The sequence below is a fragment of the Thunnus thynnus genome, chromosome 11 (genome assembly GCF_963924715.1).
Source record: "Thunnus thynnus chromosome 11, fThuThy2.1, whole genome shotgun sequence".
NCBI classification, from domain to species: domain Eukaryota; kingdom Metazoa; phylum Chordata; class Actinopteri; order Scombriformes; family Scombridae; genus Thunnus; species Thunnus thynnus.
Genome location: NC_089527.1, coordinates 32,825,116 through 32,897,204, shown reverse-complemented (window position 1 = coordinate 32,897,204; position 72,089 = coordinate 32,825,116). Strand labels below are relative to the sequence as shown.

The 72,089-nt window shown below is 39.3% G+C and overlaps 4 protein-coding genes, 1 long non-coding RNA gene and 1 pseudogene across 7 annotated transcripts; 2 read left to right on the top strand and 4 right to left on the bottom strand.

The window, feature by feature from the left end:
* Positions 1-26,560: 26,560 nt before the first annotated feature.
* Positions 26,561-28,413, bottom strand: LOC137193226 (5-hydroxytryptamine receptor 2A pseudogene; annotated as a pseudogene).
* Positions 28,414-39,527: 11,114 nt separating this feature from the next.
* Positions 39,528-42,268, bottom strand: LOC137193227 (plasma membrane calcium-transporting ATPase 2-like). The gene is made up of 4 exons (XM_067604518.1): positions 42,174-42,268; positions 41,152-41,363; positions 40,166-40,273; positions 39,528-40,012 (listed from the first exon to the last, which is right to left on the bottom strand). Exons 1-4 carry the CDS (start codon positions 42,238-42,240, stop codon positions 39,992-39,994), a joined length of 408 nt encoding a protein of 135 aa, XP_067460619.1. The 5' UTR covers positions 42,241-42,268; the 3' UTR covers positions 39,528-39,991.
* Positions 42,269-42,326: 58 nt separating this feature from the next.
* Positions 42,327-46,576, bottom strand: LOC137193225 (plasma membrane calcium-transporting ATPase 1-like). Its single transcript, XM_067604517.1, has 4 exons — positions 46,535-46,576; positions 45,639-45,809; positions 44,121-44,273; positions 42,327-42,609 (listed from the first exon to the last, which is right to left on the bottom strand). The coding sequence occupies exons 1-4, from the start codon at positions 46,560-46,562 to the stop codon at positions 42,356-42,358; spliced, it is 606 nt and encodes a 201-aa protein (XP_067460618.1). The 5' UTR covers positions 46,563-46,576; the 3' UTR covers positions 42,327-42,355.
* A 569-nt stretch (positions 46,577-47,145) lies between these two features.
* Positions 47,146-53,781, top strand: LOC137193223 (uncharacterized). The gene is made up of 3 exons (XR_010930704.1): positions 47,146-49,514; positions 49,851-49,981; positions 52,985-53,781. It is a non-coding gene; the product is annotated as an uncharacterized lncRNA (long non-coding RNA).
* Positions 53,782-62,164: 8,383 nt separating this feature from the next.
* On the top strand, positions 62,165-63,497 carry LOC137193222 (uncharacterized). Its single transcript, XM_067604514.1, has one exon. The coding sequence runs from the start codon at positions 62,409-62,411 to the stop codon at positions 63,291-63,293; it is 885 nt and encodes a 294-aa protein (XP_067460615.1). The 5' UTR covers positions 62,165-62,408; the 3' UTR covers positions 63,294-63,497.
* A 4,208-nt stretch (positions 63,498-67,705) lies between these two features.
* On the bottom strand, positions 67,706-71,758 carry LOC137193221 (uncharacterized). 3 transcript variants are annotated; one of them, XM_067604512.1, is made up of 6 exons: positions 71,125-71,758; positions 70,551-70,631; positions 69,762-69,833; positions 69,292-69,441; positions 69,069-69,161; positions 67,706-68,778 (listed from the first exon to the last, which is right to left on the bottom strand). In XM_067604512.1, the coding sequence occupies exons 2-6, from the start codon at positions 70,611-70,613 to the stop codon at positions 68,473-68,475; spliced, it is 684 nt and encodes a 227-aa protein (XP_067460613.1). In that variant the 5' UTR covers positions 70,614-70,631; positions 71,125-71,758; the 3' UTR covers positions 67,706-68,472. The 3 variants fall into 3 exon arrangements, with proteins under 3 accessions (XP_067460613.1, XP_067460612.1, XP_067460614.1); XM_067604511.1 differs by lacking the exon at positions 70,551-70,631 and having other exon boundaries at positions 69,762-69,967; positions 71,125-71,757; XM_067604513.1 differs by lacking the exon at positions 70,551-70,631 and having other exon boundaries at positions 69,762-69,815; positions 71,125-71,756.
* Between the last annotated feature and the right edge of the window lie 331 nt (positions 71,759-72,089).

The following is a 72,089-nucleotide window of genomic DNA, read 5'->3' as shown; positions in this document are numbered from 1 at the left end:
GGAGCATGGGTGCAGCTGAATCATGTTTTCACCAAATTGTCACACGCAACTCTGTTGCAGTCATATGCATCTTGCTTTTTGTTTGGTCAGGCCTATCTGATGTTGCATGTCCTCTAAACAAAACAGATCATGGAACAAGAAGAAGTTTGATACCAGTTTACATTACACATTTTGTGAAAATAATCACAAGATGAAATTTTAATTAGGTGGTCATATATGGCTGTCTTCAGTTTTGTTTTTGTTTATAGAGCAAGAAACTGAATGATGTGAGCCAGCCAGTAAAGTATAGTGCTTTACTGGTTGGAATTCAAACCGACAAGATATAGCAGCAGAATTTGCACAAGCTGCTAAAAACTATGGAAGCTGGGCATTTAGCCATATTTTGGTAAAAATATGTTTGTTGGTCTTTCTTTTGAGCCCCTTTTAGCTCATAGTTTACAGTAGTACGTATATTTCAGTCTCACCACTCTTATCAGCAGTATTTCCAGCAGCAGCAGGAAGCTGTTTCCAGCAAGCAAGCTCTGACATACCCACTGCACACTACCTGCCCAGCACCAAACAGCAGATAGATAAAGTTAGTGACTAGCTGGGGAACATAGTGGAGACAGTTATTTTTCTCAGGAGTTGGTGGAGACCAAAAACAGAGCTAATTCATCTCATGAACACAAACAGGACTCCAGTGGGTTGATAGTGTTGTGTCTACTGAATGTGTAAAAAGGAAATTGCTAACATGTTAGTCATGAAAACTTGCCAGTGATGAAGTGGTCTGTCAGCCTATTTTCTGCCCCCTTGTGACCAACATTGATTATTGTAGCTCTTAATTGTCTTTGCTGTAGAACAGTTCAGAGCAAAACAGGAAAAAAAATTAAACAGACATTTAATTAGCCGGGAGAGAATCTGTTTTGCATATGAAAAGGTTTGGCAATGAAACACACAGTGAGATCAGACAGAGCACACACACATGTACAAATGTAAACACAAACACATGAAAACAAAGGTGAAAATAAAGAAGCTCACGTCAAAGGGATAATTCATCTTTACACCAGACTCACTGAGTGATGATCCTGTTTCATCAGACTGACATCTAATCACTGGATCTGGAGGCATGAAGAGAAGTTTTAAACTAAACCTCAAGGTGCAACACTTCTTTGAACTGATTTTTACAGACATCTGTTTTAGCAGCACTCTAATTTACATTCATTCATTTCACACATCAGCTGCCAGTGAAACCTGAGGATAAAGGTCTCATATTATCCAGGTTTTAATCTTTTTTTCCCCCGTGTCTGTTACAGAATGAATCCATCGAAGTCCATCCATCCTTCTATTGTGTGTTGTTTAACCAGGTCTAGCTCGCAGTGGCAGCAGGATAAGCTGCTTCCTCTGTGGCATCCTGAGGCCAGATGGGAAATATTATCCCTTCAGCATGTTCTGGTTCTGCCCCGGGATCCTTGTCCAGTTGGACATGTCCAGAATATATGCACTGGGAGGCATCCAGGACACCTCAATTGGCTGATTTCATAATGAGGGAGCAGCAGTTCTTATTTGAGCTCCTCCTGGATGTCTGGATCTGGATTCACAAAGGACCCACTAACAGTTCTCCTTTTCCTCTCAAATGTATTCACAAAGCTGCTGAGAGCAACTTTTACTAAAGAACTGAGAGAACTGCCAAACTATAAGGCCCCCTGTTGTTATGGATGACATCATGTTTCATGAATGAACTTAATCACTTAATCACAAACAAGTCCACAGTGATTGGTTAACAGTTGTCAGAGGACAGATAGATAGATAGATAGATAGATAGATAGATAGATAGATAGATAGATAGATAGCAAATCTTTTGATGAGGTAATTCTACATATAGCACTATTGTTACACTGTATTCCAGGAACGGCCATGCAGTCAGCTTTATTTATTTATTATTAATCACAGCTGGTGATGTACACTTAATGAACTTTTTCCAGCATTGACTAGTGCGGAGTTGTTTAAACCTGATCTCTAATGTTACTGGATTATTTTGATTTCTTGGTGAGTATTATTAACTTGCCCACCAACAAAATATGTTTTACCCAGAACTCACTTCTACAACTGAGTGTTTAACATAAATCAGCTGGTATACTGAGAGTTTTCCTGTCAGGCTCAGCTCAATGGCACATAAAGATAAGAACAGTCTGCCATGTTTTTGCAGGCTTCCTCACACTTCTGTTTTTGGGCCAATAGAGTATGCTCACTAGAGTCCTTCCTCTTGCTTCACAGCCCAGTGCTGCTCCCAGAGGCTTGGGTACAATGCCTGCATCTCTTTGCTAATCTGTCTGTTAATCCCACCTTCCATTTTATACTCACAAGACCAGTACTTCTAAAAGTCCATCACTTCAGGCAGCAGCTCGCTTTAAACCCAAAGAGAGCAATCCATCCTTTCCTAGAACAGAGCACTGACTCTCATCATTTAAAGTTTAAAGTAACTGAGTAAATGTACTTAAATTTTTGTTTGAGATTATGATACTTTACTTGGTGGAGATTCCATAGTTCTACATTATTTTGGAGGGTATTATCAGTGTTTTAATCCACTACATACTGTATATCTATCTTATGATGTAATTCCCTGTAAGGTTTTACCTGTGAAGTGTTAAACACTATGATGCACTGTTAAACTGCATGGCATAATCTGGAATATATGGACCAGCAACACAATTAAACTGATACCGTAGGTCTTGATTGTTTAATTGAAAAGGTGTGAATATTGCTGATCACAAACAAGACTCCACTGAGGAAAAGAAAGGGTTTTTGTACCAACTTAAAGGTTCTATATGTAGGAATCAGAAATTAAAGGTTCTGTATGTAGGAATCAGAAATTCCTTCTCATTAGTGACATCTGTGGCCGTTAAATGAGCTGCAGTCAACATCTTGGTGCTCACGCTTGCATGCTTGCATGCATGCTCGTGGTACGAGACTATTGCAGGTGATGTCTTTTTCCTTGCTTACACTTCTCATAATTACATTAAAGATAAAAGATCTCTAACGTTGTGTTTTGCACTGTGTTTCAGCAAAGCATCTATGTTGTAAAATTGGTTGACAGAGGCAGCTAGTTGTTTCATTAGCTATTCTGATCCCATTGCATGTAAACTGGGTGCAACTTCAACAGATAGCGAACACTGATGACAAATCAATAAATCCTCAGACGCTGAAGTGAAGTTTAAGCATTTACTGTTGTTGTCCTCAGAATCATTGGCAGTCAATTACATTGTAAAACTGGAAGTTAACACAAGAGTACAATAAACGTGCTTAAAGCTATGCTGTTATATTTCTATTAGCATCTTTAGCCTTTAGCATAAACAGCAAGTAAGACAGAGTAATGTAAAAAATGCAGTATCAAAACATTCACACCATTACAGTTGAAATAACATATACATCAAGCATATACATTATACAATGTAGTTATCAAAGAAATAAAGCCTTTCCCAGGGCAAGAACAGTAAAGAATGATTTCACCTTGAAAGCTAATTGCTGTCACTGACCTCTGTCACTGTCAGTAGAAATACTTCCTGCTTTGAAACATGTGATCTAAGCCATGTAAACAAGCTTAACCAATAGGAAAGATACAGTGAATAAATTCAGAAATAAATGCAATTCAACATTATGAAACGTCCACCAGGCATTGCCAAGCACAATATATACTAAGGTATACCATAACTCTCCCTGCCTGGTATTGTAAAGATATCACTATGAACTGTACCGACTGACTAAGAGACACTCAGTCCTTTGAAGACATCAGGATCACTGTCTCTGATATGAGTCTCAAGAAAGTCTTGGCTCTCCCATGCTTGGTAACTTTCACTTCAATTCTTCTGGTCTTCCCATCCTTGTTAGGGAATGTCTTGCTGATGAGTCCCATGGGCCATTCATTGCACTCCAAAAGGTATCTGCAAGGTGCTGAATCTGTTTCCACTGCTGTCTGTGGAGATCTGCATCACTGAAACTCCCCGAAGGAGGAAGTGGAGAGCACACCTTCTGGGTAAGAAGCATAGCTGGCATCAGGAGGGAAGGTGAATCTAGATCCATTGAGATGGGGGTGAGAGGTCTGGTGTTGATTATGGCTGTAACTTCTGCCATCAGGGTTGCGAGCACACAGCATGAAGTCAAGTATATATATATTATACTTGACAAGTATGCGTCTTGATATCCCTATCAGCCTTTCAGAGGAGACTCCCATGTGGAAAGAATGAGGCAGGTTGAAGATCCATGCATGCCCAGCTCTCGGCATGCATCCATGAAGTTGGTTCCACAATCAGATCAAATTTGCATGGCAGGTCCCCACAGAACCTGCACAGTGCATTGATAAAGCGAGTCCACTGACTCAATGAATTCAATGTGGACTGCACGTGTACTCAGGCATGTAAAGAGAACAGCCCATCTTTAACTGTTCACCTGTCCTCTTGTGCGTCTCATGATTACAGGCCAGGGGCCGAAGACATCCAGTCACACATAGGTGATCGGGGGTAGGTCAGCCATCCTCTGTTCAGTCACTTTGCCTCTGAGCTTGTTGCATTTAATGCAGTTGTGAAGGATGCCTTTGATTAGTTTTCTTGCTCCTGTGATCCTGTACCCTTCAGTGTAGACAGCACCTTCGGTGAAGACTCTGCCTTGGTGCATCACCCGTTGGTGATAGTGTTCCACAAGCAGTCTTGCAATGTAGCTCTGTCCTGGAATAATGAGAGGATGTTTTTCCTTGTAAGCGAGATCTGGTTAGCTCCATGGTATAATGCCCAAACCCACAAATTAAAGCAAACATTGCGAAAATTTGAAAGGATTTGGCGTTCCACCAAAGTGGAAGAATCTTGCTTAGTCTGGCAGGATAGTCTTAAAACATATAGGAAGACCCTCTGTAATGCCAGAGCTGCCTATTACTCATCATTAATAGAGGAGAATAAAAACAGCCCCAGGTTCCTTTTCAGCACTTTGGCCAGGCTGACAAAGAGTCATAACTCTACTGATCCATGTATTCCTATAGCTCTCAGTAGTAACGAATTTATGAGCTTCTTTAATGATAAAATTCTAACTATTAGAGACAAAATTCACCAGCTCCTGCCCTCAACAGGCACCGATTTATCCCCAAACACAGGGACCTTAGAAACAGCTGTAAAACCTGACATACAGTATATTTAGACTGTTTTTCTCCAGTCGACTTTCCTGAACTAACTTCAGTGATTTGTTCAGCTAAACCATCAACCTGTCTCTTAGACTTCATTCCAACTAGGCTGCTCAAGGAAGTCTTACCCTTAATTAGCACTTCTTTATTAGATGTGATCAATATGTCTTTAGTAACAGGCTATGTACCACTCCTTTAAAGTAGCTGTAATTAAACCTCTTCTTAAGAAGCCTTCTCTTGATTCAGGCATTTTAGCCAACTATAGACCTATATCTAATCTTCCCTTTCTCCCTTAGATACTTGAGAAAGCAGTCTCTAATCAGTTATGTGACTATCTACATAACAATAGTTCATTTGAGGATTTTCAGTCAGGATTTAGAGCGCATCATAGCACAGAGACAGCACTGGTGAAAGTCACAAACGACCTCCTAACTGCATCGGACAAAGGATTTCTCTCCATACTCGTCTTGTTAGATCTTAGTGCCGCATTCGACACAATTGACCATCACATCCTTTTACAGAGACTAGAACGTTTAATTGGCATTAAAGGAACGGCATTAAGCTGGTTTAATTCCTATTTATCAGACCAATTTCAGTTTGTACATGTTAATGATGAATCCTCCATGAAGGCAAAAGTTAGACATGGAGTTCCACAAGGTTCTGTGCTTGGACCAATACTATTCACCTTGTATATGCTTCCTTTAGGTAATATTATTAAGAAACACTCCATAAATGTTCATTGTTATACAGATGATACCCAATTATATTTATCAATGAAGCCTGATGAAACCAATCAGTTAAACAAACTCCAAGCATGCCTTAAGGACATAAAGACCTGGATGACCTGCAATTTTCTACCACTAAACTCAGATAAAACTGAAGTTATTGTGCTTGGCCCTAAACACCTTAGAAACACATTATCTAATGATATAGCTACTTTGGATGGCGATACCCTGGCCTCCAGCTCCACTGTAAGGAATCTGGGAGTTATCTTTGATCAGGATATGTCCTTTAACTCCCACATAAATCAAATTTCAAGGACTGCCTTTTTCACTTATGTAATATTGCAAACATAAGGCACATCCTGTCCCAAAAAGATGCAGAAAAACTAGTCCAAGCATTTGTTACTTGTAGGCTGGATTATTGCAATTCCTTATTATCAGGCTGCCCTGACAAGTCTCTAAAGACTCTCCAGCTGGTCCAGAATGCAGCTGCATGTGTACTAACAAAATCTAGAAAGAGAGCTCATACTGCTCCCATTTTAGCTTCACTACATTGGCTTCCTGTAAAATCTAGAATAGAATTTAAAATCCTTCTCCTAACTTACAAAGCCCTTAATGGTCAGGCACCATCATATCTCAAAGAGCTCATAGCACCATATTGCCCCACTAGAACGCTGTGCTCCCAGAATGCAGGCTTACTGGTGGTTCCTACAGTCTTCAAAAGTAGAATGGGAGGCAGAGCCTTCAGCTATCAGGCTCCTCCCCTGTGGTACCATCTTCCAGATTTGGTCTGGGGGGCAGACACCTTCTCTACGTTTAAGAGTAGGCTAGGATGCACTGAGCTCCTCTCTCCTCCTCCTCCTCTCCATCTGTATGCATTCATGTACCATCAATGCATGTTACTAATTTGGCTTCTTCCCCTGAGTTTTTCATGCTTTTTCATTTTGCAGGAAACTCCAGGATGCAGGCCAAGCCTTTGTGGTCCTTCACGGTCCTGTTGGTGTCCTTCCCCGGCTATTTTTGCTGTTATTGTTATTGTTATTGTTATGATTGTTGTTATTCTGACTCTTCATGTCAGGCTTTTTCTCCAGTGTGCATTGAAGAGAGGTAAGTCTCATTAGGGCCTGCTCTCGGTTGTGTGAGAGTTGCTGATGCGGTTTTCTGAATGGCAGTGGTGCCATCCAGCTGTTACAATCATCCATATACATTTCTTTGTCCATGATCTCTAAGAACAGTCTGTCTTCAATAGAGAGTCCAATCTTGTTGTCATTCTCGGATGTGTTGAAGATGGCATTCCCTAAGTTGCATTCTTGGATACTGCAGGTGTCTGGCACTGAGGCAACTTGATGTGCTGGCTTCAAAACATATTGCTCTTTCACCTGGATCTTCTTCAGACATGGGCTGAAGAATGAAGGGTGTTGGTTCTCAAGCACATTTGTGTGGTAGCTTTGAATGTCTGAAGGCTTGTGGGCTGCCTCTAGACAGACTTCTCCTATGATGACCCATCCCAGGTCAAGTTGTTGTGCATAGGGGACAACATGTGGACCGTTGCATTGCTCCCACACCTTATGAACTCTAAGGATGTTGCTTTGGTCATTGAGCACAACATATGCTCTTGCTCTCTCTGGGTGTGCTTCTGGGAATATATTCACCAGACAAATCCTGAACAGGATCTGCCGCTTTGAACATCTCAACAAACGTCAGTACATTTTGAGGTGACAGCAGATTGGGCTGATTGTCCTTCTCCCTCCCCACCATGCTCAGACAGGGTAGAAGGGGCAGGTCCTGGATGAAGAGCCGAGATGTGGCTGTTGCTCTCACACGCAGTTCTTGGCTAGGTGAGCAGTCATTGAACAACATCTAAAGCAGATGCCCCTAACTCTGAGGAAGGCTTTGCACTCCTCGAGGGGCTTGCTTCTGAATCCTCTGCAGTGTGTTAAAGGATGTGGCTTCTCATGGAGAGGGCATAACTTACATCTGCTGTATAGCTTGAACCATCTTGCGTGTCTTTTTCTCGAGAGACTTCTGTCTTATGTGCAAAGACCATGCTCTTACCTTGATTCTTGAATCGCAGCACCGACTTCAGCTGAGCTGTGTTATTCGTCAATAGCCTGAAGCTTGGGTCATTGCGTACGCGTGTCTCTTGGATGATAAAATCGCAGAAGAATGCAAATGGTTGAAAGGCTACTTGGTGCTCAGCTTTGTATCTGGAACCATGCAAGATCCACTTCTCTTGGATGTTGTAGGGTAACTTGTCTACAATGGGTAAAGTACCACACACAGTGTCCAGATAGCTCAAACCAGGCAGGTAACCCTCAAACTTGGCTGATTCCAACTCTTGGAGAAGGTCACTTAGCTCTTTCAGCTTCACACTTTGTTGTTGATCTTTTGGAAGTTCTCTAGCCTGTTGATGAAGGACTTTTCAATGACCTCTGGAGACCCGAAGCACTCTTCTAAGCGTTCCCAAACTTTGCATAGGCCGAGAGATGGGTGGCCAACATGTACTGCTCTTATTTTTCTCACAAGCTTTGCAGATTCACTCCCTAACCACTTAATTAGGAGGTCCATCTCTTCTTCTGACACTGAGTAGTAGTTCGTCAATGGCGTTCCTAAAGGATGACTTACAAGCCCAGTAATTTTCTGGAAAATCATCAAACTTGGTGAGACCGCGGGTTACGAAGTTCCTAGCCACATCATTGACATTGGTTGTGTCACCGCTTACTGTAGGTTTGAACGATGAGCCCTGGAGCATGTTGGGCATGGGCTGCGCTGGTGTATACTGGCTAGATACTGTTTTTGGCCTACTAGGTTGCAGTAGTGGAGAGCTGTCTTCATGCTTCATCCTGGAGAGTGCTGTTACTCATATGAAACAGTTGGACGCTGTCTGGGTGGTGAGGAAGATCTCAATACATGGACCGTTGGCTCTGGGTTGGCTATAGACTGCTTAACATCTTCAGCAGGTAGTGATAGCCATGACTGATTCTCTACGTACTGGCATGTGCAGTCAGTGATTGCATGAATGATAGCATCTGTACCACTGTCTTCATCCTCTGCCGCTGCCTCAAGAACGTTGCTTCAGCAATGGCTACTGCCACTTCTTTCTCATGCAGCAAGCTCTTTAATCTTGCGTCTATCTTGGCTCTCTCACTTATAATCTGTGATTCCATCTTGGCATAGTCAGCATGTGCTACTTCCGAGCTACTTCCACTTTGACACGTGCATTGATAGCTGCCATACTTGTTGCTATTAGTTGGAAAGGTAATATCTGCAGGGTGTTCCTACTCTGATAGCAGCATTTTTGTTGTGTTGTTATGCCAGTTGTTTTTGACATTAGTGGGAGAGAGGCAAGGCCCTTGGGAGCTTGAAAAATTGTCACATCCGTTGGATTTTCCCAGAAAACCCGGCCCGAGTCTTTCACATAGAAATCAGTCCACAGGCTGTTACAGACAACCAAGAAAGTCAGAGAAGGTCTCATTTTTTACGTTAAATTACTACCCATTCACTCATTGGCAATAAAAATGATTAATACATGTAAATTGCTTCCCAATTCTACATATAGAACCTTTAACTTTTTCAATATTGATCTACTGCGGGTGTATGTCATTTCAAACAAATTCAAAAGATAACAGGACATTTTTGACACATCAACCGTCTTGTGTGGCCAAAGGATTTACTCAGTGGTTTTCAAACACAGACAGCTGTTAACTGTCAGTTTGGGTATTCATGAAAGTGAAATAATATCAGGGAATGAACAGAAATGTCAGGCTGAAATTTGCATTTGCAATTTACTCCATGATATTACTGTAAATGTGTTAAAATTATATATCATCAACAATATGTGCTTCTAAATTAGAGTTCAGAGCTTTTGCTTTAAAAAAACATATTTGTGACCCTCTAATAATCAAGTGTGACAGAAGTGAAGGAAAAAGAAAGAAGAGATGAGGATTCACAAGTTTACAGTAGGTTTAACTTTGTAACAGATGTTTCCTTAATGCATTTCCCAACATACCAGCCACATACAAAAATACTACTACTACTGTAGTAGTAACTACTGGTTGCTGTTTTGAAATTAGCTTTGTAAAGAAGCTCCTACTTTCTTACTCTCTCTTTAGAGGCTCTGCAATGTGCAACAGCCAATGTGGGGCTTCATTTAGAAAACTGTACCCACATATCAAGTTAAGCAGCCATGAGCTCTAACATACACCATATAATACAACATTATGAAAGCAGTAATGAACAGTTTCCACCGTTATGGACATGAATACTTCTTAAGGAATTATATACGCACTGAATAAAATATACTCTGCATCTCACTCAATGTCAGCTGAGATTAGCTCCAGCTCCCCTGCCACCCTCTAGAGGACAGTGGTAAAGAAAATGGATGGATGGATGGATGGTTGGATGGATGGATGGATGGATGGATGGATGGATGGATGGATGGATGGATGGATGGATGGATACAATTACTTACAAATTACATGATTAAGGCTTAGCCACAATGCAATGCATTCTGTGCTAATTAACTCATTAATGAGGACTAATTAAAGATGAAACAGGCAAACCTTATGACCTTAGTTTTCAGGCAAACATACCATGTAACCATAACTGCTGAGTTGATCATGACTAATAAAGAACAACTTGTATGATGTCCATTTATGAATGAGGTGGTTAAGTCACGGAAAGAAATGATGTCAAGCAGGAGCTTGGCCGGCATTCTCAGTCATAATTAGAGGAATAACAGCAGGAGTGGTTATTAGTATAATAAACTGTTGTTGGAACAGACGAGAACTGAAGCCAAAGCGGAGCTCAGGGTCAGTTGTTTGAGCAATGAAAGCCAGTGTATGTGGTTTCTCCCCGTTCCAAAATGCAAACCATCAGGCGAGCACATGAATGGGCAGCAGAAACCAATATAACTAAAATATGAATGATGAGTCAAGAGCATAAAATGAAATGCAAATTCCACTGATGTAAAACGTGAAGGTAAGAATATGGCAATGCGAGGGCGCGTCATTAAATGCTGCAATAACACAATACAAAGTTCACTGAGCTGCTCCAGGCCTGAGAGAGGAAAAAAATCAACTGGAGGTACTTAAATACACCCAGTCTGCATACATGTATGATCCCTCACACACACACACACACACATTTAAATGCACTCTCTTAAAGACAAGTGATAAAATGACATTCAGATGGCCGTACATGTGATAAAGTAGCTGATGAGTTTCAGCTTCAGTTAGACAGTGAAATTATCTTTCCACTGTCTATTATTTTTTCCTCATGCTCAAGGCTGTCTCCAAGTAACTGCTCAATTGAAAAGTTTCATATGTTAATACTCATTTCAGTCTTTGTGCATAGTGCATGTTTAAATAAAAAAACAACCTCTGTTTTTATCCTACTTAACCATGAATTGTTATGTGCTGGTTATAAGTAGAAATAATAATAGAAAACCAAATCCACTTTTCTTCTTCCAACATACATAAATACAGAGTCAGAGTCATAAAGAAAATAGCTTCAATGATGAGACAAAAAATAACAGCAGATGAAAACAGATCTGTGATTAGTGATGAGGAGAGTGTAACGCTCCTCAAATTCAAACATGAAACAAACGTTAATGTCATATTTATGTACTACAATTGTTTATCAGTGTTTGCTGATGAGTTGTCATCTTGTTGTGTCCCCTTCTTCTGCAATGGTTTAATGGCACCAACTGGAGAATTAGCACCACTAACTGTTTATCTTGTTGAACCAACTTCTAATATTTGGAATCACACATTAATTTTCTTTGGCCAATTTTCTGGAAATTTGGTTAAAATTTGCGCTCTGTTAGGATGGAAACCTGTGATTTTATATTACAAACTGTTTTGTAATATGATAGTGGAGTTGAACTATGGGTTCAACTCCACTATCATAAGTCATAAAACTATGATATAATCTTTAGCATTATGTCAAATTATTCATAAATTACTCCAAATTGAACAACACATTGAAGATTTTTCTGAGCTGATGCTCATAATTGCCTCATTTCTCTTTCTAATAATCTGTTTATAGTTATGCACAAGCCTACAGTACATTTAATGAATGTTTATTTTCCCCACTACAACCTTCCCTGTGGCTTCCATCTGCGCAGCATTTATGCCTGGTCTTCAGAGGCAGAGAAGTGTCCCCGCAAAACTGGAATTTGTGATGTTGGTAAATCCAGTGGAACACATAATCAACCACTATTAACATGTCTCCTCCTAGTATTTGAGCGATCATCCCTCAAATACATATGCAGTGAGGAGAGAGACCTCACAGACACTCTTACAAATGACACACAGACTGTGACTGCAGCCTGCTGCGTCTGTTTGATAAATACACTGCATGTATTAGGGGCAGAATGCGTCACATCTGTAGCTGAAAAATAGGCGCAAAAGCTGCAGCAAATCTGTCCCTGAGCGTATTGTATAACATGTTAGCTATTGTATTTGCTACAAAATGACTTCAGGACTCACCCACTCCCTCCCCTCCTCATCTCTCTGTCTCTTCTTCTCTGTCCAGAGAGAATGGTGTTCATCTGATAACCTGTCTGTTATGACCTTTTGCCCTGCTGTCTCACATCTGGTCAGCAGAGACTAATAATGGCTCTGCCCTTTTATTTGCATCTGTTTCATTTTGTTCCGTCTGGTCATGCAAGAGAGGAGAAAGAGGAAGGCTGATGATTTGAACTCCCGCCTGCCTGCTGCTACTCTTCTGTTTTTGTTCTGGCTGCTTTGTTCTCCGCTCTAGAGCTGAGACAGACAAAAAGAAAAATCTCCTCCATCTCATGCAGTTGAGCACAAAGAGATGAGCACAACACTGGCTATTTTCCACTTGTTACTCTCTCAGCTCTCTTTCACTCACTTTCTGCCTACATCCTTTCCTCATCCCTTCTTTTATAAAGAGGAATTAGAGGTTATTTTTGCTGAGGGCGTTCAACTGCCTCATTAAGGCGACCGGGAAGCCAGCATCTGTGGACTTTTTCACTGTTGTATATAAGATTTGTTACACTTGTCCTACTTCTCAGGGTAAAATGCTCAGATTATTTAAGTCCACAAGCCTAAGCTGTGTCGAGCCTGTCAGAGGCTCTTAACTCTGATGGAAATGGACTGCAGAGCAACATAAAACAGTTTCCTCAGCCATGTTTGATCTATTAAATCTTTTCTGTTTTTTTGTCATTTGTCACCAGTTCCACAATTTTTTCACTATGTAATCACTTTATCAATAACTGCCCCGCTGGTAGTGGGGACTAATGAGGGTGATGTCAGTCTGTCAGCTGGTTGGACTGTCTGTTGGTCCATGATAGGCTCAGTCAAGTCCATCTGTTCAAGATACAGCAACCTATATACAGTACTTAAAGTGGCACTCCAGCAATTTGGTATTACACTTCCACTAAGTTGTGGGTCTTACAAGAGACCAATTACAAAAAAATCATGTTGCCTCAAATTTAGTTGCTAATGGCTGTCAGCATGATTAAACAATGCAATATCAGTGTAATATCTCATTTTCCCAACTTAACTCAGTTGGTTTCACATTTCCACCACTCTGAGGCAAGGTGGCAAGTAAACTTACATTTTGAAGTCAAATTATCTTAAAATGTTTTACAGTGTAATAATATAGTGAATGTGTACATTCCAGCATTGTTTGGAGGCCAGCTCTTCTTGCAGGGTGTATAGCTGCTGTTTCACTCACTGGTACAGAACCTGAGGAAGCAGTTGTGGTTTAATGAATGCTGGTCTATATTCATCCATTTCTTGATGAGGCAGTTCACTGCATGAATCACCCACTTTAGTGAAGCGCAAAAACAATGAATGTAGCAAAAAGATTAGACTACAGAAATAGCATAAATTATAATATCACACAGTCAGGAGGGAAAACAGAGAATAAAAATTGTGCAGTCACACCAACCACTGTATGAAATGACACCAGCATTACATTACAAGTTGCTTTGATTTTCTCATGAATTTGTTCCAAGTGTCTCAAGTGTTCATTTCCCTCAGATGTTCCCTGCTGGTTTGAGCTGGCTCATAATACTTTATATTCCATGGATCACACAATCACATTGTAGCATTTATAATTAACATAGGCAATCTGGAGGACTGGGAAAGATCCTGGTGGCCTGGTACAGCTCTGGGCCGGTACTTTGAGCTAACAATATTAAGCCTTACTGTGGGCTGAACTGACAGGCAAGTCTCCACATACCAACACAAACAATAGTTAGGTTTACAACACAATTTGCAGTATGGGGGTGATTGAGCGACCCCTCCCCTTAAAGGTGCAGTCTCATCTAGTCTACAATGGATCATACAAAATTAGGCAGGAAACTTGATAAGGATTATAGTAAATGATCATATTATTAGCCATATGGAACATGGAGGAATGTGTATTAAAAAATTAAGGGTGAGGACAAATTTTAATAAAACACATTTTAATAAAATATAATGGTAATGGTGAAGTGGTGAACCTATGGAACAATCTTGAGGATTAAATAAAATGTGTAGTATAATTAAAATATCAATAGACTGCTTCAAAATAACTAATAACAAATAATAATAAGACAATAGTTTTATGTGTTTATATGATGCTTTGATACAACATACCAGTATCCAGTGTGTGTGTGCATGTGTGTGTACTGTATGTGCATCTGCACATGCATCTACATGTGTAGGCATGTGTATATACTGTATATTATATATGAATGTATAGGCATAACTACCTTTACTGAATTCTCTGGACTGTGTAGCCCACAAAACCCCTTTTTATTTGTATTAATTTTTGTTTGTATCATGATAAGGGGAGGTGTAATAAGCTCTGGCTTCAGCTGACACCAGCTGTTTTTGACATTTACTCATTATTTTAAAGTTGTTTAAGCTATATTGATGGTATTTTTTATTTTTTAATTGTATATATTTATTTTGTTATAACTTAAAGACAGAAATGTAGATCAACTCAGTCAAATGTTCATGTGTATTTTTAGTGTTACATTTTACAGTCACAGAGCAGTCAGCCCAGCCCAGATTTTCTTAAGGTAACAGATGATGTGACTACATGTAGAAGATCTTTTTTCAGAAACTAAATGGAGCTTAGCGTAGATTCAGGCAGGAAGACTATCTTTAACCATTCATTCATTTTCCACTCCTCTCTCTCTCTCTCCACTGCTCCTCCCGCTTTTGCATCAGCTGTTTATGGGCGTCACTCCTAATTATCAAATCAGATTCCTCCACAATCTCTAACCCTCTGTTTCCCTCCTGTCGCTGTCAGCTGTCATTCCAGTGCAATCATCGGGACCCTCCTCCACCCCATCCACCTCCACAGCCGTGTCCCAGAAGCTTGCTCCTCTCCTCTTCATCCCAGATCACCATCTCACCTTCTCCACTCTGTTACTTCAGCACCAGGCCCAAGTTCACCAGAGGCTACCACACCACCAAGATCTACGGCTCTTCATCACCACCACCAGTGTCTAGACTCCATCGGGGGGGTTATCCTATACTATTCTCACATTCACCTCCCCCTTTCATATCCGGTGACATCACGATGGGGTCTAATCGCCAAAGACTTTTCCACCTTCATCTATCATGCTTGTTCAATAAATATCATTTACTTCATAAAGAAATGAAATTCCTGATTGAATTGTCTGTCATGTGTTTATATTGGTTTGGGGTTGTGTCCAGTCAGGGGTTTTTACTACCTGCTCAGACACCTTTTGTCGATCAAAGTCAGCCATTCTTCATCTTTTAACTTCTGGGTTAAAAGTGAGACCCACTCTGCCCCTGATAATATATCTGTTAGAATCAGTATATTGTTAAACCACCCGGTAGTTAGAATGAGCCACAATAGCCACAATGGTTAAACAAAAAAAACAAAAAAAAAAGCACCAACAGCATCAATAGAAAATCTAAACAATGTTGCAAGTTTTTGGCTTTAAATGGGATTGCTTGTCAGTGAATAACCTAACTGAACAGAGGGTTTAAAGCAAGCACTTGCCTTAAAACTAAATAGAGATGGATTTTTTTAAGGGTGAATAACAAAAGGAATCCACAGAAGGAACAGAGCTTAATCTGTTAAGTAAATCTCATCCTGCACAGCTGCCCATCCAAAGAAAGAGGACAAAACCCAAAGGCTTTGAAACAAGGATTTGTTTTCTTTCTGTCATACACCCTCTCAGGGGAGAGCTAATAACAAGAGAAAGGGGGTAAGGAAGGCAGGAGTGATGGATGAAAAGTGAGGGTTGAAGTCTTCAAAGTAAGAGAGGGGAAAGACATTAACCAGATGACAGACATAAAAAGCCCAAAGAGCCAGACAGGAGGGAGAAACAGGAGGGAGTACTTGAACCCAAAATTCTGAAAAATCAATATATGACATGAAGTAATTTCTGTATGTCCAAAGAGCAGAGGTGGGGCTGAAACAGTAACAGGGATCAGAGCTGGCAAACTGGGGAGCTCGGCAAGCTTCCACTGAGCTCAGACTGGAATACTCTGTTCCCATAGGTCCCTGTTTTCCACTGTTGCCTCTGGTGACCAACAGACCAAAGGCTGAGAGAGGCTTTACCACGAGAGCCATTGATTACCAAGCAACTGCATGACAAAAGCCCCATCCTGTGAGAAAAAAAGGTTAAAAACAGGAGATTTTCCTTTATGCTAAAGCTGTTAAGTAATAGCTTCCATTTGGGAGGTTGTGTGAGTGTGTGGAGAGGTTTGCAAGTGCTCATCAAACAGATACACTTAAGTCCAGATCACTTAAACCACTTAAGGTGTTTGTACTCTCCTGTAGCCAACATCTCAGGATATCCATGAAATCAGACTGACTGCTGTTATGTTATGTAGAATGACTTCAAGTAAGAGACATTGAAGTTTACTGCATTTCTACATGCCCTGTAATCATCTGTTTATGTCACATCACACACACAGTAAACAGTAGAAATGATTTAAGAAGACTAAGAATAATTATAAAAAAAAAAATTATATATTATATATATATATACATATATATATATATATATATATATATATATATATATATATATATATATATATATATATATATATATATATATATAATATATATATATATACACACATATATATATTATAATAATTATTCTTTATTAAATTAAATGATAACATGATCATCACATCTAAATTTCTGCTGGGGAAATTAAATTACTTGAGCATGTATATCGCTAACTGGGATGTTGATGTTGATGTTGTGGAAATGTGCTCAACAAAAGAAGTTTTCTCTCTGAGGTTTTAATAGAGATTTATGTCTAAGTCTATGAATGTGTTAATATGAGGAAGGCATTAGCTGAAACTTTTGTAATTGTTACATTGTAAATTAATTAATATACAAATGTGAAGTCATGTATTTGAAAACTCATAATGGTTGATTTTCCTGGTTTAAATGCACCAGTTAAACAATGGTGAACACAGTGATCCCTCACTACATCTGCCTCGTTTAGCACCAAGATTGGAAGCACTTTTCACTCCTCACACAAAAGCGAAAAAATACAACTTGCAACACCTCTCAAGTGTTTATTTTATGTGTTGTAAGCAAGCAAGCTTACAATAAAAGCATCTCCTGGGTTTTCCCACAATGAGGACAGGACATTTGATAAGCTGCATGTCTTTGCCCACTGCAGTTTTTGTTCAAGAAATGGCCCCAATGCTAATGCTGCTTCTAAACCACAGTGTCTAAGTGTCTATTTTAAAGGACAGGTTTTTCTTGCCATAATCATTCCTCCTGTCCATACTGGCCAGTACACAGTCCCTCCAGGATTTCACAGATTTTTTTTGTTATTATTGTGGTCAAAAATGCTTAATGTGCCCTTATTGCAGTAAAATTGCAGGAATTGGGAAAAACTGCAAGCAAAGGGAAATAATGGTTTTCAAAAAAACTGCTACCAATGAAGAGTCATATGTAAGCATACTGCATATCACAGAATCAACTATATTTCAGTGCTATATTTTTGATGTATTTTCTGAACATTAGAACCATGGGCTCAAAGTTGTATAAAAAAGGAAATACTGTACTTGAGTTCCATTTAGAAGCCTTTATTAAATAGATTAAAGAACTAATAAGGAATACTATTGTACATTTAACAGAAAGTGTTGAAATAATAAAGAATCTGGCTTTGGAAAGTTCATAATTTCACAGTGGAATTCGCAATGTGGTGGCCTTCATTTCAGTAAAAATTGGAGGGGAGACATACACAAGTGTGTCATGCTGCCAGCAAGAAACACAAACATTTAAGCAACATGAGAAAACATCTCAAATCACCATGTTCTTTACTAAAAAGCACTCTGCCGCAAGAGACTGTAACTACTGCCGAGACAGCTCTACCATTTGGTGAAATAAGTAGCTACATACTGTGTGCAGCCTGACAGACTGCTCCTACATAATACTAGTGCACGTCTACACGCTGAAAGAGTTCAACGAAGAGGAAACCATAGGACATCTGTATGTATCTATGTACTATTTCTGCATCACTGGTCATCTGACTTTTGCATGTTTTGTGGTGCTGAAGGGACAGCTCCTTTAACGTCACTTTACAAACATTTTGTTTAATTTGCTGCAGAACTGTTTAGCACCATCACTGAAGTGGTTTTCACTGATATGGTACTACTAATATTCAGAGACAAGTTGTCTGACAACTGGCTCTGACTAGGTCACTCTCCCCCTCTATGGTAGTTGTATGGAATTCATCTTGGCATTACTTAATCTTTTCATTTCTACTGTACTTGTTGTTGGCAACAGTGTTGGAATCTTTTGGTTGTTTTCATGATCACAGTACAGAGCAAAATGGAAAAAAAAAGTTATTGTAAGCCAATCCACATGAGGTTTTGGATCACTGCAAATCAGTACAAAGTTGTTCTGAGTGATCACCTTTATCCTATGATGAAACATTTCTGTCCTGATGGGAGTGGTCTCCTCCAGGATGACAATGCCCCAATTCACAGGGCACGAGGGGTCACTGAATGGTTTGTATGAAAATGATGTGAATCTTATGCTATGGCCTTCACAGTCACCAGATCTCAACCCAATTGAACACCTATGGAAGATTTTGGACTGACATGTTAGACAGCGCTCTCCACCACCATCATCAAAACACCAAATGAGGGAATATCTTTTTGAAGAATGGTGTTCCTCAGCCTTGGCATTGATTCCACAAGTCTCTGGAACTCTTCTAGAGGGATGAACACCATCCTAAGGGGACAAGTGGACCCAAACCATGCCAGCAAAATGCCCCCCACAGCATAACAGAGCCACCAGATCCCCTGATTGTAGGGGTCAAGCATTCAGACCTTTTACTGGTTTTTAATTTGTCGGTGGTCTGTATTTAAGCTGACCAACCCTGCATAACCCTGAAGAACATTTCCATTTGTGAGTTCACATACAATTCAAGTTTGCCAATTAGATAAGTTTCTCTCAACTGCACACTGTAGTAAATTTAACTCAACTCAGGGAGATTACTTCTGCTTCCAGAGCAGCTCAGCCACTCACAATGTTGACATTTGCCAATGTCAAACTGCGAAAATCAGCTTACAGTTTACATCTAAATCTGCTGTATGCTGACCTGTGTTACAGTCCAACAAACTGCAGTTTGCCTTCATCTTAAAATTAACAGTTGTATTTTTATTTCAAAATGCAGTTGATCCTTTTGGGGGAGATAAAAGTACTGAACCTGAAATTTCGTTATTTAGTATCTTCAAAATATGCAGGCACCATCTGTTAAAGGGAGTCATTTTATATTGTTTAGATTGTAGATATCTCAAACAGAAGCCCTTAATTGTACATCTTGAAGTATCCTGGGTGCAAATTCTATTCAAGTGAAACCGTAAATTATTCAAGCTCTTTAAAGCAATGAAAGGAGTGTCAGGAGGATTGTTTAAGGTGAGAAAGCACATCAGTCTGTCAAGTTTATTTTGACAGCTTATCCCCAGGGATGCACAACAAAAGAATTGGCAGAGACAAGAAGAAACAAACCAAAACAACACAGCAGGGGAGGTATTTGCCTTCACCATTTTCATGTATAACTGATAGGAAACAAGCTCTTTTTCCACAGTGTCCACACAGCCACGATGTCAGATAAATACCAAATTTCCCAAGATACTTGAAATGTTTGATTATTATCCAAATAGATTTGTAAAATACAACCAAACCATCGCTTGTGGCACAAGTAGCCAGACAAGACTAAGACATTAGCCAGAGCCGTAACTTATCAGCATTTGGCTGCTAAGATGTATTTGACATGCTGGACATACCCCTCATATCAGATATATAACTCTACTTCCTCACTGAGTAAAGTAACAATGACTCAGAGGAAAGCTCCAACAATGCTCATAAAACAAATGTGATTCCAAAGTGAGATTTAAGACAAATTTGTGTAGGATAGTCTCTGGGTTCCTTGTTTGACAAGATAAAACTTTTCAATATTGGATGCTTTTAATGTTTACCATCTTAATTTGGTGTGTTAGCATGCTAGCATCTGTTAATTAGTACTAAACACAACAAACAGCTAAGGCTGATGGGAATAATGTTATTAGTTTGTGATAGACAGATCAACAAACCTGGCTATCCCTAAAGAGAAATAAAGGTCAAAAGGCAAACACAACATTTATTTCTTGGGCTCTGTCAGATTTGTCAGAACTTGTCAAAAGGTGACAGCATTACAGCTACCTAGGGTTTCCAAAGGGCTCTATGTCATAGTAGGCTGCATATCCAGTGCTCCTGCTGGCAGACCCAAAACCACAATGTTGTCCAGCTGCAGGCATCCCCTCTATATTTTACAGCACTCAACAACTACACCTGAATGCTTCCTGTTATGACTATGCAACCATGGGAAATGGGATTTAAAGTGCAGGTATCTTTTGCAAAGTATCAAAAACTCACAGTTGGTCAGAATGTGGTCCTTTGATAAAAAAGCTCACAGTACATGAATGTCTACATAAAAAGTAAGTTAAATTAATTACAACTCCCAAGGTGCATTTTGTAAGAAATCAGCCAATCACAGAGCTTAAAGTTCTGTTATTTGTGCTGTTAATGGTGGACAGAAGCTAAAAATGTCACTGTTGTCAAATACTGATTTTACAATCTGCAGTTTAAATGAAATCACTTTCGTATTGTGGATCAATTTTGGATGAGTTCAGCAGTGATTACGTGTTTTGAATTTGCTACATTCACACCTCTGACTGGCCTCTTCTCCTTAGTAACCACCAGTGGTGGCTGGCCAATAGAGGGCACTAGAGCACTGCTGTCCCTTGTGTAAAGTGTTTTTTGATTTTTCTTTTTAAAATATATATATTTTTAAAATAAACGATAATTAGCTATTTTATGTATGTGTGTGTTTGCACAATAATGTTCAATATATAAAATATAAATCATTAAGTTTTGGGGAAAATCTGCTTCCTGTTCATCCCCCGTCTCTCAATATCTCTTCTGGGGTGATGAAAACAATGCTGAGTCATTGCAGCAGCACAGCTGACACAAGCTGACATAATATATGCACATAGCAACATAAATTTAGCCAGTCAATATCCTCAAATCTCATGCCTATGGGGCAATTAATTTATCGCCCCAAGCAGAGTCAGTCAGTGGTAGAGTAGGGACACCTGACATTATTGACAATGATGAACACAATACTCAAGGCTCTGGATTTCAGCCACCCCAAAATTCTGTAAGATCTCGTCTCCAAAATCCATTTTGGGGGAGAATTTTGGTGAAAAATAAACCATACATGAAAGGCTTCTCCCATAATAGGTACAATATAAAGCCTTGGCTAGCTGGATGCAGTCATGTAAATTCCATATTTTGCTTCCCATGCTTACTTTTTAAAATGGCAGGAACTGATATAACATGGACTGTTACAGGAGTTAGGGACATGAAACATTTATCTGAGAAGATTAAGAAACATGAGCATACAAGGGCACACATGGAGAATATGATCAAGCTAGCTGTGCTAGGCTGGGTTAACATTGCTAGGCCACAGGATTGGGGTGAGGAAACACAACAAAGAGGTGGATGAGAACAAGTATATTTTTTCAAAGATAATTGACTGTGTTAAATTCTGCATGGCCTTTGAGCAGGCCTTTGAGCAGGCCTTGCACGGCCACAATGGGACAGAATCCTCAGACAACCCTGGTGTTTTCAGGGGTTTACTAGATCTGGTTGCCTTGCTGGACAGTGTGTTGGAGGAGCACCTTAAGACAGCTACCATTTTCAAAGTTGCCTCAAAGACTGTAGAAAGGAACTATTGGAGTTCTTAAAGATTATACTTTGGAGGAAGTAAAAAATGATGATTATCTTGCTATTCGGGCTGATGAGAGAACCGACATTTCCACCCACTGCCAGGTGGTGCTTGTGCTACAGTACATCAACATCCACAACAATGTCCAAGAGCGAGTTCATCCCTCCTCAGAATGCAACTGCTGACACAACCGCCACAGCACTTTTGAAGAAACTAAGCACTATCCTCCCTGAGGGACAAGAGAGCAGACTAATTGCCCAGGCTTATGACAGGGCTGCCATGACAAGTGGAGTGCAGGGTAAAGTAAAGAATGTCTACAGAAGTGCACACTGCATCCACTCCTATGCGCATCAGTTGAACCTCATCATGCAGCAGGCAATATCACACATCCCCAGGATCAGTGCTTTTTCTTGATCTTGGTCAATTTTCTGTATTCTTCTCCTAGTCATTCAAGCAAACCACTATGCTTGGTCAAGTGGTGGCACATAAACTTCCCGGAACTTCAACAACAAGGTGGAACTTCCACAGTCATGCTGTTAACACTGTGTATAAGCACAAAGATGACCATGTTTCCAGACCATCAGAGACTCTGGTAACTGATCCTCCATCAGAGAAGCCGTGGGCTTTGTGAGAATACTGGAAGATGAGAATTTCTGCTTTTTCCTGGCATTGTTTCACAGGATCATGCCACACATGGACATGCTGTCTTGTAAGAGGATACTGATGACATTATTTAGACTTAAAGATGTGAAAATTTAATTCTGCTGTTTATTATGTGTATTGCACTTTTTTAAAATTGTCTATCATTTCATAGGTATGTGATACCATTTTGAGTCATGCCAAAGAATGATTGTCTTTCACCAAGCACCTAATCAGTGCAACTCTAGTGCAAGGAGACATGTTCCCAGAACACACTGTAAAGTTCATGGATTCAGTGCTGGAAACCACAGTGGAGGCCTATCCCATGATGAACAAGGCCAAGCTCAAAACAGAACTATCCCTGATCTATTGTATGAGAAAGGCGAGTTCGAGGCTTGCAGTAGTGCACTGACTCTGTTTCAGTTTTTCAAACAACCATTATCTATTAATCTGCTGATTATTTTCTTGACTCTTTCGTATATAAAATATTTTTTAAAATGTGAAAAAAGCGCTTGTAATTTCCTAGTGCCTGAAGTGATGTCTTCAAAGTGCTTGTTTTCTCTGACCAACAGTTCGCTACCGAAAGATATTTCACTGACACTCATATTAGACAAATGAAAGGAGCAAATCTTTCACATTTGAGAAACAGAAACTAACAAATGTTCGGAATTTTTGCTTGAAAAAACCCCCAAACGATAAAACTGTTATTATTACTATCAAAATTGTTGCAGATCATATTTTTATTCGATTGACTAATCAATTAATCAATTTATCAGTGCAGCTCTGGAGCACATTAACATTTAGTGACATTTAGTTTGATCATAAAATACTGTATGCTATTCTTCAAGTCAAAGGTTTGAGTTCAGCCACACATCTACAGTATTTCTTTATTATGAATCCTTTATACTGTGTATGATTTCCTATAAACATTAAATTAACTTTATTAACTATAATTTGATGTTATGTGTAAAAATAAAAAAGTCAATTGTTTACGAGTTCAGTTTCAAATGCAAATGGAAAGTTTGTGCAATATACTGTTTATGTTTTTGTGTAAGAATGTCTCAAATTTTTAATGTTAGCATTAAATAATTACTGACTATTTCACAGAGCACTGGTATCCTGCAGTTTGTGTTAAATTGTATTGGGAAGATTACTGAAACTGGCTGAATATGGCACAACCCCACCTAGAACATTTTTCACCAGCCACCATTGGCAACCACTATGGTGGTACTTTTGAATACTAACAAAATAATTGTTATTTTAGCTTATTTGAAATGAGGTTCAAATTTTACAGTCCAATACAGTAGTAGATACTCATTTTTCTTGGAATACGGACAGAAAACTGCAATAACAGAAAACTGCAATAGCTAAAAAGATGCTAGTTTAAAAAGTTGTATGCGGTCATTTTTCACTAGTGTAGCCTACACTTCTTGCTGAGCAGTACTGGGCAAGTTACATGAAAATTGTAATTAATTTCCCATTAAACATCACTCATTGTAAAAGTAATTAAATGACTTTACTCATTACTCAGCAGCAAAAGTAATATGTTATTACTCATTACTTTACTTTCGTTACTGCCGTCACCTCCGTCAAAGTTGCCTTTAAAGAACTCAGAGTTCTCCACAGCCACACACTGCATCTTTTGTATTTAACACATGTAGAAACAGAAAATGAGTCGTTGCAGTTTAACAAGCAGGCAGGAAACAGTTTGGAAGGGTTTACTGATCATCCTACAGCTAGAGTTAGCTAGCATAGCCTCAGTAACCACACACAGCAGTTGCACAATTCAAACACCCTCCAACTCTGAACTAAACTAGCATCAGGTGACTCCTGAATGTCAGCATTTTACAAACTCAACAGTGACATCAACCACAAGCTAATCTAGTACCTTATCAATAATCATTCACAACCTCATCTCAAGTTCACCTATAACCTTCTTTTTGACATCAATATTAACCTCCTACCCTGACTCATGACCACTGTTTCACTCTACAGGATCATTCAGCTCCTGTGATATTATCATTATGCCCTCTCACTCTGAAACAGTGCTGTGTTTGATCTCTGAGTCAATAATCCAGAACACTGCAGCAATGTAACAACGTGAAAAAATACAGCAGTGTGTGTGTTTATGTTTGCCGTTGGAGTGCCTAATGAGTTCCTTTGGCTTCTCATTAAAGACCAGGAAAGGCGAGTAATAAGCACTGGAGGTTGTTCTTTTAGAAGTGTTCTTCCTTCTGACTAATTTACCACACTTGTTCTCATGCAGATAAATTTGCTACATAGGGCTTGAAGCTTCTTATGAGAGGAGCGGCTCATGACATTTACTCAGACACAGAGGGAAGCTCAAAGAGACAAAATAGCAAAGATCAGCTGGAAATGGGCAACAGTTAAGGATGGGGGAAGATGTGTGTGTTTGAGGGAGGTTATCTGAGTGTGTGTATTTGGTGGGAAAGTGACAGATGAGGGAAAATGGGGGAGAGCAGAGGAAACAGTCAGCTTCCTGAAGCTGACAGAGAAGCTTTACTCAGCAGCCACCTGAACCAGCATGAATGACAGCAGAGTTCACAGACAGAGTAGTGAAGTGGGCAGAGCCGCAGGTTCTAGAGGTATTTCACTGTACATTCATATTTTGAAGATGTATTTGTCAGACTATATGGCTCTGGGGACTGCAATGTCTGTCTGTCCACTACTTTGGTCCAGACTGAAATATCTCAAAAACTATTGCATGGATTGACCTGAAATTTGCTACAGAAATTCAAATTCCCTAGAGAGTACATTCTAATGACTTGTGTTATCCTCTGACTTTTCCTCTAGCGCCACAATATGTTTGACTTTTTTGGTCTCTAGCACCATCACCAGGTCAACATTCCCATCATCCTTTGCTGTGCTCCACTGTGTTTAGTGCCAGTTAGCAAATATAAGTACAATAACATGCTAAATCTGCTAAACAGCAAGTTAACATGCTAATTTTAGCATTTAGCTCAATGAACCATTGTGCTTTAGTATAGCCTCACAGAGCTGTTAGCATGATCTTAGATTTGTAGTCTTGCTTTTATATCTTCATATCTTGATAATTTTATAATACTAAAGGTTTACGTGGCCACTAGTTATAAATATTTCAACTTTGTTTCTGGGAAGTCATTTTTCTTTTCTTTTGAGTGGAACAATGGTGCAGTTGTCGCACACACCAGGTTTGAATCCACCAGCTCGGGCAAAATAACAAATTATTTTCTGTTATTATTATTATTATTATTATTATTATTATTATCACATGATGTATATTCCTAATTATTGCTGTGTTAGATCACAACCTAACTGATACACAGGTAGTATTATTACAGCATAGGACTGGTTGGTGTCTGGACAAATAATGAAGCTGCAGTGTGTAGTCTGCTGTGTGCTCTGTACCTAACGGGAACTTCGTCCATACACACTGCAAAGAGTGGGGGGGTCAATATAGGCCCATTTGCAGATTTTGCCCCAAGGGCCCCTAACATGTTTATCTAACTGTAGTATTTCATTGTATTTTTCATCAGAGTTAGTTTTGAGGCTGTTTATTTTGTGTTGATGGTGCACCCTCACTGTGGACCCAGTTTGTAGCACCAGTTTTGCCACTTTCTTTTTGCATTAAAGCAGCACATGAAATAAACACATCACTGTCAACAACACTGAACACCTCCATCACTGCTGCTCTCCCTCTGTCCTCAGCGCCGAGCACAGAGTCATACATGGATTCTGACTTGACTGTTCAGCCTGAGGTTGCGTCACTACAATTCAAACATCAGATCTAAACAGCAGAGATGAAAGTGACCCAAATCAGAAAAACTAATTGTCAGATTTAATGTGATTTCTTCTACTCATGCTATCATCAAAATAACAAATCAGAATCACAAATGTGGGACACTTGAATATGCAGTGTGAATAAGCCTTGAACATGCAGGCATGTGCAGTGTGTTTTGCAAGTAACAATTCATCCACTTGGAGAAAAAAAACCCGTGTGCCTGTTGCACTGGATTCAGCAACACACCAAATGTCAGGTTAATTCAGACTAATATCAGTGTCACTCAGTGCTTACCGTAGAGAATGGTCACCATGGAAACCGGCATGACCAAGATGCCTAGGAGCATGTCAGCGACTGCCAACGACATCAAGAAATAGTTTGTGGCGTTCTGGAGCTTCTTCTCCAGGGAGACTGCCAGGATCACCAGGATGTTGCCCATCACAGTGACAGCGATGACAACTAAAATCAGCAGCGCTGCCCAGTTCTTCTCCATCTCGTGGGGAGGACACTGATTCATGTGAAACCTGCCGTCCACTTCGGTGTAAACTCCTCTGTTACCATGAGACCAGTTCCCCAACTGTGAGTCAACGCTGTTACGGAGGGCCTTGTTACCATGACACCCCAAGTTTGTCATGTTATTGTTTTGAAGGGCGCTTTCTTCAAATCCACGTGAGGGCCAGGAGTTGGGTTCCAGAGGCTGAATGGTAACGGCTCTGACAGCGTCAGAGATCAACTCTGACACGTTGCCATCACGCAGGTTCATGATTTCAGCTCAGTAACTCCTTCACAGTCAGAGGCAGAAACACCTCAGAGCTGCTGCCAGGAAAATGAGTTAGAGTAGAATACGAGAAGGGAAAGTCTAGTCATCTTTTACTCCCTCTCGATTTCCTTTCCTCAGGTGAATAACATAAATATAACACCATTTATCACTTGACTAATGAATTGTAATTCAATATGTCTCAGCCTCACATTGTCTGTCATAGGATCAACAGATGATGATTCTCTCCACACAGGGAAGCAAAAATAGCAGACTGCTGAATTCAACACAACAAAAAGCAGCTGCTCAATCTCCAAGGACAATGCTGAAGGGACCAAAATTAAATAGCTTGGTTAATACCATTACTGTTCGCAGCCCGTCACACAGCACTGGAAATGAAAAGTGACCCCAGCTGGGGTCTGAGTTTCAATATTCCAAACCAAACAATTTTGACTCACATGACTTCAGTCAAAAAAAAAAACTTCTCATCTTCTGATTGATTATAGAATCCATTTGAAGCTGGAGCGATGGAGGACACAGTTGCAGGTTTCTCATCCTTGATGTCTGGGCTTGTCAAGGCAGCACTCATGTTAAAAATATTAGATCCATCTGAAGTCCATGATGTTACAAATCAGAATTTCATCTCCTAGTTAAAACACTGTTTTCCCCTGAGTCTGTTTCTTTTCAAAAATATGAAGATTTTTAGTCTGTGATATTCATGATACAAACAGCCATGGATATAAGGAAAAACATGAATCCTGCATTTTCATCAACTTTTATTCATTTGATACAGATTTTTAATGAAGTTAGCTGTAAATTTAATGCTTCTGTCTGCCTCAAAAGGCTGTGTACTATAAATACATGCCTGCAGATGTAAAAACACTGTGTGTGTATGTGTGTGCGTTTGTGAATGTGTTCATGTTTGTGTGTGGAAATCCTCAAGTGTCCATGCCGTCTTGTCTCAACTCATCCTTGCACCTGTGAGAGTTTTACAACAAAGATGGATGGTGAGCATGATATTTTATGTGTGTGTGTGTGTGTGTCTATGTGTGTGTGTTACCCAGAGACACCTCACTAACTTTCTCTTCTCTCTTTTTCCTTCACACACACAAACATATTCATGTCAGTTTGGCGATAAGAAAGTCCTGACTTGTCGTAAAAATATTCCTTCTTGAGTCATCCAAAAACAATGTCAGCTCTCCAGAGATCTTAAATATTCCTTTAATTTTCCCTCCTCCTGCTTGCACAAACCCAGAGTGGAAAATGTCAGTAACACTTCCAATCCTCCACAAACAAACACAGATCTGGTTCAGTATTCCTTCAGCTCTATAAATCTTCAGTTTTTTGTCATCTCTCTCTCGGATATTCCCACGTCTCTTATGTCACTTCCTTAAAAGAAAACAATTGAAAAAGAAGCAGTAAACCTCCATTGGACATGTTTCTCTGTTAACCTTCAGCAGACACAAGAGGTTTCATGTGGTTTTCAGGCTTGCAGAGAGTAAGTTCATTCTCCTTCAGTGATGATCAGGCACTGAACGATTTTCTGCTTTTACTCTCCTCACGCTGCTTCTCATATTCAGCCTCTCCCTCTCTGCAGCTCTCTCACTGGGTTCTCCTGTGTTCACTCTCTCACTCCCTCCCTCTACCCTGGGTCTCTCTCCCTCGTATGGTATTGGCTCTCTCTTAAGCACCTCTCATTCTCTCTGCCATTTACTGTGCCTCTCTCTCTCTTTCCTTACTCTGTTAAGTCCTGTTCTCTCTAGTTCTTGCTTCTTAAGTCATCTTCACTCTTTCTCTCTCTGAGCCTCTCTGCTACTCCTAATATCTCTCACTGTGCTCCTCATTTGAGTCTTTTACACTGAAATTCATATCCAAAGGGCTTTATTGGCATGACTACAATAAGATACAATATTGCACTGAATACTGACATCTCGAATGCTGTCTTTCAGTCCCTGAGCTGACTGTTCTCTTCTTCACTTTTATTAAATCCTCTTGTGACTCTTAAAGGATAGGTTCACATTTTTTCAAGTCAATCTTAAAGCGTCTATAATCAATATTTTTAGTCAATCAGTCTCCCTCAGCTCTATGGAGCTTTTCAGCATTTTTCAGCTCATTGTTTTGGTTTTTTGGCCCACAACTTTACTGTTTTGGTTCATCAATTTTGGCTGCAGCAGGCAATGGAAAAACCCCACTGTACACTCCCTGCCCAAAAGGTAGAGACCAGCTGGTGAAAATAGTGGAGCCGGATATTTTTCTCAGGAGTTGGTGGAGACCAAAAATAGAGCTAGAAGGAGAGACAGTATTGGACCTACATTCTTCACATTGTCATATCAACTTAAAAAGTGATAACATTTCAGTAGCCATATCTCCATTGGATTCGCAAGAGGATTTTAAGCCACCTTTTGAAATGTTGCAAAAGGACAATGCAAATTAGGTGCTTTTCCATCAACTCATTTGAAGAGAATAAACTAGGCTACACAATGCATTGTTTCGTCAGAAGATGGCGGTATAGGCTTAAATAATCCGCCAGTAAAAAGAGTAGAAGTAGAGGTTGCCAATCGGAAATAAATCAAATAATTATATTGCCTTGACGAGCGAAAAATGAAGAGAGGTCTTCAGGAAATTGTTTCAATTGGACAAGTTGTAATTGTTCTTTCATGTCAGCTAGTATTGGCCATGTTTCATGCTATCTGGAGACACCTGAAGACACCAAGAGCTGAAACAGTGAGTTAATTTATTCAACGTCATTATTCATTCACAAATGCGTTTCCATTACCCATTTTGCACATAAAGTCTTTTTTGACATTTCGAAAATCCACCGCAAGCAAGCGTAAAAACTTTTTATGTGACATGGAGGAAGTTTTTTCAAATTTTGGCATTTCCATTAAGCTTTTTATAACGTGATACTTCAAAATGCACATAAAATTGATGGAAACATGGCTAATGTTGTGTTCACAGCTTGTCTGCTGACCCCAAGTGATCAAAAAATAATTTATGGTTATAATCTTAAGATTTCAGTCCTGGTTGATTTTGCAACATCCCGGGTTACCGTGGTAACAACAAGTTTAATACTATGGCAACACTCTTTGAGCAGCTACTTTGTAAGAAATACATCAGAGGGGCAGTTGGTGTATCAAACTCATGTTGTTTTAATTAAGAAGTCACTTAAAGGAATACTATGCAGGATTTGTTGGATACTGTTTTTAAACACACTGTTCAAAATTGGCTGGCCCTCCTTCCTGGCTCAACGACACCAGAGAGAGAGAGAGAGAGTGGCAGTGGTCAAGAAAGCTAGAAACTGAATGAAGAGAGGGAGCGGAATTAGCCAGAATAAGGCAGTGAATCCAGTCTGGTCTCTTCGAACTGCATACAATTAACACGACTTTACACTTTCAAATTGCATACAGTTGAAAGTCCAACTTCGCATGCAGGTTATACTCCAATCCTTCCCAGGTAAGTGATGTCAATATAATACTATTTTATATTTTATTTTAGAAGGTGATTTTTGGCTTATTAGGAGGAGGCGGGTTGGGTGGATGGCTAGATAATTAGTTGGCAGCAGGAGAGCACTGTTTGGACATCTTAAACGTCATGTCGGGCACTTCATCAAATCAGAAACTTTTAATTGAAGCTAACTAGCGAAGTGTCAGGAGCAGGACCACACCTCAACCGCACCCCTTCTGGCAATCCCATAAATACTAACCAAACCCTCTCCACCTCTTTCGCTCTCACATTCTGCATCCCTTCCCCCCACCCTTATTTCTTCCTTTTTCCTCTCCTCCTTCCCTCGTAGAAGAAGCTTCCCCAAACCGCATACAACAAGCAAGAAGCGGAATTCATTCACCACTTTCTTCAATAAAATCACTCAAATGCATCTTGTTGATGGTGTGGTCCTTGCTAGTGAACATTTTAGCCAGACATTTTTAACATCACATCGGGGCATTTTACTGATTTAACCAAAAACTATGATCTTTCCCTAACCCTAAGTGGTTTTTGTGCCTAAACCTAACCAACAATGTGAAATGAGACACGAAGAGGTTAAAAATGTGGCATTAAATTGGCATATCACTTGCACGCAAAATTGGGCTGTGGCATATGCACTGTACGCAATTTGAAAGCATAAAGCCATGTTATTTATATGCAGATTATGAGAATAAAAAATAATAACATAAAAAAGATAATATAATATAAAAATAAAACATTATTTCCTGATTGTTTCATAGCGGTTACATTCTAAAGCACAAACAACAAGCCCACACCACACAACGCTGCGGGAAGGTGCTGCATTGCTGGATTTTGTGTGAATGCAGCCGAAGCGAAGGCTTCATCTTGCCTACTGTGGTCTCTCTGCTCTGCGAGTGTAGCTCAGCCCCACCCTCTGTCAAACACATAGGTCTGCAGCTCTTTATATATCCATGTCACAGAGAGCAGGGCGGAGCAGAGGAGAGAGACCAAGACAGCAATGTAGCCAGGTCACTATGCTACGAGTCCCAACCTCACCCCCTGATGCCCAGAAATGTCCCAAACACAGCAAAATAACAAGAAAATAATAATTGAGAAGAATTATTTTTGGGCCAAATGGGCCAGTTTTGGAATCATTCTGGCCACACTGAAAAACTTGGACTACCAGGACATTTCCCTCCACTGTGGCTCTGCAAGGAAATACATTCTGGGATAACACAAATAGGGAACTTTAATACTTTTAATACTTTTATTTAAAAAAGAGCATATAAGCTTGATTTGTCTAACTCTCACTGTTGAAACCTCATTTTGGCTTTGGTTGAACTATGAAAGGCATTTTTGCGCTGAATTAGGACTGTGGATTTTGGACTTTAGTGACCCCTAACTATTTCAATGTACATATGTAGATTTAAAAAAAGTGTTATGTCAATACTCACATTTACATCTGTGACATTTAAGAAAATACCTAAATTGTAACCCTGTTTTGTGCCTCATGTATTAGCATTCAAGTCACAGTATAGAACGCCTATGTTTTTGAAAAATAACTTACCAGCGATCTCTGAAAAACCTAGATTGCTGCTTAACAACCTTTTCTGCTTTTCTGTATTTACAGAAACCTAAAAGACTCCTCTCACTGTCCGCTATGTAATGTCTTCTTTAACAGGAATACATCATTCACTAATTATTATTATTTTTCAGTCTCTGTTAAGCTAACATGAACGTTACTGCATAAATGTCTTAGATTAAAAGTCTTCAAGTGGCTTGAAGCACAGCTTGAAGCTTGCATGAAAAGCTGATGTCAGATCTTCGCACATGCCCATAAATGACCATATGTCCCTAGTCTTTGTTTGTAAGGTTTTTCCATGTGTTGTTTGTTTTGTCCACTCTCATATTTCAGATCAGGTTTTGGCTTGAGCATATACATACAAATGTATTTGAGAAGTTGACATTTCATGTAAAGAATGAGAAAAAGTAGTGAAATCCTACTACTATAGTTTGTTGCATGGTTTGTCTGCAGCTGGCAGATATCTGCTGTCAGATCAGAACAGACCTGGCTCATCAGGAGGGGGCCTTAAAGAGAGAGAAGCTAAAATGGCCTGTTTCAGAGAGAGGCTGAACTGAAGGGCGGCATAAAGGGTCAGTATAAAAGAAGTTTTTTGAACAGTAAATCATGCAAAGATATTCTAGTTGAGCCCTAGAATATACATATAGACCTGGAAATGTGCATAATATGTCCCATTTAATGTGAAACATCTGCTAGAAATTTTAAATGTTACTGACAGTAGCCTAACAGTGACTAAAATGCCAAAGTATAAGCTATTGGATAAAAATAGCCAATGTAAACAGTATTTTTGTTAAAAACAGACAGCAGCAGAGTGGTGAGTATGACATAAATTAGTGCTGTAGAAATGTACATTACACTCAATTTACCATGTGAGCCTTTATAGTTCAAATAATTTCACCACCCCAACCCCACCATTACTTGTTTGTGGTACAGGCTTCTAGTTGAGAATTGATGGCACCTGAAATGTAGACATTAATGCTCCATCTTATGCTGACTGAAAAATCATTCCCAGTGTTCCTTGTATTTGACCACTTAAGTGAGTTGTTTCAGCTACAAACACTACACTGGTGTTTAAATCATGTTCTGTGTTATTACTTGGCTCAGCTGACATTTTTCTTTCATTTTCCTTCAGATGACGTAAAAGCTGTTTTATACTCCAGAACAACTGATGTAATGAAGGCTGTTATCAGACAGAAGCTCTTCAATGAGGCAAAAAACGCTAAATAAAAGAAAATCACAATTAAGATTATAAAACATGTCCTCTCTCTTGTCTCTGTCTTGCTCATTTTCATTAGCTGGACCTCTTCTCTCTCTGACTCATACACACATAAGGGTTGAGTGTTTAACAGAATTACTTTTGTTAATTTTGTTATTTCTTTTTATCATTATGTGTATTCTGTATAGTTAGAAAAAGAAACATTGGAAATAATTACAAAGTAAACTTATAGAAATAGGTCCATATAGTTTTTTTTAATTATTATTATACAGAGTTTCATACTTCATATGCACTGTACATGTTTTAGGCCAATTCTTTTGAATCATCTCTGTATATTCATATTTCATTTTGCATCAGTCCATGTTTCACTCTGTACCATGGTACAATAAGGGAAATATTAATATCCATACTTAGGTCTTTTTCCCCTTCCTGTCACCCCTACCAAACACATTACCATGCCAGCTGGAGAGTCATTATCACTGCCCTTTGTGTTAGAGGACAGATCCAATATAGAGAATCATTTCCTATTGTGATAAAGGTTTTGTCACTGTGAGGTTGCCAGTTAACCGGTGGAGACTCCACAAACTCACTGCTCCTGGCCAACAAATACTCCGACACATAACCCCCAGTAAAACGGCAACTTTTACAGTTTGTTGTTTTATGGATTAAACAACTGTGGTATATCATGTTAGGCGGTGAGCAGTAGCAGATTTTGTTACCTTTGGACAGAGCCATGCTAGCTATTTCCCCGTTTCCAGTCTTTATGCTAAGCTAAGCTGATCGTCTGTAGCTTCTTATTTACTATACTCATGGGCAAAAATCTAACACGACCACAGATGGACTAGTGATTTGTTTTCTGTGTTTCACAGGTAATAAGCAGAATCCTGGTGCTGAATTAATGTTCCAGTTGATGCCATGGATAATTTACCATATCCTGTTGAGTCGCAATCACCTGCTTTTTTTTGTTACCATGGCAATGGTAATGGTCTCTCAACTGCTGCATATTCTACTGAGGAATTACAATTATTTCAATTTAAAACTACATCAGCAATATTAAGTGTCCACTGTAACTCTCTCTTCCTCACATTCTCCTCCTCTCTCTCTGTTCCTTAAGCTGCCTCTCAGTCAGAAGTGTAATTACTGTCTCCTACTGTTCACTCAGAGTCTCCAAGTGTCTCTCACACTCTATTATTTACTCAGCCTCGTTCTCTTTTGAGCTGACTGTCAACTTCTCTCTAGCGCTGTCTGTTTTGCAGCAACAGCAGGAATTACACCATTAAACAGCCTCTCAAAAAATGATTGATCACTCAGCCAAGGTGTTGGCCATGGCACTAATTACACCATTTGACACTGTGTGTGTGTGTGTGTGTGTGTGTGTGTGTGTGTTCTGTGATGGTAGTGCAGATTGTCTACTTAATCAATGAAAGTAAAAAAAGGTGTGCATTAGTGGGTGCTGCAGTGAGTGACTGGGCTCTGGCAAGTTGAGGGAGGAAAGGTTAAAATGTTCTGTTGGTTTTACATTCTGTGCATACATGTGGTGCATTCATGGCTGTGTTTGTGTGTGTTCCCATGGATAAACTGTGATTGTCAGCAGTAAAATTAATCTAATATTAGTGTTTGTTTGTTATTGTGTAGTCTGTGAAGGCTTTGTCTCAGTCTCATTCACTGTCTGGTGAACTAAGCAGATGTTAGGTTCTAGTTAGGTGCAGCTGCAGTCACACCAAAATCCGGCGGAAAAAATGTATTTGTGTGGTGTGGTAGGGGGGACAGGAAATATCATGGTTATGGTTATAAACCTAAACTGTAGGAGTTAGCACAGCTGACAGGCTAACAGTAGCCCACAGTGTTGTAAATTGTACAGCATTTTCTCAAACATTTTACTGTCATTGATATCTAATTGTCCTTATACTCGGTACAGTCAAACAGCATCTCTGCTTCACTATGCAGATATGACAAAAGAGTATAAACTAATATTTCTTGGGGTTTAATTTTGCCTGTTTCATATTTTGTTAAAGGGGACCTATTATGCTCCTTTCCAGCTCTGTATTTTTTATCTTTGGACTCCACTAGAGTAGTTTTGCATAATTTACAGTTCAAAAAACTCCTTATTTATCTTATACTGGCCCTTTATGCAGGTCCTCAGTTCAGTCTCTGTCTCTAACAGGCAGTCATAGTGCCTGTCTCTTTAAGCCCCCCTCCCGATGAGTCCACTCTGTTCTAATTGACCTTTTTTTGTACAGACTCCTTCCTATAATCTGCTTTTCCAGAGCCAAGCAACATTTCTGCCCTTTATACAGCACGGGGTGGTGGCAGTATATTTGGTACCAGTGGTGGTAGACACTCACTAGCTGTTGCTTTTTTATTTTCTTCAATTATAAGTCATCGTTGTTTTATTTTGCAGGGTTCATTTTTGCCTGTTTCATTAACATTTTTGTCAATAAATGTCATCTCTTTTGCACATATTTTTGCCTACTGACCTGCTTCTTCAACATCACCTTTAAAGGGGAACTACACACTAAATCTTTTATTAGCGATTTTTTTCAACAAGACACATATTGTTTGTAAAAACTGCATTTTCTGCTCAAAATTAGCTTATTTTCATCTGGTTGGATTTGAAAATTCAGTTCTCAATCTCACTCCGGTGTCCCCCCCCCCCCCCCCAAAGCAATCTTTGTCTTTATTTGGGAACTACGACAGAGAGATAACTGCAGAACTTAAACACAGAATGGTTATTGCAGTAACAATGCTGGCCATAAATACTTTCAAATATGGGGTTTAATTTAATGAAAATCTTAAGGATTATAACTTCCAATACTGTAGATGCTGATTGATTTTGTACTCTGGCAATTTTGTATATACTGTAGATGGGAAGAAATCCAAGAGATTGTAAATGATGAGCATCCAGGATAAACAGAAGCGCGCTTGCACAAACACACACGCACACACACATACTGACCTCTCTTTAAGACAAGCAGGAATACAGTGATATGACAGGGGACTAAGATAACTTGAAATTTAGTAATAGATGGACAGTTAGGATAAATATTTAGAGTCAGCAGGAGGGAGAGGAGATGAAGAGGACAAGAGGGATGAAATGGAGACAGCAGCAGTTGTTTCTTATCCTTCATAGCCTATATAAACAACAAAATCCTCCAGACGAGTGGTCATGCAGAGAAAACATTCACATAGCCACACACTGCATGTACACACAGTGAAACACACAAACACACAGTAGATGCATTTTTCCCTGACTGTCTGTTATGCCTGGACCAAGTGTTTCCTAAATATTCTGTCTTTCATAATAATGAGAGGAAAGCAGCAGGTGTGGCAAGAAAAGGGAAAAGGATGTACATTTATAAAGTATTCCACGCCGTTGCTCTAATTTTGTTGATTTTCATTTTTGAAGGAATTCTTCAGCCCTAGGGCACATGAAGTTCTTTCAGAGCCTCACTGGATAAAGTGAAAAAAGCAAACTGAAAGCTCGTTTTTTCTCTGTTCCTGAGAAGTTTAGATGTTAGTCTAATCAGACATGATGTGTGTGAGTGATGTGTTTCATTATTACAGTTTTTTTTTACAATTACACAGATTTCTCCATGGTGAGTTCACTTTTTCAAAACTGTTCACACAGATCTGTTTACCGACATGCAGCTCTGCACAACAGTTCCTCTCACAAAACACTTTATACATATCTGTTCTATGTATTTACCAAAATACATGAACACCATGTATTTACCAGTATAAACCAATGGAAAAAAATAGTTTGTACATAAAGAAAGAAATGACATTTATTCTGCCTCAGGTCTTTGTGGATCCATTGTTCCACAACAAGTGAACTAACCAAGCGGCAACCTCCAGGACTGAAAAATGGAGCCAATGCAGATGTGCCAAAAACTGCAGTTCCTCCATAAGCGAGTCAATCCCCATAGACTCACATGTTAAAATGCACAGCTTTACAGCAGAAATAAACAGCCTGGTACACAAAACAGTTTTGGTCTCTATAGCTAATTTCCCCTTTCATGACGACTGTACAAGGGTTGAATTTTTATATAACTCACCTATTTAAATTTTATTAAGCCGTAAAGTTATGCATAATTAAGGACATGGCCGCTTTGAGTGACGGATTGCTATCAACAACCACACTTCATTCGGCCCGCCTCTGCTCCACCTCTTTGCCCATTTTGGGTCCCAGTGGCTATGTCCATATTTTTACAGTCTATGGAACTGACCCATGGCCTTTTTATCTATCTATCCTGAGGTTCTGATTGGTGTGTGAACAATTTTGACTCTTCCACCCGGGGTGTTAATTGGGTTCCAGCTGTGATGACTTGAGCTAATGATATGGATGATAGTGCTTTCTAAATGAGCACAAGTGAAAACAGGGGAATAGTGTTTTTAGTTATGGGAAATGGGTCTGTTCTTTGATTGATGGTGTCATGATTTGGGATGTTAATAGTGTTTCAGTGATCGAGAAAAACTGTCAGAACATATTTGAGGGGTCCTTTTGCAATATCTCTGTTTGTATTTATTATCCTAAATCTTTTTTTTTTGTGTGCACTCCAGAGAGTATCATTCAAACAGGTTTTTGTTTATTCAATTTAAGTTTCTGTTTTTGCAAATTAAGTCTTCATATATGATACATGAGGGGGAATATTTTGATTCATTTTACACAATGGTAACAATCACACTGTTTCTCGCATTTTGTCCTTCTGCTGTCGGAGTTGTAGTTTCTCATGTCTCCAGTTTATGTGCATACACATGGATCAGAGTTTCCATGGAACACCACACATTTTCCCTTCTAATTTGTTTTTTATAAATCCCAAAGTTTGCTTAGAAAGTGGCGTACGTCTTCTTTTGTGCGTATGCAACGGTTATAAATGATTATTATATATGCAGTGTTTAATCTCACTGCGTGAGACTAGTAGTCATCTCCATTTTAATGGTGTTTCTCAGCAGTGTGTGCAAAGACTCGAATTCCTTCTTAATTAAATTGGTGGACTGGAAGCTATGGACAACCTAGAAAAGATGCACTTCCAGCAGAATTACTTATGTCACTCACTAAGTTTATTCTAAAATCTAACTACTTTATGTTTGACAACAAGTATTACTTGCAATCTCAAGGTACGAGCATGGGGTCACCATTTGCTCCCAACTATGCCAATTTGTTCATGGGTTTGTGGGAAGACAGACATATATTTAACACAATCCCTTTGCTAATAACATCTTGTTTTTTAGGAGGTATATTGGTTACATTTTTACTGGGTTTACAGGCTCTGAGGATGAACTTAGGGCATTTAGTGACTATATAAATGGCATTCATCCCTCTTTGCATTTTATTATGGAATACAGTTGTGAAAAAAATCATTTTTTGGATCTTTTCAATACTGTTAATGAAAATAGAAAATTGGACGCAAACAGCTGTTAATGTCAGAGGCAGATCCTTCTGCTGTTAGTTACCAGCTAATCCAGGGCGTTACTTCCTGTGTTTACTTTGGTTTGCACTTAGAGGTTGTATCTGAAGTTTATGTGAAAAGCTTTAGGAGGCTCGCACTGCTCATCTCTACAAACTTTGTTTTGTCAGAGTTCCTGAATGTCCGCAGCAGAGATGGATTTATAAAAACCCACAGTCCGAAGGTGACCTGAGTCTGGATGCGGTTGAAGCCGCGGCACCAGAGCAGCTTTCCCTTCTTCATCTCCTACTCAGGGATCTCCTCCTGCTGAGTGCCATGACCTGCTGTTGTCAGGAACTTCAGCCAGCTGTTGGGGATGCTGAGAGAGGACAAACACAAACAGTTCACCACGCCACCCCCCCACCCCTCCCCCACCCCCCACCCCGTCAGAGACAACAGCAGCACTTCGTGTCTGTCAACATGTCTGTGACCTGAACATGTCACAGTGAGACCAGTTTTTATTGTCTAATGTTGCTGATCAGCTTCAGAGAGAACCAGGTCTGTATCTGTAATTATATGTGATGATATTTCAGTAAGACGCCTTCCTGTTTTCTCATGTGTTCCTGTTTTAATTGGCTGTTGATGTAAATTCAGTCAGTCATTTCTACTTTTCTGTTCAAGTTTCAAGCAGTTGAAAGGCTTTTAATGTGAAACATCTGCAGGGAGGGTGGAGGTTAATGACAGCAGCTCCACTGGGTGATCGGCTCTATTGACATTTAAAATGATCACAGAGATCTGAATGAGCTGCAGACGTGTTGTTAATCGGCCGTAAAACACAAAACAAGTTGGAACTATATTAGTCATGTGAGTTGGTCATTACTTGAATTTTGGCTTTAAATTTCTGGCACTTGTGTACGTTGAATATTGGACCAAGACCGGCTTCAAACTATTTGTGATGTCACAAATCATGACTGTAGACCCACCCCTTAAAATCAGACTTTTAATGAGCTCAGAGAAACTTTCCACTTTCAGCAGCTGAATGCGAAAACAAACTCTGCACATACATCACTCCGCAACAACACCCAGCTGAAGGAACAAGAAGAAACACATTTTTGAGTGGAGGGGGGCTTTAAGCATTTTTGCCAAATCATATTGTTTTCTTCATGGCCTGGTAGTGACTATTTTGTGGACCTGGGTGCAATTACACACTCAAAAGCATGTTAAAAACAAGTGACTCACCTGTCCCCACACGAGACTGCCGAGTCCCAGAAAGACACACCACAGCCACTGCTCGACGTTCAGACTCACACAGCTGAATGGTTTACCACCAAACTGCACGATGACAAACTACAGGAAGACAACATCTTTTTATCACTCACTACTTTGCTTTAGGTATGCTTTATATTTGGGTAACGTGGCTCTTCGTGTCCCTCACTCGTGTCTCTTCCTCATGTCTCAGCTTCTCCCAGCGAGGATGCAAGAGATACGGGACGTCCTCGCTCACTCCACAGTCATTTTGATGACACGACTACTCATGACACACATCATCTCATTGTCAAATACGAAGAAGTCATCAATATATAAAAATAATCATGCTTTGTTTAGTTTAAAAGCAAAACAGCTGATAACTGCTGCTCCAATACTGATCTATAGATGCATCTTACCGTCACAATGTGACTGATAGAAATAACACAAATTGATAATTAGACCTAAAATCTGTTCATTGCTGAAAGAACAGACCAGACGTGAAGAAGCAATAAAAACAGCTAAAATCTTTAAACAGTATAATTGCCTCTTTAGTTTGTGAAAGTCTGACATCCTTTACAGGCTGAGGTAAATATTATAGGAGACGTGAGACTGTGCAGCTGTATATTTTTACTGAATGAGCCGAGATGTATGTTTCCTGGTAGTTTTCCTGATCTGCTACACTTCTGTATTACATTAAAGCTGTTTCCACAACAGCCCAACTGTTTACTGTCTCGTCAGATCAGCTGACCAAGACATTCATCAAAGGGGTGTTGCTGTCTGGTAAAAAACCTGTGTTTCCTCACTCCTCATCTCCTCTGAGGTGCATTTAAGGGGTTGGAACACTCTCAATGATGGCTGAGGGAGATCAGTTTCTGGGCCACGGCCAGAGGACGGAGGAGCGAGGATGGGAGGAAGCAGATATTAGCAGAATGGAAGGCACCCCAGGTATGATGACGGCCCCACCCCTCACAGGTTACCTGTACGAGGAAGGTTCCCAGGAGGATGGAACAGAAGATGGGGTTGTTGATGATGCTTTTAAAGATGTTCCGCTCGCCATGAATCATGCAAGCATTGACTTCATTGACGAGCTGCATCAGGATGGAAGTGTTGAACACAATGGTGTAGTGCTGAGAGGGCGGGGCATGGAGGGGTGCGTTCCTGCCACTCTTAATATCAAAGATCTTCTCACCTGTGAGCAAGGATCAAAGATTACTGAGCAATTGCACAAATCAACCCAATTCCTTCACTTCTACATCAAACTCCATTCATTTACATGTGTAATGATGAATGAATGTATTTGTTTTTGTACAACTTATTGGAGTTATTTATGTGAAATGCAACATCACTTGTCTCAGCCTCCCTTCACTGGCTACTAGTTCATTTCATAGTTGATTTCATAGTTTCATTAATGATGTCTGAGGCTAAATTAGGTCTGGCCCAGAACACGTGAATTCCTGAACCCTTACAAGCTGTATGACAGCTTGCGGTCCTCTGGCAGGAGTCTTCTGTTTGTTCAGGAACTAGAGGTGGCTGTATTTGCTGTGAAGGCTTCACTGAAGATACTCAGAGCACTACTGTCAGTTTTCAGGTCCCTACTCATGAAATATTTCTACAACTTCCAGCTCGCTATCATCCATCATAACTAGTGTGATTTTTATATTTTATTTTTCCTTTTGTTTGTACCTCAGTATTTTTTGTTTTATGTATTATTATATTTTTGATTTAGTAAATGCACAAAATGCATCTCTTGTAAATCAGATATGTAAAGCAGGTGGTGCCCTTGCCTCATGTGTTGAATGGGACGAGGACTGCAGTAACCAGAGGAGTGCTGTCCAATATACAGTATAGGATTTATATCCTTATCAGTGTACTGTGCAGTCTGAGTGGGAACATGATATCAGCACATCCTTATCTGCCACTGAGTAATTTCAGCTCATCTGAATGTGTTAGATACAGAATTATGTGGATCTGTGACTCTGTATGTGGTGCGTCCACTGACCCATGAAGAGCAGGGTGAAGATGAGAGTCAGCTGGTAGACGGCGTGTCCTAGGATGTTTTTCATCATGGTGCGGGAGATGAGTGGCTTGTTGCGGCCGTACAGAAAAAAAACAGATTTTAATGTCAATAAGACTTTTTATCAGGGTAAATAAAGGAAAAGAACATGATTTGGCTGTATGTGTTCAGGCTGACAAGCTGTATAATACTATATACAAACAGACCTTGACTGAATAGGCCAGTGAGATGGTGACAGCCAGAGGGAGACCTTCAGGCATGGCTACCACCAGCACAGTCACACCAATGATGAAGAACTTGACCAGGAATTGCACATAGACGGGCAGACACTCCTTGGACCAGGGAACTCCCTGAGTCCAGAAGGTATCGATCAGGAAACGAATGATTAGGATGAGGATGGTGAGAGTTGACATGAACAGACCTGAAGGCAGACAGAAAGACAGAGAGTTAACCAGAGTTAACCTAAGGCCTCCTGCCATGTGTGCTTTGCACGCTGGGATGTTGATGAGCAAAATCAACAGTTTCTAGCAGAGAGAATCAATCGAGATCTGACCTGTACTAGCAACGAAATATGTTGTCTTTGTGATATCTGGAAGACAGAAGCTTCTTCCTGGGTTTACTTTCTCGCTCCTGCTCCAGACACATCTGACCAATGAGTGAAGTGAACGTTCTTACATGGCTTTTAGTGATGCATTGTGGTTCGCTTGAATTGTTTTATGAGAAGAGAAACTGAACCAAGGGGAAAAACTAAGCTCACTCATCCATTGATTCAGACCAGAGCAAACCAATGATCAGTTTGAAAATGACTAGAACCAGTCAGAGTAGGACTGAGAGTTTGAGGAAGGACAACTCCTGGGAGAGAGTGAAACATCACTTTTTTACCACTCTCTCAGACACAAGTAAGGCTGTGCGATGTGGCGATATATGTCTTGTGTCTATCGTTTCATATTATGCTCTATCGTTTATTTCGTTGTGATGCAAATCACACTCTTTACAGCAATATTTTTCATCATTTGGAGTTGTATACACGCGGATTACATTGATAAATTATTCTTCTTGGCTTTTCACTCGCGAAGCATATATTGTATTTACAGTAACATAACGAGTTTAGTTGTTAAGTCTCCACTGCTGTCTGTCTCCTCTGCTGCACTGCACACACACACTGAGGGCTCAGCCCTGCCTGCACTGAGAAAAAGCAGAGAAGCAGCAAGATGGCGACTATAAAATGACAGCAAAATGCAGTAGAGACTGTCTTTATTTATGTTATTTACCAAATGTATGTGCACTCGTTTAAATTCAGCTCAGTGTGAGAGTCGTTGCTTTTTGCTGTCATTTCTGGTCACGCTGCTCTCCTCTGCTCTCTATAGTTCACCGTGGGCGGGGCTGAGACCTTGTTGTGTGTGCTGCACACACAGGAGAGACAGTGACGCAGGTGAAGTACTCAAGTTGACGACAACTACGCATGTTTTGTTACTGTAAGTTCAATAAAAGCTTTGGGAGTAAAAGGCCAAGAAGAGTGATTTGATTTCATCCGCGCAAAGGATGGACAGACAGCGGGAGGAGGGAGGGGGGTACAGACCAACTATTTATTCATTGAATTAAAATGCGCTATGTTGGAATAGGTTTCGTTATCAGGATATGAAATGACCTTTATCGGGATATGAGATTTTAGTCATATAGCCCAGCCCTAGACACAAGGTAAAGATTATGACGATGTGTTGCAATGTGTCTGACAGTTTTGATTTGGATTAGACAACTGTAAAGTTAAAAATGCAGAACATAGGTTTTCCTTGTTGATGTGCAGTTTATATATGGGTAAATAAGTGATCAAAGAGAGTAAGACTGATCAAAGATTATTACTGCTGGAATTTTTGGGCTAAGACAGGATCATCACTGAAGTGGAGAGAACATGTGCTCTCGTTTGTGACTGACCTGCTTTGCCAATCTGCATCGCCAGCTTGGTCAGTTTCCCCTGGAGGACTGACTTCTCCTTCTTTGAAGGATTTGTCTTCATCTTCTGCGGTTGTCCATCCTCTCTGACTGGCAGCATCTCCACATCCACAGCGACTCCAACCCTGTTTTTCCCTATTGAGGAAACAGGAAGTCAGTTAAAATTCAGGTGTTTGGTCACAAATCCTCAAAACTGCTGCTGCTGACACTTGGCCGAGCCGATTTTGTTTATATAGGCCTACCGTCAACTCTAGAATAAAAGCTTTTTCTTTTTTTTTTTTAAATGGACAAAATCTTATTTTGTAATAGAGTGCATTGATTTGCTCAGCCCCTTGCCCCACTCTCGCTCTCTCTCTCTCACAAACACACAACTGAATGTGAATAGCCCCTCCTCCCCTTGCACACTCAAAATGCGATCATGTGTGGGAGGAAGGATTGTTGTGCTCTCTGCAGGACAGCTGTTCTAATGTCTCCCCTGGTGCTTGTTTTCAGCAGAAACTCTCCCGCTCTCTGCCTGCTCTCAGTCAGTCTCTCTGCGGATGGCAGGTGGGTTGCTCTGGTTCTGGTTCCAAGTGGCAGTCGTCCTCTGGCTTGTCCCAGCGTCTGTGTGCGCTGCAGACCGGTGTCGGTGCAGCAACACACACACTCTATTAGAGCTATTCCTTAAAGTAGCTATGCTACTTGTATAACACGTTAGTCTAGAAAACAAATGCTCAGGTCCGGTGGGCAGTCAACTTACTGACAGAACTCTGCAAGTCATCTCTGATAAGTTATGGTCTTAACGCAATACTGTCAAAATACAGCTGGATTGTCAAGATTAGCGGTACATAGTGTAATAATATAAATAAATATAAATAAAACAAATTGTAAAAGTCAATTTCAGTCCATTTGTACATTATTTCATGGTGTTCATTACATGGTTTTCGATATGTTTCAATTGTTTTGGAAGTTAGGGTCAACCAATTAAAAATATGGTCAAATGTATTTTGACCTGCATGCATGGTCAGCAGTTTGACTATGTTGAAGCTCTTATTAATTAAGATAACCTTTCATTTGTTTGTAGCATCTGCTACATCTGTGTAATATACTCCTATAAACTGTTGCTGCTAAGAGAAGTGAGTGGTACAGTAATGGCTCAACAAATGCTTTTGACTCATTATATTTTATGAGGATAAAAACAGGTAACAGGAGCAACTGGTGCAGCAGATTCAGGGATGGAGAAAATCATTTTAACCACATTACCCCATCATTTTTAAAGGTTTTTTAATCTCAACCACTGAGAGCAGAATGCGGAGTATTTTTTTTAACATTGAGTGACAGATGTCAAAAACTGCCACATTAAAAAATGCTGATCTTTAAAAGTTTCCCTCTAACAGTATCACACACAGTATGAATTTCAACTTTTTTTACTCTTAATGAACTCATGAACTGAATTATGATGATAATTAAAGCATCTTGTTCATCTTTAGAGTAAACTGAACTGAACTGAACTGAACGTACTTTTCTTGTGCTTCTTCTCTTTCTTCTTGCGCTCCTCTTTCTCAGCTTTCTTCTTGTCATCACCGCTTCTTTCTTCACTGGCACCGAGCAGCATGAGGATGATTCCAGTCTGAGAGTTCACACCAACACCAGTAACCACCATCTTACCAGAGCCCTCCATCACGTGGGTGCCTGAGAGAGACAGAGACATGAGAGAGGTTGGTACTTCTGCATACTCCATACAGACATGTAGTGCACATCTGTCCTTCCTGGAAGAGAGATCCCTTATCTGTTGCTCTTCCTGAAGTTTCATCTTTTTTCCCTGTTAAAGTTTCTTAAAGTTTGTTCTTGTATGTCAGAACGCTTACAGCTGTATTTCACCGTTGTACAGCAGGCATTTTCTTTTCAACTTGCCTCTGTATTTGTTCATCTTTAAAAATACGTTGGTAATGTGATCGGCGGTGTGTTTTTGGAAGGAGGCGTGAGAGGGCGTGATTTTGGGTCAAGGGTGCCACAGACCAACAAGCCAATCATCAAGCAGCTGCATGCAGACCACAATGTTTCATATTTTAAGAGGCACGTATCTCATGAGAATCATATAGCAGGTTTTAGAGCTGTGCTCCAATAGGATGATTTTTTAAATCGTCAATATTACTGTTGCTATAGTGACGCTCATCTCTCAAATAACCAGCATGAAATTGGTTTTTGGTCATGGTTCTTTTTTCACACTCAGCTACAACAAAATATTGCCAACATTTCAGCTGGTTTAAAGCTGCATTTTTTCAGTGTTGGGTCTGTAAGTGTGAAGCCCAAAGAGAGGATCAGATTTAGCAGTGGAAAAGCAGCAGCAGAAACTGGCCACAGGTCACACTGAACTTGGCTGTAATATTTGATGTGAATGGGGCAGAGTGAAGCACCTGAAAGCATCATAGGGTCTTTGTCCATACTCTTCTTAACATGATCTGGGGAGGTCACTCCACCATTATGTGAACAGAATGTCAGCACTGATATTAAAACAATACTTCTTTTGATACCTTACTTTGAGAAATAAACGTGTTTTCCTACAAAGCCCTGTTTTATTGAACAAAAGATTCCAAAGTTGTCAAAACTGGCAAAATAATTATTTAAATTGAGAACTTGCTGATCAAAGAATACCACCACTCCACCTCTTCACCATGTGATCTCACTGCTCTTAAGTTTTGAAACCTCCAAATTGATTATTTTATCAGAATCAACATGACTGACTCTGATGCAAACACCCACTGAGTCAAAGTTTTTATCTTGTTTGAACTCAGTGAGAAGCAGATTTTAACCTTTAGCTACCATGCTAATCAGATAGCATTCTAAGTTTAATTACACACATTAGCACAGTTGTTAGCAATAATTATGGTTTTTATTAGTGACATAACTTACTCTGAATACTTAAAAAATGACAACAAAGAAAACAAAAATATTAATAACTGTGTTCTCACGCCAGTAGCTGCCTAGTACCTACCGTCTGTTTAATTTGTGACTACTTGGTAGGGGAAACATATCTATGGGGGAATAGACTTCGACACATTTGTTTGAAGAGATTAATTTCAAAAAAATAAGTGACATCTTAATGCAACAAGTATTAAAATGTTGACACATTAATGCAGTTTGAAGTTTTACAAACTGCGTAGGTGCTAAATAATTTGACTGATACTCCAAAGTGTATGGACAGTAACGTTATTTCACTGGCTGTGCAGTATGTGAACAGCTCCTGCAACATTAAACATTAAACCTCAAAGTGTTACTGCGGGTTAACTTCTACAGAAATAGTGTTGAATTCCTCATAAGACATTAACGTTAGCTGCTCTGCTAATCTGTGTTTCCCCACTGACTGTACATACATATTCATATATTTATAAATAAATCTTTTATACATTCAATGGTTTTCCCACACAAGGAGTAACTTCAAGAAAGGTGAACGCTTCTTGTTGGCGACATCATTTAATTTACATAATGTAAAATAAAGAGCACCAGATGAATATATATTTAACATTCAATTTAAGAGAATTCAAGGCTTTTACAGGACAGCTAACGTTATGTGTTCTGTTCGTGTTTTCAACAGCTGCTGTCATTACAGCAACCACAGACCCATTCGGCTGAAAGTCTCCAGTTAATAATGTCACTCCTTAAACCGAAACACTGTGTTTTTCTGGCATATTCCCCCGCTGGGATAAGAGTCTGTCTGTCTCATGAATGGGACAACATGGCTGTTTCACTGATAACGTTATAGGTATTGTAAGGAAGCCATGTTTCCCCGTATCGAAATGTTAACGAGGTTACTTCAGAGTGTCCCTGCTAAAAGCTTTATGAGCCAAGAGTGGAATAAAATAAAACTCTGGATATTAGAAATAATGGCCGTTGACACCAATGGTCAGACCATTAGCTAACTTACCTAGGTTAACATTACTCTCTCCGTTATCTGAAACATTAAATTAATCATTTTTACATTTCAGACTATTGCACCAGGGATTGTTACTCAATATAAGCCAAGATTTCATCGAACAGACAGCCAACAGACCATTTAATGAACTAACGTCATGCTGCCGCGTTTTTTAACCTAACTTAACGCCAGTTTTCTTAATTCTGTGCATTCTCTGTGTTGTTAGCATTAGCGGAGGAGAAATCTGTCTTCTGTTAAAATATACTCAGCACCGGGGGAAATAAGTTACTTTTCCTCGGCCTAATATTGACATAACTAGTAATTTAAGTTTAGTGGCGTGTCACACACATTTATGACTGTCATTTAACTTCTCTGCTTGGCAACAGTTATAAATGGTAGCTAACATTACATGAAATTAGCTTGCTAGCTCTCACTGACGGCAGGTGGCGCCGTTGAATGAACAGGCTTTTGACTCTCACTATAAACTACACTAATTATTTATTAAATTCATCTGATTAACCTATATTTATTTGACGCTTTGTTTTTATTTAATCAAAATAAGCATACTCCTACCTTTAACGGCAGTTTAGAAGGTTAAATTAGTGCTCATCAATTAAAAATGTAAAAAAAACAACAACGTCAGCTAGCAGTGTTAGCAGAAACACACTAAGCACACTCAGACAACTTCAATTATGATATAATATAAACACATAATAAAGAACAAATACCAACACATTGTGACCAGTTACCATGACAATCATAATAGCAACAGAGCAGCTGATCTCGGTGCTACGGTATGTGGAAGAACTAGATCGAATAAGTTTTCTGTCACTGCATGGTACATATGCAGTTTATAATAATGTAGTATGCAGTAATTTTTTTTAACAATGGCTGCAGACTTGGACAAACATGACAAAGCTTAGTTTTATTATTTATAATTTGTACTTTCAAACAGTAACTTGTCACTTTTAGCATTACCAGGGAAAGATTTTAGGATGAGGCCTAACTGGTGTGTCTGGCAAACATACTCCCCAAATATAATGAAGAGAGTGATAAAACTACTAACATGTACCCTAATAATGTTAATGTTAGCAGCTGGTTATTACTGTAGTTAGCAGGACATGCTAACATTTGCAGCTTATATTAGAGCAGATAAGTAGCAAAACTTTGTATGCAGCTTTGTATTCTTCCCATAGGCAACAGCTATGTTTAGTCAGAACTAAGTTGTAAAAGCTTTAAAGTGCATTTTCCATGTGGGTGCACATTGTATGTCTAAGTTCACATGTAGACTGATTATAAAACATAACACTATGTTAGAAAGCAAATCATGGACATTAAAATGAAACATGAATGACATATCAGATGCCAATGTGTCCCCAGTGATGATGATACTGACGTGTTGAAGTTACCAGTTCAACCAACAGACCGCCTGACTCACCCCTTCCTCGGATCACCAGTAGGCCTCTAGTGACAGAGCCCTGCAGGTGTGTTTTAATACATCATTTTACCCAGTTTGTTTGTTCATTTTTTAGCTCATATTTCAAACACAGAGTGGATGGAATATTTGTTTAAAACTTGAAGGAGGATTTTGTTCTGTTTGACATAAAGTTGCTGTATGTTGATTTTGTTTATTAAATTTATTGTTCCATAAGGTTTGCATCTTTAACCAATGAAGTCACATAAGATAGCAATTCAGTCATATTATAGGAGATGAATGTCATGTATCTCGGTTAAATTCTTGTTCTGTTTTAATTTATTTTATTTATGTTATATGTTATAAGGAAGCAAAGGCTGTTTTTTGACAGTTGTGTGTGTTACAGTTTATTCATATACAGTGAAGAGAGTGGTCTATTCATCACGCCAGACCCCTGAGCTGAGCAGCCACACAAACCACCTCCCGACAGAGCTCTGCCTACGGACACAAGAAGGTGTGCATTAGGTTTTGCAGATGGTAAGTTTAAAAATCCAACCTCAATAAACCTAATTTCATTACAATGACTGCTTAAGACCTCCAAACACACAAACAGCTAAAAACCCTAGGCAAAAACTCCAGCCAGTGCTGTGTAAAAAAAACGGACAGACAGACAACTCTTTTACCTCAGGAACCACCATATTGTATGCCCAGCCAGTTTATTCAGAGCAGGAACTGTCCTCCAGTTTGTTGGAACCCATAAATCAACCAGTAAACAAAGGAATACAATATGCATGTATGTGCAATATGTACTCGGCATACCTGATCATCTAAGCACAGATAACGGGGGACATGGGACATAATGCCCACAATTAGGGATGTGTGATATTGGATTTTTTGCCGATATCCGATATGCCGATATTTCTAACTCATTGTGGCCGATGCCGATATCGATATATGCACATATTTTTTTCCAGCTGGCTGAGGAGACTATTATGTATGCAAGCATAGATTGTACTAAGTATGATCAAGAAAGACAATACATGAAGGAAGAACTTAGTAAGACTGGAGTTCAGGAGCTCAGCATAAAATTTAATGAACCTGCCAAGTGGGTGGAGCAGTAGAGTTTTCTTTGAGTTTATTAGACAGACAGGATTAATGTGCAGGATTAATCTTTGGTCCACATTCCGGAGCCAAAGGTGGCGAAAAAAAGGTGGTAATGCACCTAATACTTGATGTTACTTTGTTACACAGAACATCATAGGCGTAACACAGCCGGCTACACGAGAATGATAAGAGACCCAAAGTCAGATATTCAACATTACAGCTGCTGGTGGAGAGGGGGTGCATGAACCTACCTTGTCTTAAAGATTAATACCTTTCGGCCCAGCTGAGGCCTCTTGTGTGTTGGTGTAACCCAGTTTATGAGGCTAAGTGAAAAGACATTGAGCTGTCTTTAATGGACATACCTGGGCTGTCCCAGCAGAGTTAAGGAAGTACTTCAGCTCCAAAATCAATGGGTTGTTTTTTCAGTGAAAATATGGTCAGAACTGGTAAAGAAGAGCCACTAAATCCTACACACTGGTCCTTTAAGTTGTATCCATAATCTGAAGGTAACGTCATAATAACAACTATAATAACAACAATAATAATAACATTACCACCACTACTACTACTTATACTTCTAGTACTACTACTAGTGATAGTAATAATGGCAATAATACCTATATTGATAATAGCAGTGGTGGCAATAGTAGAAGCCATAGCAGCTATAATAAAAATAATAGTGGTTATAGTGACAATATTAATAACTATTCTTATAACAATAATAGTGGCAACAATTCTTGTAGTAGTTGAAACATTTCAAGGCCAATCAGGTCTTCGTCAGGTCAAAATGTTTAAAAATGTATATCACAGATATACACTCATCAAGCACTTTATTAGAAACAACCTGTGCAATCTAACCCCAGGTTTTGTGTTAACGGGGTGGACAAAATATAAGGAACACTTTTCAATATAATGCAGTCCAGTACACCACCGCCACCACTACGACTTCAGTAATAAACATAAAGTAGAATTATCACCTTTCTGACAATGTCAACAAAAACTGAAAATATATAAGCCTCCTAAAAATAGGATTTATGGCAGAGCTGTTGTACTGGATTGCATTAGATTGCACAGGTGTTCCTAATAAAGTGCTTGTTGAATGTATACTAATAGGTTGAAAAGGTGTGGTTATTTAGCCAGCCTGTCCAACATCTAAAAACGAACAGTCATGTAATGCACGCACAACTACGCTCTTAATAATCTCAACATTGCCTAATAAACATCAGCATGTTAGTAAGTCACTGTAAACATAAATGGTAAACCGACCACTCAAAGCGCTTTTACACTACAAATCACATTCACCCATTCATACGCTGAATGGGTACAGGGGCTACCATGCAAGGTCCCAACCTGCCCATCAGAGGAAATCTAATCATTCACACACATTCTCACACTAATGGCACAGCCATCAGGAGCAATTTGGGGTTAAGTATCTTGACCAAGGACACATTGACACGCAGACTGGAGGAGCCGGGAATTGAACCGCCAATCTTCCAATTAGTGGACGACCGGCACTACCTCCTGAGCCACAGCCGCCCCTCTTTCTTTAGCATTTAGTTCAAAGTACTACTGAATTACAGCCTAACAGAGCTGCTAATGTGTTTTTAGACAGTAGCTGTTGCCACTGCTGCCTCCATTGTATTCAGTCAATGAAGCCAACATCATGCACTCAGACAAAATCTTTAAACTTCTGACCTCTGATAAAACACACATAATCCAACTCACAACAATAACAACAAAAAAAACCTGAAACTGCTTAAAAATCCTAACTTGTTCCTACAGTATTTTACTATAGAAATGTCTTTAAACTTTTCCCAACTGGTAAAACAAAGCCTATAATATTCAGAAAAAAAAACAAACAAACATACAGCTGCTCAAAAAAATAATACAGACTCACCATTTTGTCTTGATGTGAGAAGAATAGATGACAAACACAGTGTTTATTCCATCAATAACAAAATGTCCAAAACCTTGCTGAGAATAGTCCACATGAAACAGTATCTCCAAACCTTCATCAGATGTCTGAAAAATCAGCAAGTCTTTAAACTACAAAACCTTATCAGCCTTAAATCCATAAGTAACTTGTAAAATCTGTAAAATGTCAGAGAATAGTCCACAAAGAACAACATTTCCTGAAACCTCACCACCGTTCATCAGTGCATATCTTCACCAGATGACAGTGACTACTGAAAGTTCTCCCCAAATTATTTTACTGTTAAATACCATCCACAACAGAGCATGGGTGTTTCTGCACCTGTCTGAGGTGGGAGTTTGGGGCCACTGTAGTACAGTAGCCAGGATGTTTCGATGCAGGGAGTGACTTTGATGAAAGTACTGCTCTTCTAGGGATTTAATGTGTGTTGACACTGGGAAATAGGAAATGTTCCTAATTCTGCAAGTGTATCTAATCTACAGTGTGGATTTTAATTTGTGGAGTTTAAGTTTTTAAAGGACACAAAAACTCCATCAGCGGCGGAAAAGAAGCTGAGTGTTTCCCTGAGATTCCTGAGTCATTAAAACACACCAGAGCCCTTACCAGGAGGGGAACATGGAAGAAGGAATCAAACCACACTGTGACCCCTTGGCTAAGGATTTTCAAAATAAAATTTGTGATATCCTGACACACACACACACAATTGTTGCAAGGTTATGATGCAGAAATCCTTCTATTGAACAGTTTCTCTTATGTAACAACAATATGAACATACTGTACACATTTCTGTGTGTTTTGGAGAGATCAGCCACCCTCACTTCCCTGCAGGACCAATAATAGCTCACAGGTGACACACATCTGTCTTTCTTTGTCTTACAACACATGTACTGTTCTTCAGTGAGGTCTCTGATCCTGATTTAAATATACACTTATAATATATTTTGAACTGATGTCTGGCTGTCCAGTTCACCTGCAGTTTTGAGGCGTGATTGGCTTCCAACTGTGTCCACAAATAAACTCTTTCAATGACTCTCTGAATTAATGTCTCATTAATATCTGAACCAAACTTCAAGGCAAACCATCCAATAGTTGCTGAGAGATTTCAAAAAACAAATGCCAATGTCATGGTGGTGCAAAAGGACAAGTCAGGGGAAAATCACCAAAATCATAAGGATTCATCCATCCAATATTAACTGTTATATAAATCGTAAGACTTTGGACACTGAGGTAGCCATGTTTCCATCTAATGTCAAGTGAACTGTAAGCAAAGTTTTGAAATGTCATATAAAAGAAAAAAAAAAGAAAAGTTTGGAGCGAATAAAGTAGGCTACACAAAGCGTAGTTTTATCAGAAGTTGGCGGTACAGGCTACGTCACACATGGCTTTAATAAACAGAGTGAACTGGAAACAAGCCATGGCCATCTACAAGACAAAAATAAAGAGAGGTCTTCAGAAATTTGTTTCAGTTGGGCAAGTTGTAATTGTTCTTTCATGTCAACTAGTATTGGCCATGTTACATATCTGCTGTTGTTACTACTATGCAGTATGGGAATATCCAGGACGACACTGACAATGGAAACAGCTGATGAGTCATGTGAGTTAAATGTTCGGTACGTCAGAACTTATTCGGAAAAGGTGTTTTTATCTCTCATTTAGTGCATTAAATCTTTTTTGAAAAAGGAAAAAACCACCTCAAGCAAGCGTAAAAACTTTTTTGCGAACTTGAGGAAGTTTTTTTTAAATTTTGCTGTTTCCATCAACCTTTTCTATTGCAATACTTCAAAATGGCATAAAAATACAGTGATGGAAACACGACTAGTGTGAGTGTCTTGAGCTGAGCTTCCTGCCTCTGCCAGTTACCTATTTTCACATCTAGCTGCACACTTGCTCCCCATCAGTCATTCTACCTCAGTACATAAAAGTGAATTTACACAGCATCTGACATAAAAAACGAAGTTACTGTGTGTGTGAACTAAATGAAATCATTAAAAATGAATTTTACCTCAATTTTTAATAACTATGGGCATTTATATACATTTGCAAGGGAGTTTTGCAAGTTGAAACTCATAATAACAATAACTCTGATATGATATAAAAGCTGTGTTCACCCTTTAGCCATGATAACTTTAAAGAGTAGTAAAACAAGTCAGTCATTAGGATTTATTGTCTCACTCTGTTACAAAGTGTTGGACTGACTGGCTGACAGATGTTAGCAAGCCTAGATTGACACAGATTGGCTGAACCTGACTTCTGGCCCCTGTCCTAACAGTATCAGTACTGGAAGGTAAAAGACAACAGGATGACAGTAATCTCTCAACAAATGCTAACTAATCCACTACCCCAGAAGAAGCTAGTAATCACTTTAGAGAATCCCTAGTGACACATATAGATTGCATAATGGATTAGTTTAAACTCCATCTGTTAACTCCTTTTACATGATTCAGTTACACAATAGAGATTTGAAGAAGTTGACAGTGATTCAATGGGAAAAGCTTATACATAAGCCCCTATGCTTCTAAAATATGTAACCTAATACTTTTAACATTTTTGCTAAAATATCTCAACTACTTGTGATGGATTGCCATGGCATTTTATGTAGACATTTGTAATGTATCCTAATGACTTTGGTGATCACCTGACTTTTCATCTAGCGCCATTATGAGGTTGAAATTTGTGGTTCTGAATAAAATGTTACAATTTGGTGCAGACATTCACTGAATCAAGACTGAACACACTTTTCATTGCATCACTTACATTATCAGTTCATTATAATCACATTTTTAATGAAAGTAGTACTGTATGTTGTCTTCTTTTGTATTACAGGTAGGCATGTTTTTGAAATCAACTCAGAGTAGGGTTTCAGGCCTGGAATTAAGTCAGTTTTAGGGCAAGGCCACTTTGGCTTTTGATAAATATACATTTACTGGGGCATTGCGGCCAAAATGTAGGGCTTCAAGGCCAAAACCAATGGTGCAATAACAATAAGAGATAATTACATTATATGGAGACAAAACAATATACAATAAACAATAAGTAGTCAGTGGATTGAAAAACAGTACTGTTCACTGACTTTTCTGCAAAATGCTGTCTGATTGATTTTTTTAATACATTTGAACAGTTCATTATATTAATTGTAATTGTTTTATTTTTATGATATCAAGTCTATAAATAGGCTAAGGGTGATCGAAATTAATCTGAACAAGTTTTAACACCCCTCTTTACAACCTTTAAACCAGTCCTATTCAGTCCAGCTATGAACTCCACCCATCTTTTCTCTTGTATGCAGTCCATTTTCTCCAGTGATGTTCATGAGCCCCTGCTTTAGTCTTTAAGTAGAATGTAAGTCTTCCCATTTCTTTTACGATGTCCAGCCACTGACCCAGTCCAGGAGGGTCACTATTCAACCAGCATCTTGTGATGGCCTTTTTACCCTTAAGTATCAGAATCTTGAAGAGATAGATGTCCTTCTTTTGAATTATGGCCTTGGGTATCAATCCCAGCTATACAATCCAGGGGTCCCTATGCATGTTATAGCCTAAAATCTCCACAATCTGAATAACCCTCTCCCAGAAATTTTGTATTTTTACACATGACCAGAAAATATGTGAGTGGTTGGCATTCATCTGTCTCCAACAATTCTGCTGTTCATGTGTGGTGTAATAAAGAAGCGAATTAGGTTCTTCTAACCAAATTCCCTCCATCTTTTGGAGCTAGTTGAAGTTTGTTGTGTTCAGTTCTCTCCACCTTACAAACATATTATCTATCTCTCTAGGTCTAAACCTGGTGGTCTGAGATGGCCAAATCAGAAGTTTGTTGTCTCCCGCCAATTTGAATTTTTTTGACCACCTCATTGCATATTTCCAGTGTTTCTTCTACAATGGAATTTTCTTCCTTTTCATCTGTATATTCTTTTCCACCTAGTCTGGTCTGAGGTGGGGACTGACCCAATTTTAACTCAATATCCTTCCATTTAGCTTGGCAATAGGCAATATATCTCATTTGGGCAGCATAATTATATTCTCTAAGATGTGGCAGTGCTAGGCCCCCGTTTTCATCATTAACTTGGAGTGTCTTGAATTTAACCCTTGGCCTGGCTCCTTCCCAGATAAACTGGGATATCTGTTTATCCCATGCTGTAAACTGAGATTCTGGGATTCTAACTGGTAATGATAATAAGAGGTATAGTAACCTTGGCAACATATTCATTTTCACCACTTCAATTCTTGAACTGAAGTCCAATACTAGGGTTGACCATTTTACCATATCCCTTTGTACCCTATCATTTGTTATATTGTGGTTTGTTTCATATATTTTGTTAACTTCCGGAGTGAATAGCACTCCCAAATATGTTACTGACTTTGCTTCCCACTTCAATATATATTTCTGTCTGATTGCTTTACTTGGTATTTAATTAAGAGAGAGTACCTGAGTTTTTGTGATGATGGTTGACATCTAACTGTAGTTATCCATGACTGTCATAAATTTGGGAAATATTGAGTTTGGATTTTGGAGATAGGAGACAATATCATCTGCAGAAATTCCTATTTTATGCTCCTCTTTTGCTATATTGATTCCTTTCAGCTCTTCATTTTGTCTAATAGCTTGATCTGGAGGCTCTATGAATATTGCAAAGACAGTGTGGGGCTAAGGCAGCAGTCCTGGCGAGTGCCTCTAAACAGTTTAAAACTGCCTGTTAGATGGCTATTGATCTTTAATCTGGCAGTTGGATTTCTATATAAAGACTGTATGCACCTAATGAATTTGTCATTAAAACCCCTCTAGCACTCTGTACAGAAAAGGCCAACTAAATGATCAAATACCTTTTCCACATTGAGGCTAACCAGAGCTGCATTTAAATGTTGTTTGTTAACCTGTTTTATAATATTTGGTTTGTCTGATGTTATCCTATGTTTGATGACCTTTTATAAACCCTGTCTGATCTTCATGTATCAAATCAGGCAGAAAGCGTTCAATTCTTTTTGAAATTACAGATATACACAATTTATAATCTACATTCAAAATAGAGATTGGACGATAGGATTCACAGAATTCTTAATTTTTGCCTCTCTTTTGGAATGACTGATATCACGGCCTCTTTCCATGATGGCGGTGCTACTGCTTTGTTGAGTGTCCAATTGAATGAGTCCAGTAATACAGGGGCAAGCTCTTTTTTAAAAATTTTATACCATTTATTTGGAAAACTGTCACTCCCTGGACATTTATTGTTTTTCAGTCTATTAATTGCTGTGTCCAGTTCTTCTTTTGTAATGGGGGCTGTTAATACATCGTTTTGCGTTTTTCCTATGGATAGTAGGTGTAATTATAACAAGAATTGTATAATATTATCTTCATCTACCATCTCAGGCTGTGGGTATAAGGTCTTGTAGTAATCTTTGAAGATTTTCTGAATTTGTCTGGTTCGTAGGCTGTTTTCTTTGTTAAAGGGTCTGTGATCTTGTGTATTGAATTTACAATTTGTTGTGCCCTAAGGCGTCTTGCTAAGACTTTTGTTGCCTTTGGGCCTGATTCATAAAAGGTTTGTTTTGTGAATCTCAATTTCTTTTCTAATTATGTATACACAACAGGAACCCAATGAAGAGTTTTAAGTATAGGAGTAATGTGAGATCGTTTATTTGACCTGGTGAGTAGTCTTGCGGCAGCATTTTGGATTGCCTGCAGATGCTCGAGGGCAGAGATACTAAGAGAGGTGCATAGTGCGTCGAAATAGTCAATGCAAAACGGCATGTATAAGCATTTCTAGTTCAACTGTTGAAACTACAGACATCAGTTTACAGATATTTCTCAAGTGGAAAAAACAAGATCTGGTCAGCTGCTTTACATGAGTGTCAAATGATGAGAATTGATAAAATATTACCCCTAAGTTACACCTACACCTTAATATTAAAAAAGGCCTTTGAAATAAAATGAAAGCCCAAAAACAAGGTTTAAGAGATTATATCATACGACATCCAAAAACTACCAAAGACAATATCTGGCAAAGGGAAACAATCTGGTAGAAACGCATATCGTCAAGGAAACATTCTTTGATACAACACCTGTACCAGTGACAGCTGTAGGTAAATGTGTGGCATGAGTGATGACTAATGTTATGCCACTTAAAAATTACACTAGATTGACAAAGGATGTCATGCTCATACAGCCTATGGTATGGTCATGACTGGCACATCACGCCTGAGGGAAGCAAGCTAACAGCTAGTGGCAATGAGCCCTGTGCATTCGCTTGAATTGGCCTGTTAGGTGAAACTATAGGTTCAGCTTTAAGTTACATACCCTTATTTTTAAACCTGATTGCCAAATTATGAGTACCCTTTACCCTTAAGTAGGAGAAATTAATTATTCAACCCCGTGTGCAGTTGACCACTCTGTTTTCAGTTTTCACAACACCGTAAACCCTCTTGCCTGCAGTTACAGGCTCATGTGACAGAATTTCAAACTCAGCAATTGGATTTTTCATGTTGAAGTGTACCATGAGAGTTGTAGTTAACCTAGAAATTTATCTCCAAAACCCCAAAACCCTCCTGCATCAGCACAACTGTAGCCACAACTACTACCCAGCCCAGCAATGTCAAGCTTAAAATCATTGGGTGCTACCACTGAGTGGTGGTATGTATGCTGTATAGCTACTGAGGCACAGTCCCAGCAGGGAAGTATGCTGCCTGACAGCATGAGCCTGTGAGCCTGGGGTCAGGGCAAAGAAAACCTGGAGTTACAGTCAAATCACCACATGCATTTGCAGATCTCTGCCAAGGCAGAAGTGTAGCAAAAATCACATGTAAAAAGAAGCCAATTGAGAGGCCCGCCTGAGTTGTAATTGATGATTTTGGCTGTGTCCGAAATCACTCACTCATTCACTACTCCCTACTCACTATCTAGGGAGTTCCATGTAGATGACTATATAGTGAATGCATCAGCAAATAAAAAAAACACTTTCGGACACTACTTGGGTCATCTTCTCTGAGCCGTGAATTACATCATTGCTGTCACACAATTAAAACGTGCCAGGTCAATGAAGGCTGGTGGACTATCAATAACAAATACTTGTGTCTCACTTATGTAAAAGGACCTGATATATTGAATAAATATAACGAAGTACATCATTAATACTGATGAGTCAATGCATAAGCAGCATTTTATTATATCAGTCACAGCCCAATTTTCTCCAAAATTTGTAATTTTGCTTTAGTATTTTAAGTAAATTTAGCTGGTAATACTTATATACTTTTACCTAAGTAGTTTAAATGCAGGAGTTTTACTTGTAATAAAGTATTTTACATCGTGGCATTGATACTTTTACTTGACATCGTGGCATTGATACTTTTACTTAAGTAAAGAATCTAAGTACTACTTCTTCAACACTACAGATCACAGAATCTGATGAGTCACCAAATACGGTATAGCAACAGCATATATTTTCTATGATAAATACATGATATTATAATGAGTGTACTTTCCCAAATTAATAAATACAAAGTATTTTGTGATCGTTTGTGTTGTGATGCGCTGCTCCCATGGCTGCTCTGCTCGCATTACACATATTTTTGCGCCACATCTCATGGATTTGTCTCGTGTCTGTCATCATAAGGAAAAACTAACATTATACTCCATCAAAAATCCTTCTTGATTATATTATTTATGAAACAGCTTTTAGATCTGTGGAGATGCCACCCAATATCAATCTGTCTTTCTTTGTTCTCAAGATCATTCAAATATTTTTGATTAGGACAAGAAACAGAATTAATGCTACTAGACGGAGAAAATTGAGACGTGCTGCTCTTGCTATGCTAGCAAGATGTTGTCAAATTGTAAGTATATAGATTAAGATGATGCTAGGCCTTTACATTTATATTTACAATAGATATATACATCATCTCTGAATTCCCAACATGAACAATTAACTCTCTCATAGTGTCACACTACACCCCCTCCTGGGGAAACATAGACATGGCACAATTTTGTTCACACATCACATACAGGAAACTATTACAACAGTGTGATTGTATTGTCACACAGCTTTTAGTCACAAATTTAATTTCATGACACTGTGTTATCAGTTCCAATATTTTTATTTACAGCGTGAACTACCATCTCAGTATTGTGCACTGAACAGCCAAGAAGTTCCTGTCTTGGCATTATACTTTGATGGCAAAAGTGACTGCAACCAGACTTACGTCCCTTCAGACCCACAGTAGCCCATCTTGTCCACATCCTCCGCTCACTATTTGACCACGGCTGGTGTCATGACCAGTTCTAGTGGTCCTCTTTTGGCTGGCAAGTGCAACTTCTTACTGTGTCATCTCAAGAGCATTTTGCATCCCATGTTCCACAATGAATGATACTTTCCACAGGGTTGCAGACAAAATAATTGGGCTCAAAAACAGGGTCATCTGCTTTCCAGCACCTGATGAGCTTCAAAGAACTGGCACTGGCTTTGAACGTCTAGCTGGATCTGCAGCATTCGCCAGGGTTGTGGGCAGCATTGATGGCTGTCATGTAAGAATCAAGCCCTTAAGTACAGATGCTCAGTGCTACTTCAACTGGAAGTTGTTTTATTCTGTTCAAATGCAAGCAGTGTGTGACCACCAGTGTCAGTTTCTGGACATATTTGTGGGTTACCCAGGCTCAGTCCATGATGCCAGAGTTCTTAAAAATAGCCCTTTGTATGTTTAGAGACTGTACCCACCTGAAGGCTATTGTATTCTAGAGGATGGTGGATATCCTTGTATGTCACAACCCATAGCACTTATAACAGCGTACAGGGAGCTGGTGAGAAGTGCTGTTGCAGCAAGGTTCAACAGACACCGTGCAAAGGCCCCTTCTGTCATTGAAAGGACATTTGGCATTATGAAGACCAGGTAGCGATCAATATTTTTCAAGGCTCTGGAAGTGCACCCTGTTTTTGCAGTGAGGGTCATTGCTTGTTGTGCCATTGCACAACTTCAGCCTCAGAGATGGGGACACACTTGAGCCCATGGAAGAGGCACTGGAGCCAGATGACAGAGGTGGTCAGCTTCAGCCAGACCTGCAGTGTGGGAAACAGCTGTGTGGGCGCATCGCTGCTGCTCTTTCAGCACCAACCGACAGCAACACTCCTCCAGCTCTTCATGACCATGACTATTATTAAGGAGACATGATAATGTCAAAAGTCAAAAATTCATTCACACAAGTTTTTCGGTTCAAGTTTCATTTCATGTAAATAGTTTAAATTGTTCTTGCTAATAGTGTTAATAGTTATTAACAATATAGCCTTTGATCTTTCCTGAAGAGATTAAAATAAATCGACTATCGATATTTTCTATAGTGCTTATGTGACGCTCCAAATTAATTTCACTACTAATGAATTAAAAAATTGTAGCCCATCTAGGTTTCACTGCTAATAGCAATTACTGTACAGAAGAAGGCTAACAGTTACCTAATGTTGGCGAGCATCGATAGCCAGGATTTGTTCCGTAATGGCGTAATGCATACACGTTAAATTCACAATTCAATACATGGCTAAGCAAGTGTTAACACAAACTTCAACATATCATCTAAAGTTAAATGGAAAATTACTTAGATTTGTACGACAGCTCTCTCTCCTCATGTCCATGCTCTTGTCTGTCCACCATTTTTCTCTCAGCACAATGTATGACGGTATACATTGACGTGCTACGGTAAGCGTATTGTATCATTTCCGGTTGCCGACTGTGTATACTGATAGCGTTGTTGCTGCTCTCATCTCAGTTGATTTTCCTATATATATCACATTACTGTTGATTAATATCTGCTGTATATTGAAACTTTCGCTAGTTTTACACAAGCACTCTCAGCGCTTTTCTCTTAACGACTTTTCTCGCTAATCGCACAAGTTGTTAGTCACTTTAGCTCTGCAGCTAGCACTAGCAGCTAACTCAAACTAAGCAGTTAGCGATGGCTTCTCTCTCTCCCTCTCGTTCTCCTGCTCTCTCTTGCTCGGTGTGCCAAATGTTCAGTTACTCCTCTGCCTCCTTTAGTGATAGTGATAAGTGTAATAAGTGTAGTCTATTTGCAGCACTGGAGGCAAGGCTTAGTGAATTGGAAGCGCGGCTCCGCACCATGGAAAAACAATCAGCTGCTAATATAGTTAGCCAGCCCCTAGTATCCGGTGCGGGCCGACCTAGCGTAGCTCCCACTCCCCCGGTAGCTCCCGAGCAGCCGGGAAGCCAGGGCGGCTGGGTGACTGTCCGAAGGAAGCATAGCCCTAAGCAGAAGCCCACGGTTCACCACCAACCAGTTCATGTTTCTAACAGGTTCTCCCCACTCAGCGACACACCCGCTGAGAAACAAACTCTGATTATTGGCAGCTCCATAGTCAGAAACGTGAAGTTAGCGACACCAGCAGCTATAGTTAAATGTATTCCTGGGGCCAGAGCGGGCGACATTGAGTCAAATTTAAAACTGCTGGCTAACAATAAGCGTAAATATGGTACGATCGTCATCCATGTCGGCGGCAACGACTCCCGATTACGCCAATCAGAAGTCACCAAAATTAATGTTGAGTCGGTGTGTACATTTGCTAAAACAATGTCGGACTCCGTAATTTTCTCTGGACCGCTGCCTAATCTGACCAGTGATGACATGTATAGCCGCATGTCACAATTCAACCGCTGGTTGTCGAGGTGGTGTCCAGCAAACGATGTGGGCTTCATAGATAATTGGCAGACTTTCTGGGGAAGACCTGGTCTGATTAGGAGAGACGGCATACATCCCACTTTGGATGGAGCTGCTCTGATATCCAGAAATATGGCCAAGTTTATTAGTAAACCAAAACCATGACAACCCAGAGTTGAGACCAGGAGGCAGAGCTGCAGTCCTACACGCTTCTCTGCGCTTCCATTAGAGCAGTTACCCACCCAAAACCACATAGAGACTGTGTCTGTCCCCCGACCACATAAATCAATTAAATCCAAAGTATATAAAAGAAGAGTCATTCATGAAAATCTAGTAAAAATTAAAACCACTGCTGCAATAGTACAACAAAATAAGTAAATGTGGACTCTTGAACATTAGATCTCTTTCATCTAAAGCAGTTTTAGTAAACGATTTAATTTCAGATCATCGTATTGATTTATTTTGTCTCACTGAAACCTGGCTGTGTCATGAAGAATATGTCAGCCTTAATGAATCCACTCCCCCCAGTCATATTAATACTCATATTCCTCGAGACACTGGCCGAGGAGGAGGAGTTGCAGCCATTTTCAACTCAAGCCTAATCATCAACCCTAGACCTAAATTTAATTATAACTCATTCGAAAGCCTTGTTCTTAGTCTCTCCCAGCCAACCTGGAAAACTTTACAGCCAGTTCTTTTTGTTATAGTGTACCGTCCTCCTGGCCCGTACTCTGAATTCCTATCTGAATTCTCAGAGTTTTTGTCGTATTTAGTCCTTAGTACAGATAAAGTAATTATAGTAGGTGATTTTAATATTCATGTGGACGTTGATAGTGACAGTCTCAGCACTGCATTTCTCTCATTATTAGACTCAATTGGCTTCTCTCAGTGTGTAAATAATCCCACTCACCGTCTTAACCACACCCTAGACCTTGTTCTAACTTATGGGATTGAAATTGAACATTTAATAATTTTTCCACAAAATCCTATTTTATCAGATCATTTTTTAATAACTTTTGAATTCCTATTACTGGATTACAAACCATTAGATAAAAATGTCCTCACTAGATGTCTATCTGATAGTGTTGTAGATAAATTTAAGGAAGCAATTCCGTCAATACTGAATTCACTGCCATGTCTCAATACTACAGAGGACTCTTATGTTAACTTTAGTCCCTCCCAAATTGATAATCTTATTGATAATGCTGCAGGCTCACTAAGACAAACACTCGACTCCATCGCCCCCTTAAAAAAGAAGATAATAAAACGTAAGAGGTTAGCTCCATGGTATAACTCCCAAACCCGCAAATTAAAGCAAACATCGCGAAAATTGGAAAGGATTTGGCGTTCCACCAAAGTAGAAGATTCTCGCTTAGTCTGGCAAGATAGTCTTAAAACATATAGGAAGGCCCTCTGTAATGCCAGAGCCGCCTATTACTCAGCATTAATAGAAGAGAATAAAAACTGCCCTAGGTTCCTTTTCAGCACTTTGGCCAGGCTGACAAAGAGTCATAACTCTACTGATCCATGTATTCCTATAGCTCTCAGTAGTAACGACTTTATGAGCTTCTTTAATGATAAAATTCTAACTATTAGAGACAAAATTAACCATCTCCTGCCCTCAACAGGCACCGTTCTCTCCCCAAACACAGGAACCTTGGTAACGGCAGTAAATCCTGAAATATATTTGGACTGTTTTTCTCCAGTAGACTTGTCTGAACTAACTTCAATGATTTGTTCAGCTAAACCATCAACCTGTCTCTTAGATCCCATCCCAACTAGGCTGCTTAAGGAAGCCTTACCCTTAGTGAGCACTTCTTTACTAGATATGATCAATCTGTCTTTAGTAACAGGCTATGTACCACAGTCCTTTAAAGTAGCTGTAATTAAACCTCTTCTTAAAAAGCCTACTCTTGATTCAGGTGTTTTAGCCAATTATAGACCTATATCTAACCTTCCATTTCTATCCAAGATCCTTGAGAAAGCAGTCTCTAATCAGTTATGTGACTTTCTACATAACAATAGTTTATTTGAGGATTTTCAGTCAGGATTTAGAGCGCATCATAGCACAGAAACAGCACTGGTGAAAGTCACAAATGACCTCCTAACTGCATCAGACAAAGGATTTGTCTCTATACTTGTCCTGTTAGATCTTAGTGCTGCATTTGACACAATTGACCATCAAATCCTTTTGCAGAGACTGGAACATTTAATTGGCATTAAAGGAACTGCATTAACCTGGTTTAAGTCCTATTTATCAGACCGATTTCAGTTTGTACATGTGAACGATGAATCCTCCGTGAAGGCAAAAGTTAGACACGGAGTTCCACAAGGTTCTGTACTTGGACCAATTCTATTCACCTTATATATGCTTCCTTTAGGTAATATTATTAGGAAACACTCCATAAATTTTCATTGTTACGCAGACGATACCCAATTATATTTATCAATGAAGCCAGATGAACCCAATCAGTTAAACAAACTCCAAACATGCCTTAACGACATAAAGACCTGGATGACCTGCAATTTTCTACTACTAAATTCAGATAAAACTGGAGTTATTGTGCTTGGCCCTAAACACCTTAGAAACAAATTATCTAATGATAAAGCTGCTCTGGATGGCATTACCCTGGCCTCCAGCACCACCGTAAGGAATCTGGGAGTTATCTTTGATCAGGATATGTCCTTTAACTCCCACATAAATCAAATTTCAAGGACTGCCTTTTTTCACTTACGTAATATCACAAAAATCAGGCACATCCTGTCCCTAAAAGATGCAGAAAAACTAGTTCACGCATTTGTTACTTCTAGGCTGGATTATTGCAATTCCTTATTATCAGGCTGCCCTAACAAGTCTCTAAAGACTCTCCAGGTGGTCCAGAACGCAGCTGCACGTGTATTGACTAAAACTAGAAAAAGAGATCACATTTCTCCCATTTTAGCTTCACTACATTGGCTTCCTGTAAAATCTAGAATAGAATTTAAAATCCTTCTCCTAACTTACAAAGCCCTTAATGGTCAGGCACCATCATATCTTGAAGAGCTCATAATACCGTATTATCCCACTAGAACACTGCGCTCCCAGTATGCAGGCTTACTGGTGGTCCCTACAGTCTTTAAAAGTAGAATGGGAGGCAGAGCCTTCAGCTATCAGGCTCCTCTTCTATGGAACCATCTACCGGATTCAGTCCGGGGCGCAGACACCCTCTCTATGTTTAAGAGTAGGCTTAAAACTTTCCTTTTTGATAAAGCTTATAGTTAGGGCCGACCAGGCTCGCCTTGGATCAGCCCTTAGTTATGCTGCTATAGGCCTAGACTACTGGGGGACTTCCCATGATGCACTGAGCTCCTCTCTCCTCCTCCTCCTCTCCATCTGTATGCATTCATGTAACATCAATGCATGTCACTAACTTTTCTTCTTCCCCGGAGTTTTTTGTGCTTTCTCATCTCACAGAAAAACCTGACTCCCGGGCCGAACCTTCGCGGTCCTTCACAGTCCTGATGGCATCCTTCCCTGGCTGTTGCTGCTTGTGCTTGTTGTTGTCGTTGTTTTTCTTCTGTCCCCCCTCCCCCTTTCCCTCTCTCTTTCTCTCTCTCAACCCAACCGGTCAAAGCAGATGGCCGCCCACCAAGAGCCGGGGTCTGCTTGAGGTTTCTACCCGTTAAAGGGGAGTTTTTCCTTACCGCTGTCGCCAAGTGCTTGCTCATGGGGGAACTGTTGGGTCTCTGTAAATTAAAGAGTACGGTCTTGACCTGCTCTATGTGAAAAGTGCCTTGAGATGACTTCTGTTGTGATATGGCGCTATATAAATAAAGATTGATTGATTGATTGATTGATATACATTGCTTGGTTAGTGACCATCGGCTGTACACTACTTTTCATGATGCATTGTGGGATACTTTGAGTCCACTACATAGGGTATAATAATTCCCAATATACACACAGCGCTACAAAATACAAAACATATCTATATCTCCATGAAGATTAAGGTCAGGGGGATGTTGTAATGTGGGTCTGTAAAGCCCATTGAGACATGTAATGGGCTAAACGAATGAACTTCACTTGATTGATTGTACAAGGCTTATCAGACTTGTTTTATCTGCACATGTGAGCGTGAACCTCTTTTGATGTAAGCTGTAAGTGTGTGCAATGTTTATGTCACGCCCATAGAGTTTAGGGTCACTCAAGGGGAGACATATTTTAGAAAATCATTTATTCTGCACTGTAAAATGTAATTAGTTGGCGTTACTCAAAAAAAATATGCAAACTCATTGCCTTAAACTAACTGAGTTAAGTAAACTTGATTAAGTTAAGTATATGTAACTTACTAAATATAAGTGTGCAGTACTTGTGAGAACTTGTTTATAATAAGTTTACTAAACTAAACTAAACATGATTATTTTGAGTTCACAGCTCTTGAATTAACTTGCTGGTTATGACTGCATTGGACTTAAAATAAGTAATTTATTGTAACTTTATTGTATTGAAATTAACTCGTCAATTCTGAGTCTTCAGTACTTAAAATAACTTTGTTATCATCTCTTAATTTGAAAGAAAAAAATACTGCGAAAAAGAATGTCATCTGCATTCAATTTATTTAAAACGTGTACAGAATTAACAGTATGCAGATTTTGTGCTCACAATTTTTGATGGATTATGTGCTGGTCACAGTATCCAAATATCCAACATATCACATTTCTTTTAACACGTTAATACCTGAATTCACAAGGCACTATTGTAAAAAAAATTGAAATGAAATGAAAATGTTTTCACGTCACTCTTGAACATTTCAAAATGCTAAAAGCAAACCTCTCTTCCTGTCATAAAAACATTAACAGTATGCAGACTTACTGTGAATCTTAACACGCACAATTTATGCTGGATTACAGGTATTTGCTGGCTAGATCATCCAACATATCACATTTCTTTTTAATCAACATTTTAACATCAGAATTCACAAGAAGGCATTATTGTAAAAGCACTCAACAGGTCTGAGTATCAATTGAACAATGAAATGATGATTATATTTTCACTTGACTCTTAAACAGTTCAAAATGCTGTTTATAAAAGCATCAAACGCCTCTTCTCTGTCATAAGAACATTAACGGTATGCCACATTATCCAACATATATTTCTTTTTACACAACATTTTAACACCTGAATTCACAAGAGGGCACTATATATACCACCAGCATAAAAGCACTGAACAGATTTGAAAATCAACTCAACAAATAAACTGCATCTAGGCAGCTCTTAAAATGTTCAAAATACTGTTTAGTTAAGGCATCTCTTCTCATGTCTCTGTCATAAGCAGTTCTTGAGTGCTACCTCACATCTGACTCCTCATTCGTCAAACAACATGTTTTTAACTGTTAACAGTTTTGGGGGGAGGGCTTTGTTTCCCAAACCAAGCATTACACTTTGAATGAATTTGAATGTGTTTCCAACACATTTTGGGTAATCGAGGTTCAAGGCATATGTGAGGCCAAATATGAGGCAAAATGCCTGTGGCAAGTCCCGAATTTTGTCCATCACAATACCTCCCTCAAGGACGATGGCTGTGGACACGGGCTGCTCAGGATCGTCTTCACTTAGGATGGTCAATACACCGACTGTGACATTGTCTATGGCCTCATCTTTCGTTGTCTCCTGCAAAGAAACAAACAATCAGCAAAACAATGTGTAGTCAGGAAGTATTTGGATAGTTAGACACTATGATCATTATAAACTATACACTAAGATCTGCGATGGAGAGACAAAAAATGAACAATAGAATAACAATCAATAGCTACAATAACACCCTCTAAATTTGAAATGAAGTGAAAGATAAGACAGTAAAGGAAGGCCTACATTAATGAATACAGGCAGAAATGTGAGGGACATATATCTTTGATGTCGGTATTACAAGTGAATATACTGCATTTTGTGCAAGTACTTACAAAACATGTCTTATAGAACTTGTTTGGGTCATCACCAAAGACGATGGGAAGGCCTTTGAGGACCACGGAGCGTCTTGCAGTTACATCCGATGACTTATAAGACAGAGACAGAAAACATCAATTAGAATAAAAAAAGTCAGACAAAGAATGAAAATGTTGGTCTGTAAGTGTATGTAGATGAGAGTAAGAACTTAAAACTTAAATTATTAAATTAATTTCTTACCAAGTTGGCCATTAACTCTTGAATCTTCAGTCCAGCAGCTCCCTTTTTTGACTGCAGGAGTTCAATGATCCGTGGAGTGTGCTTGTCAAGAGACTCAAAGAAACTGCTTTCAAGATGTTTGGTGGCAATTCTGCTAAACTCTGCAAAGACCTAAGAAAAAAAAAGTAGGGCAATGGGGTAGTGGGGGGGCAGTGAGAATACCAGTTAAGTATGGTAAAATCACACACCATACTATTTCATATAAAACTGAATGACATCAATAAATTCTCACTGTAAGAGCAAGAGTTCTTTACTTGAAAAGAACATGTTAACGCATAAACATTTACAAAGACTTATATCTTTGTGAATCTGCAGTGAATTTATTCTTTCTCAAGTTCAATTTTTATTTTGTTTATCTTATCAAACCTGCTTTCAAATATGCAGTCAAGAGTAAAAACTCCCAGTGACCATTCATGACAAAAATAACTTACCTCTCCCTCTGTAAACAGGGCTGGCCACCGTTCCACTATGTCCTGTACAGCAGGCTCCTTTTTCACGATCTCTTGCCGGCGTAGTGAGAATGTCTGGTCCATCAAGTTTGCCATGAGCAAGCCATTGTGTTGTTTTTTCTTCATTTCTTCCACGAGAACGAGTCTGGCACTTTCAAGGCCTTCTTCATTCTGTCATTAGTTTGAGCCTGTGTTAGACATAGTTAAAAAGAATAAAACAATTCAACTGTTAATACTTAATATTCAAGCATTCACAGTATTTTAGCCATCTCCTATATGACCAGGCTTTACAATGCTGTTGGTCAAATACAAGTGAAAACTATGACAAACACATTAGTCACAAAGACAGTTCTAAGGCTGACAGATATGTAGCTTATGAGTCTAACAGTGATCCTATTATCCTTAAAACATTACTGTTTGTCAGTCTTGATGTTAACTAGGTACTAATGGATTTAATTTCAGTTTCAATCTAAACACACACACACACACACACCTGGATTATTATTTTTTTGAAAGGTTATGTATTACGCGCCATACGAATTAATCACAAACTACATCAACCTCATGTAGGTGTTCCTGTCAGCTGCCAAAGTCACATATGAACAACTAAATCTACATTTTTTTGTGAATATGCTGGAAACTGTCTTAGCCGAGAGGGCTCTCTCCCTGCCTGTGTGTAACGTTACAAAGTCGGATAGACAGAGTTGAGACCGTGATGCTTGCGGACCTGGGCGCAAGCGCCTCGGTCCCGACCGCATCACTGTCGTGCTTAAATGGCGCTAAAGAACACCCACTCGAGTAATATTGCTTAAGTGAACATGACCCACCAGGCATGCACCCTCATGGTTTCACCTAAAAAAAAGCCTACGTTAGCGACAACAACAAAAGCACCTAATTTCACTGACGTTTTGGGATTTTACAACTTTATTCTACGTTTGACAGGGGGGGGGGACTACTTTTCAAACTGAAAATCACCACATCACACAAATGTAAGTTATAAATGTGTTTTGAGCACTAAGCACCACTATACTGTTGTTGGATATAAGCCATCAATATATTTTTTGGGTTGATTTAGAGGTCTGTAATTATTTGGTAGCACAAACTATAAATGCTAACGCTAGCGATTGCTAACGCTAGCTAATGCTAACCCCAAATGACGGATAAGACTACACAGAGACACACGTCCTAACATCGTACATGATAGATAATGTTATCCATCGCTCTATCGATTGTTTTCTGGTCGGTTTCATCGAAAACAAATGCATTGGCCGGGAGAACTGTTAGCGAAACAGCAGAAAATCGAACACACTTGCATAGTTCCCCTTTTAGTCAAGCATGGACTCACCATATCAATGTTCCAAGCAGCAGCAGAACGATAAATCCCAAAATTGAAATAATGGCCGTTGCAGCCGTGTCCAAGTCCAACGACATAGGCATACCGCGCCAAGAGGCAGGTGGTTGATGATCTGTGCAGTGCGCATGTGCAGCCGTTGAACCGTTAGAGAGGGGGGGGGGGGGGGGGGGGGGGGGGCTGTAGCACTTTGTGGCACTGCCAGCCCTGGTCGTTCAATAAAGTTGTACCAATAATGTTATGTAAAAGCAAGAAAAGAAATTAAGTAAAAAAAAAATAAATAAAAAAAAAAATAGAGGAGCATTTTCCTGTGTAAGTGTAAGGAGGTAGAAATAGGAAGTAACTTAACAAGAAAAAATACTTTAAGTGCCAACACTTCTAATATGTAGGGTGTTTAAGTATAAGAGTAAATGCACATAGTTACATGTAACTAAGTACATTAACTCATGAAAAGGCCTAAGTTGCCAGGACTTGTTTTTTCTAAATCAATACAACTCGAGCATACTGAGTTTGGAAGGTTTTTCAACTACAAAGTACAGGTAACTTATTCAAAATGAGTGTTAGCAACATGTTAATAAAAACTGAGTTTAGTACACTCAATACCTTTTATTAAAGCCAATGTTTAGATTTACAGTGTGAAAGAACAAATTGAAAACACAGTGTGAGTTGGCTGATCCTCCGTGGCTTTACTGATTCATACATTAACTGCCAACTGAACTTAGTTGGAGCAATACAACGACGATGTAAAACAGTAACAATGTAATATAAAAATCACATTATTACAATTTCAATATTTCAAAATACAGTAATCATGCATAAACTAGATATTTCCATTTCAAATCAATAGGCTAATAGAATCACAAAAAATATATATATACATAAAATAGGCTATTATATATAACAGCAAGCTATTAAAAATGATCAATTCTATATAAGAGCATTGAAAGTGCGATATCAGT

Excerpts from the sequence above, each read along its gene's own strand:
- LOC137193227 (XM_067604518.1), bottom strand. The coding sequence starts at position 42,240 with ATGATGAAAAACATCCTAGGACACGCCGTCTACCAGCTGACTCTCATC. Across the intron at positions 40,274-41,151 it reads TGGGAACCTTCCTCGTACAG|TTTGTCATCGTGCAGTTTGG; the intron begins GTAACCTGTGAG and ends GTCTTCCTGTAG. Across the intron at positions 40,013-40,165 it reads GCAGTCTCGTGTGGGGACAG|CTGGGTGTTGTTGCGGAGTG; the intron begins GTGAGTCACTTG and ends TTGTTCCTTCAG.
- LOC137193225 (XM_067604517.1), bottom strand. The coding sequence starts at position 46,562 with ATGGACAAAGACCCTATGATGCTTTCAG. Across the intron at positions 44,274-45,638 it reads AGAGAAGAAGCACAAGAAAA|GGAAAAACAGGGTTGGAGTC; the intron begins GTACGTTCAGTT and ends TTTCCTCAATAG. Across the intron at positions 42,610-44,120 it reads GATGCAGATTGGCAAAGCAG|GTCTGTTCATGTCAACTCTC; the intron begins GTCAGTCACAAA and ends GTCTGCCTTCAG.
- LOC137193222 (XM_067604514.1), top strand. The coding sequence starts at position 62,409 with ATGGCTTCTCTCTCTCCCTCTCGTTCTCCTGCTCTCTCTTGCTCGGTG.
- LOC137193221 (XM_067604511.1), bottom strand. The coding sequence starts at position 69,905 with ATGAAGAAAAAACAACACAATGGCTTGCTCATGGCAAACTTGATGGAC. Across the intron at positions 69,442-69,761 it reads CCCTGTTTACAGAGGGAGAG|GTCTTTGCAGAGTTTAGCAG; the intron begins GTAAGTTATTTT and ends TTTTTTTCTTAG. Across the intron at positions 69,162-69,291 it reads AAGAGTTAATGGCCAACTTG|TCATCGGATGTAACTGCAAG; the intron begins GTAAGAAATTAA and ends CTGTCTTATAAG.